Source organism: Lactuca serriola, chromosome 2, assembly GCF_051521515.1.
Source record: "Lactuca serriola cultivar US96UC23 chromosome 2, Lser_US96UC23_V15, whole genome shotgun sequence".
Classification (NCBI taxonomy): domain Eukaryota; kingdom Viridiplantae; phylum Streptophyta; class Magnoliopsida; order Asterales; family Asteraceae; genus Lactuca; species Lactuca serriola.
Window position 1 is genome coordinate 222410946 of NC_136409.1, and position 72089 is coordinate 222483034.

At 35.6% G+C, this 72089-nt stretch overlaps 3 protein-coding genes and 2 non-coding genes across 5 annotated transcripts; 1 reads left to right on the forward strand and 4 right to left on the reverse strand.

Moving 5' to 3' along the window:
* Window positions 1-20056: 20056 nt before the first annotated feature.
* Window positions 20057-20141, reverse strand: LOC145090993 (small nucleolar RNA snoR114). Its single transcript, XR_013701910.1, has one exon. It is a non-coding gene; the product is annotated as a small nucleolar RNA snoR114 (small nucleolar RNA).
* A 5-nt stretch (window positions 20142-20146) lies between these two features.
* On the reverse strand, window positions 20147-20217 carry TRNAG-GCC (transfer RNA glycine (anticodon GCC)). Its single transcript has one exon. It is a non-coding gene; the product is annotated as a tRNA-Gly (tRNA).
* Window positions 20218-26352: 6135 nt separating this feature from the next.
* LOC145088659 (uncharacterized) lies at window positions 26353-29033 on the reverse strand. Its single transcript, XM_079027038.1, has 2 exons — window positions 28772-29033; window positions 26353-28233 (listed from the first exon to the last, which is right to left on the reverse strand). Exon 2 carries the CDS (start codon window positions 28094-28096, stop codon window positions 26486-26488), a length of 1611 nt encoding a protein of 536 aa, XP_078883164.1. The 5' UTR covers window positions 28097-28233; window positions 28772-29033; the 3' UTR covers window positions 26353-26485.
* Window positions 29034-39060: 10027 nt separating this feature from the next.
* LOC145090108 (uncharacterized) lies at window positions 39061-40867 on the forward strand. The gene is made up of 4 exons (XM_079028452.1): window positions 39061-39678; window positions 39783-39895; window positions 40007-40336; window positions 40789-40867. Exons 1-4 carry the CDS (start codon window positions 39061-39063, stop codon window positions 40865-40867), a joined length of 1140 nt encoding a protein of 379 aa, XP_078884578.1.
* Window positions 40868-44250: 3383 nt separating this feature from the next.
* Window positions 44251-46698, reverse strand: LOC145088660 (Nop53 protein). Its single transcript, XM_079027039.1, has 11 exons — window positions 46460-46698; window positions 46067-46227; window positions 45920-45968; window positions 45727-45836; window positions 45512-45622; window positions 45342-45427; window positions 45126-45245; window positions 44912-45034; window positions 44746-44812; window positions 44554-44633; window positions 44251-44450 (listed from the first exon to the last, which is right to left on the reverse strand). The coding sequence occupies exons 1-11, from the start codon at window positions 46623-46625 to the stop codon at window positions 44444-44446; spliced, it is 1080 nt and encodes a 359-aa protein (XP_078883165.1). The 5' UTR covers window positions 46626-46698; the 3' UTR covers window positions 44251-44443.
* Between the last annotated feature and the right edge of the window lie 25391 nt (window positions 46699-72089).

Below are 72089 nucleotides of genomic sequence, written 5' to 3' on the forward strand. Positions count from 1 at the left end.
GTCCTAACAACCGATCCTCGGGGACTATTTCACCCCCTACTGCTACTATCACATAAATCGTAACATAACACATTATCAGACATATCTGGGGTGTCCGATCTACCCTTCGGTCCTTACGACCGAAACTTGGGGACTATTCCCTCCTACTACCACTATCACATATAACATATCATGCCAGCATATAAACATATTATCACATACTGTCAGACATATCTGGGGTGTCTGACCTACCCTTCGGTCCTGACAACCGAACTCTACTACTATCACATATACATATCATGCCAGCATATAACATATCAGGTAGTAGCAAACCTAGATGTTATCACAAAGACAATCATCTAACATACAACTCCTACTGGTGGGCCGGCATTGTGGCCATAGACCCACCGCTACTGGAAGGTAACTCACCTCAAAGTAGCTGCTGATCGGTGTGGGAACTAACTGTCTTCTGCTGCTGCTGCTCCGGAAATCCTCTAGCTAATAATTCCCACAAAACACTTAGTCAAATAATGCTAACCGACCTCAGGGTAAAATGACCATTTACCCCTAACCAACCAAGAGTCAAAGTCAAAGTCAACTACCAGTTGACCTGACTCGCCGAGTCCATGAACAACCCGCCGAGTCGATGAACAACTCGCCGAGTCCATGCGAGCAGACTCCCCACTCGCTTCCAGATCCTTATCCGAACATCCTTTATGAGGATCTGGGGTTTCTGGGACTAACGGAACACGTTAGATTGCCAATCCTACGTGAAAACACGAAGGGTTGGACTTCTGGCACTTAAACCCTTCATACATAATAACAAGTCATGCAACTCGCCGAGTTCGAAGAACAACTCGTCGAGTACCAGGCAATCTTCATAGGAATCGTCGAGTTGTTCATCCAACTCGTCGACTCTAAGGCCATATTTATAGAACTCGTCGAGTTCCACCTTGGGACTCGCCAAGTCCCTTGACCCATTTCCCATATGAGCCAAATCTGAGACATGCAATTCTTCAAAACCACAGATCTATGATCCTAGGGCATGCTTAACACGTAAAGGTGCAAACTTTACGTGCATGCATGGCCCTATAAGCTCAAAAATGGAATTCTAAGCTCTTTAAGAGGTCATGCACTCCTTGGGGTCCTTAATCACTTCAACCACAACAACTTTATGCTTCTAACACGTCCATAAAGTCTAGATCTGAAGTCCTTTCGGATTATTAAGCACAAATACATGGGGTTTGGTGTTTTAGGGCTTGCAAACCACCAAATTGGGACAAAATGGGATCTAAAGAACTATAGATCAAGGTAGAGACTTTATTACCTGAATGAAAGCTTCTCCCAAAATAGATTTCGGATCTACTCCCTCTCTTGCACACCTCAAACTCTTCTCTTCTTCTTCTAAGCTCCAATTCCCTTCACCAAGAAAGGACTCACTCACAAGCACAAAATGGGGGACTATGGACTCTCACTACAGCTCTCTGGAAGTGTTAAGGATAAGGGGCCGAGTTAATGTGCTTAAATAGGGTGACAATGCTCGAGTTAGGGTTTTTGCCCAAACAGGGCCCACTTGCCGAGTCCACGACTCGGACCCCGTGTCCCATCTCGCTCCTACTCGGCGAGTTGGTCCTTCAACTCGCCGAGTCCAAGGCAAAATGCAAAAATTAAGAATTTAAAATTACAAGAAGTACGTACCGGGAACGAAGTGCTACAAATCTCCCCCACTTATTTTAGACTTCGTCCTCGAAGTCTACTGCTCGATCCTGAAATAGCTCGGGGTAGTGCTCCATCATTTCTTCCACCGGTTCCCAAGTCCACTCTGATCCCTTCCGATGCTGCCATTGCACCTTTACGAGTTCCACCCTCTTGTTCCTAAGATCCTTCGACTTCTGGTCGAGGATTGCGACTGGGTGCTCAATGTAATTCAGGCTGTCATCAACCTGTATATCCTCTAGCGGCACCACCGCTAAATCATCCACTAGGCACTTCCGCAGCTGGAAGACATGGAAGGTGCTGTGGATCTGTCTGAGCTCTGCTGGCAGATCTAGCTTATATGCTACCTTGCCCACTCGGGCTACAACCCTGAACGGACCAATGTATCTCGGGCCCAACTTGCCCCGCTTCCTAAATCGAATGACGCCTTTCCAAGGCGACATTTTCAGGAGAACCATATCCCCGACCTAGAACTCCAGGTCTGATCGACGCTTGTCGGCATAACTTTTCTGCCGACTCTGCGCAGTCTGAAGCCTGCTCCGAACCTGTTGGATTCTATCGGTCGTCTTGAGCACCACCTCGGTGCTCCTCATGACCCTTTAGCCAACTTCACCCTAGCATATCGGGGTCATGCAGCTCCGACCATACAACATCTCGAAGGGAGGACGGTTAATACTCGCGTGGTAGCTTTTGTTGTACGAGAACTCAGCCAAGGGAAGATAGGCATCCCAACTACCACCGAAGTCTAGCACGCATGCCCGCAACATATCCTCCAAGGTCTGGATGGTCCGCTCACTCTGACCATCCATCTGCGGGTGAAAGGCGGAGCTAAAGTGCAGACGAGTGCCCAACTCATCATGAAACTTCTTCCAAAACCTGGAAGTGAACCGTACATCTCGATCTGATATCACTGACACTGGCACCCCGTGCCGCGTTACTATCTCCCTGATGTAGATATCAGCCAACTTTTCAGCCAAGATACTTTCCTGAATCAGAATAAAATGGGTGCTCTTGGTAAATCGATCCACGATGACCCAAATTGAATCTACTCCTTGCGCCGTCCGGGGAAGCTTTGTGACAAAATCCATCGTAATATCCCCCCATTTCCACAACGGGATATCCAACGGCTACATCTTTTCGTGCGGTCTCTGATGCTCGGCCTTGATCTTCCTGCAGGTCAATCACCGCTCGACGTACCATGCCACATCCCGCTTCATGCAGGGCCACCAATAGTCTAGGCGAAGATCCCGATACATCTTTTTCGCCCCTGGATGAATAAAGAATCGGGATTTGTGCGCCTCCTCCATAAAGATCTGGCGCACGCCTCCGTGATACGGCACCCACACCCTACGGTGTAGTGTCAATAACCCTCGGCTATCATAATCGAAGGAGGTGACTTGACCCACTATTCGCTCACTCTTCCGATGTTCCTCCTTCATAGCCTCCTGCTGAGCTTCCCGAATCTGCTCCAACAGGGGACTCACCACAGTCATCCTCATGCAAATATCCCTGATTGGCACCGCCTTGCGGCTAAGCGCATCGGCCACCACATTGGCCTTTCCCGGGTGATAAAGGATCTCGCAATCATAATCCTTCACCACGTCCAACCACCGACGGTGCCTCATGTTCAGATTCGGCTGATCCACGACGTACCTCAAACTCTTGTGGTCCATGTAAATGGTACATCGAACCCCGTAAAGGTAATGCCGCCAAATCTTAAGGGCGAAAACCACCGCCCCAACTCTAAATCATGCGTCGGGTAGTTCGCCTCGTGAGGCTTCAGCTGCCTTGAGGCATAAGCAATGACATGCCCCCTCTGCATCAATACTGCGCCTAAGCCTGAGATCGACGCATCACAGTATACCACAAAATCGTCTACGCCCTCGGGCTGGGCTAAGATCAGCCCTTCGCACAATCTCTGCCTCAGAATCTCGAACGCTGCCTGCTGCTCAGGCCCCCATCGAAAGACCACGGCTTTCCTAGTCAACCGTGTCAGGGGTACGGCTATTTTGGAGAAATCCTAAATGACTACCAATCCTAGGAAACTCCAAATCTTGGATGGAGACTTCGGAACCTCCCGTCTCATCACGGCCTCCACCTTGGCAGGTCTACTGAAATCATGTTCTGGTTGATGAGGTGCCCAAGAAACTGCACCTCGCACAACCAAAACTCACATTTGGAGAACTTGGCGTACAAGCTCTCCCTCCTCAAGGTCTCCAAAACCTCTCTCAGATGCTCCTCGTGCTCCTCCTGCGTCTTGGAATAAACCAAGATGTCATCAATGAAAACTATCACAAACCGATCCAGCATCGGTCTACACACGCGGTTCATGAGGTCCATGAACGCGGCAGGAGCATTGGTGAGTCCAAACGGCATCACCACGAACTCATAATGGCCATAGCGCGTCCGAAACGGGGTCTTCTGTACATCCTCCTCTCTGACCCTCATCTGATGATAACCTGAACGCAAATCGATCTTGGAGAACCAAGATGCTCCCTGCAACTGATCAAATAGGTCATCAATCCTCGGGAGTGAGTAACGGTTCTTCACCGTTACCTTATTCAGCTTCCGGTAATCTATACACATCCGATGTGACCTGTCCTTATTCTTTACAAACAGGATTGGGGCTCCCCAGGGTGAACTGCTCGGTCGAATAAACCCCTTGTCTAGCAGCTCCTGCAGCTGCGTAGACAACTCCTGCATCTCGAGAGGAGCCAACCGATAGGGTGCCTTGGCTATCGGAGCCGCACCAGGAACTAGGTCGATCCTGAACTCCACCTGATGCTCCAGAGGTATTCCAGGAAGCTCCTATGGGAACACATCAGCATAGTCTCGCACCACTGGAACCTCGCTCACCGTCGCCTTACCCGTCTCCCGGGTATCCATAACATACACGACATATCCCGCGCAACCCTGCTGAAGGTAGCGCCTAGCTCTCGCTGCTGAACATACTATAGGTCCACGCTGTGGCCTCTCGCCGTGGATCACCAACTCTCCCGCGCTTGGGGTCCTAACCCGCACTAGCTGCTGTGCGTAATCTATCACCGCCCCATTGGGGCTCAACTAATCCATGCCTATAATCACCTTGTTCCCCCGCAAAGGGATGGGAACCAAATCCACCAAATAGTGCTCCTCAAATATCCTTAGGACACAATCCCTGAATACTGTTGACGCTCGCACTGATCGATCATCGGCAATCTCTACCTCTAAAGGGCAATCCAACATGCCCGAAGACTCAGTAAACCTCTTGTTAAGCGCAAGGGAAACAAACGATCGGGTGGCACCCGAGTCAAACAACACCTGGACAGGAATACCGTTCACATGGAACGATCCTAACGCATATACACAGAGCACATATCAATATCATAACATCATAAAAATAAAGTAGAGGGAAATAATCATCCCCGTCACCACATCGGGTGCGGCGCGTGCCTCCTCTGCCGTCAGCTGAAACACCCGGATCCTCACCACTGGAGCCTCTGCCTTGTCCTGCCGGCCATCTATAATCCGCAGGGTAGCTGGAGTCGGCGCCTTAACCGGCGTTGATGCTGTCAACTGGGGGCAATTGGCCTCCTTGTGGCCCCTCTGGTTGCAGTGAAAACACAGCAACTCCGATGTCTGAATCTCAAGTGTAGGGGCGGTACAATCGCTGCTGAAATTCCCCGTCTTGCCGCACTTATAGTAGCCCAACGATCCCAACCTACACGCCCCCTCATGAGGCCTGCCGCATTTCTTGCAGCGGCTCGGTCCTGACTGGCCTTTCGGCCTACCATCTGATCCCTTGGGCTTCTTCGCCGAAGCCCCTCCTGCCTGTCCCTCCTCTGACTTCCTCTTCCGGATGTGCTCCAGATCTATCTCCCTCTCCCTCGCCCTGGCAATCATAGAGTCCAAGGTGGGGCAAGCTGAAAAACTGACATGCTCCCGAATATCAGCTCGGAGCATATCATGGTAGCGGGTCCTCCTCATGTCCTCATCACCCGCATACTGGGGCACCAACAATGTCCTCTCCCGGAACTTGGCGGTGATCTCCGCCACAGTCTCCGTCGTCTGCCGCATATCCAAGAACTCCCTGGCCAGCTGCTAAAGCTCGACAGCCGGCGTGAACTCTGCCCTGAACCTGGTCGCGAAGTCCGACCAAGTCATAGCCTCGACAGCCAAGGCTCCCAACGAGTCCCCCACGGACTCCCACCAATCCCTAACTCGGTCTTGTAAACACCCTACTGCGAACCTCACCTTCGACCCCTCAGGGCAGAAGCTAATCATCTGTGCAGACTCAATGTCTGCAATCCATCGTCTGGCAGCTATGGGGTCCTTCGCCCCGTGAAAATCCGGCGCACCACTTCCCCGGAAGTCCTTGAAGGACAGTGTGCGAGATCCCGACTGGCCAGATGCCATGTCGCTCCTGAATGCCCGGAGGAGATCCTCCATCAACTCCAATATCCCTTCCTTGATCGACCCGAAGATAATGGGGGTCGACTCAAGGATGCCTCTGGTGATCTCTGACGCGATGAACTCGCGTAGCCCCTCATCTACTGGCTCGGAACCTGATCCCGAACCCGATCCCTCTCCTGTACTGCCAACTATTGGCCTCGAGCGTAGTACCACCATTCTGAAATACATAAATAATAATCATTAGTGATACTGATACCTCTGGAGGAATCACACCTACTACAAGTTTCCTGGTCTTATCTTAGCCTTCCTCGGTTCGGGTACGGATCCTCTGCTTAAGTAGTACGGGCCCATACTACCTTCCACATCTATCCGTACCTTCTCCAAGGACTGCCTTGACTCCACTAGGTCCCGGTCACTATCACTGATCACCACTATACTCATCCTAGGCTTGCCCTAGGAAAATCTCTAACTCCACTCGACCCGGTCCTCAGCTGCTGAAGGCCTCCTTGTGATGCCAGTTAGCCATTACTTGAACACCATCACATGTGATGAGGCTCAGATAATCCTTCGAGTAACAGATTCGTCCCTATAACGGTTAGACTCAAACGAGAGCTGCGCAATAGGGCCAAATCCAGCACTCTAAGATTATTCAACCCTGATCACATGTGACGTGACGTATTCACTTAATGGCTAACTTCCATCACTCAGAATCCTACAAAGCACAAAGCAAGCGACATTCAGACAAAAGGGAACAATCTCAAGCAAATCTGTTCTCATAGAGAGAAACTGAACTAGCATACAGTGCTAAACTCATACTATCAGGCCTAACCTAAGCAGGCTATCCTACTGTTGTCTACTTAATTCTAACATGCAGTTTTTATACACTGAAGCACATAAAGCAGGCACATAAGGCATCACTCCTAGATCCTTAGTCCTATTCTAGCATGCTGTTCTACTGAAACTGATAACATAACATAAGCTTGTATGGGTACTTCGGGGAATACTTACTTGAGCTTGGCCGGTCGCGCACATCACACACTTCATTCCTTCCTAAAACTTTTTTCTTAGCTTTTCCGAAAATATTTTCTTTCTTAAAATCTTTTAATCCCTCGATTTGAGTTCAGACACCCCCAAAGGTGTGTCCGAGTCCCTCAAACCAGGGCTCTGATACCAACTTGTAACATCCCAAAAATACGAGCCAAATATTTCATTTTTAAAACAGGTACTTAGCAAAACATATAGGAATAAATCATTCAATGATCATATCATTTCACAAAAGATGTTGCATGTCTGAAAAACATTGTTATAAACATAAAAGTGTCAGAGTACAATTCCCCAGGAAGATATCATAATGCGGAATACAAAGCATGTGTGTGATGTACCGCTACCGCGCCAGCTCTTTCCCCTTCGAAGAAAAGGTACCTGAAACCAAAACTGAAAACTATAAAAACGAAGCTTAGTGAGTTCCCCCAACATACCGCATACCATACAATCACATATCATGCATACTGTCGGGCAATTCTGGGGTGCCCGACCTACCCGGTACGACCATTCTGGGGTGCCGACCTACCCGTGTCAAGCCGTTTTGGGGTGCTGACTACCCGTGTCAAGCCGTTCTGGGGTGCTGACTACCCATCGGTCCTAACAACCGATCCTCGGGGACTATTTCACCCCCTACTGCTACTATCACATAAATCGTAACATAACACATTATCAGACATATCTGGGGTGTCCGATCTACCCTTCGGTCCTTACGACCGAAACTTGGGGACTATTCCCTCCTACTACCACTATCACATATAACATATCATGCCAGCATATAAACATATTATCACATACTGTCAGACATATCTGGGGTGTCTGACCTACCCTTCGGTCCTGACAACCGAACTCTACTACTATCACATATACATATCATGCCAGCATATAACATATCAGGTAGCAGCAAACCTAGATGTTATCACAAAGACAATCATCTAACATACAACTCCTACTGGTGGGCCGGCATTGTGGCCATAGACCCACCGCTACTGGAAGGTAACTCACCTCAAAGTAGCTGCTGATCGGTGTGGGAACTAACTGTCTTCTGCTGCTGCTGCTCCGGAAATCCTCTGGCTAATAATTCCCACAAAACACTTAATCAAATAATGCTAACCGACCTCAGGGTAAAATGACCATTTACCCCTAACCAACCAAGAGTCAAAGTCAAAGTCAACTACCAGTTGACCTGACTCGCCGAGTCCATGAACAACTCGCTGAGTCCATGCGAGCAGACTCCCCACTCGCTTCCAGGTCCTTATCCGAACATCCTTTATGAGGATCTGGGGTTTCTGGGACTAACGGAACACGTTAGATTGCCAATCCTACGTGAAAACACGAAGGGTTGGACTTCTGGCACTTAAACCCTTCGTACACAATAACAGTTCATGCAACTCGCCGAGTTTGAAGAACAACTCGTCGAGTACCAGGTAATCTTCATACGACTCGCCGAGTTTTTCATCCAACTCGCCGAGTCTAAGGCCGTCTTCATAGAACTCGCCGAGTTCCACCTTGGGACTCGCCGAGTCCCTTGATCCATTTCCCATATGAGCCAAATCTGAGACATGCAACTCTTCAAAACCACATATCTATGATCCTAGGGCATGCTTAACACCTAAAGTTGCAAACTTTACGTGCATGCATGGCCATATAAGCTCAAAAATGGAATTCTAAGCTCTTTAAGAGGTCATGCACTCCTTGGGGTCCTTAATCACTTCAACCACATCAACTTTATGCTTCTAAGACGTCCATAAAGTCTAGACCTGAATTCCTTGCGGATTATTAAGCACAAACACATGGGGTTTGGTGTTTTAGGGATTGCAAACCACCAAATTGGGACAAAATGGGATCTAAAGAACTATAGATCAAGGTAGAGACTTTACTACCTGAATGAAAGCTTCTCCCAAAGTAGATTTCGGATCTACTCCCTCTCTTGCACTCCTCAAACTCTTCTCTTCTTCTTCTAAGCTCCAATTCCCTTCACCAAGCAAGGACTCACTCACAAGCACAAAATGGGAGACTAGGGACTCTCACTACAGCTCTCTCGAAGTGTTAAGGATAAGGGGCCGAGTTAATGTGCTTAAATAGGGTGACAATGCTCGAGTTAGGGTTTTTGCCCAAACAGGGCCTACTCGCCGAGTCCACGACTCGGACCCCGTGTCCCATCTCGCTCCTACTCGGCGAGTTGGTAATTCAACTCGCCGAGTCCAAGGCAAAATGCAAAAATTAAGAATTTAAAATTACAAGAAGTACGTACCGGGAACCAGGTGCTACATATTATGTTAGAAAATCTGGGTCGTTACAAAGTACATGAGGTTTAGGTGAAAGGTGGTCGGAACCGCACGCTAGAACACCGCACTCTAGGTGCGGTTTAGGGTGAAAGTTTAGGGTTGTGGCAGCCCCTCACCAGTCACCGCCCCTTCTTTCCCATCTTGAATAGCTAGAGCCAATTAAATGTAATTTCTATTTTTTTTCTTTTTCAATTTTTATTAAATTATATATAATAAAAAATTATAAAATATATATTAGAATTTATGGTTTTTAATTTCCTAAAAAAAGTATATTATTTGTATAAAATATATTTAAAAAATAAAAGGAAATTAAAGATAAGTATTTCCTAGGTTTTAAAAAAAAATGAAAGATGAAAGACGAAAAACAGTCTTAGAGATGCTTTTTCAAATAAAGCAATAATATACTAAATCATAAAAATTAGACAAAATTTCAAAAATGATCCTTCAAGTTTTAAATTTTTCCCAAAACGGTTTTATTGAAACTTTTTTTTTTTGCATTAATGGTCTTTTTGGACCAAACATTTCACATAAACCGTCCATTTTCACAAAACTCAGCACACCAATGATCTCTATGTTGAATGTCTCTTTGATAATGGTTAAAAAAGAAGGATTGATGCCATGTAAAATTATGAACATATCCTTAATGATTTTTTTTTAAAAAAATGATATATAATAAATAAATAAAAAGATAATTGGGGACAAGGTTTCCCTCACACGCCACCAACACATTCTCTCCATATAGGGGTGAGCATTTGGACTGGACCGGACCGGATCGACTCTTGGACCGAACAGGTTACGGAGAATATTATCGACCGTGGACCGGACCGGATGAGTCGTGTCCAGGTCCTGGTCCATGTCCGTGTCCGGGTCCAAGTCCGAGTTTTCCGGTTCTTAGACCCGTTTGGACCGGTAACAATTTAACACAAACATACATATATTGTCATCTAAATCTAACATGTTTACCAACTAACATATATATCAAGTTTACCAACAAAAGTTAACAGTCATTAGTTCTTAACACAAACATACAAAATTAATTACCGTAACACAAAAAATCATAGTTTAAACTTTAAAATTAATCCAACTAACAAACGTCATAATCTAATCTTCCATCCGCCTCCTAACTTTGATATCCTGATATCCTGAAAAGTTGAAATATTTCAGTTTTGATATTCTAACTTTGGTTGACTGTAACTTATTGAATATAATATCAAAAACAATGAAATTATAGTTTAAAATCATCTACAAACTCTAAATTACACACTGAAAAAAAAGGGTGTCAATCCGACTAAAAACGAATGATATATGCTTGTTTAAATAATTTTACAGAATACAAAATTATAATTTATTGTTGAGAAGCTGGAATATTTCAGCTTTAATATCTCAACTTTGATTGATTGTAACTCATTGAATATAACTCCAAAATAACAAAATTATAGTCTAAAATCATCTACAAACTCTAGGTTACACGTTGGAAAAAATCGCATGTCAATCCGACTTAAAACGAATGAAATATGATTGTTTAAACAATTTTACAGAATAAAAAAATTTAATTGATTGCTGAAAAGCTAAAATATTTCAGCTTTGATATCTCAGCTTTAATTGAATGTAACTCACTGAATATAACACCAAAAACAACAAAATTATAGTTTAAAATCATCTACAAACTTTAAATTACACGTTGAAAAAAAACTACATATCAGTCCGACTTACAATGAATGAGACATGTTTGTTTAAAAATTTAACATTTTTTTATAAATAAGTTGGTCCAACCGGTTTTTACCCGGAACCGGCCGAACCGAACCGATAAAAAAAGCGAACCAAACCGCCCTTAAATTCTAGAACCGAGAACCGACCGGGAAGTCCAAAAAAACGGTCCGGTCCGGTCCACATGTCCAAATGCTCACCCTTATCTCCATATGCCTCTGATCCTCAATTTCTTTGTCAAATAATTTGTAAAGTAGTTGTCTTGCAGACAAAGCTCAAGAAGACGAAGATTACGATCTGCCACTGTGTGCTCGACGCCATTCTCCCACCATGGCCAGACCAATCAATATGGGCACAAGAGATCCAACATTTGTGGTTGTGGATGGTGCCCTAATTAGGTGAAGGTTAGGTGAACAAAAGAAAGTGATGATCCTGTAAATACATCTCTTTCTATCTTCAATCCTTTACTATAAATTGTGACAACCCAAAATTCATTCTGTTACATTACCCCGTTTCTGTTGACGGAATATTCCATTGTATAAAAGTTCCGTTAATTTGAGGCCGTAAAATAAATAAATGTTTTATTTATTTATATGTTATGTCGTTAAAGTCGTAATAAAATAAATAAAACAATTACTTTACATTCCATATTAATTTGGAAAAAGGTTAAGTTTTATTACGACCACTAAATCGGGTGCGACCAAAAGCCTCGTTTAACGGCAGTATTGGGTAGATTTCCACTGAGCTTCAACTCCAACCCCTATATAAGGGAGAGTAAACTCCATTTCAACCTTTTTACTCTCTCTCTACAACTTTTTCCCGAGCCAAAAATCGTCCGTTTCGAGCCCCAAACGAGTAGGTAAACTATCCTAACTTGTTATATAGCTTATCTAGCCTACAAATTTGAGTTAAAAACATAAAATAGGGGCAAAATGATGTGTTTACGGCCCAAGAACACTCTTTGACCGTAAACACCATTTAATGGGGGGGTTTTTAAGCCCCAAAACCCCTCCAAATTGCCCCTAAGGCTTGGATATGACTTTTAGGCTTACATATTCGGACTTAGAACACCTTGAAACGAGTTTTTGAAGAGTAAACATGAGTTTACTGCCCAAGAACATGCTTGGGCCGTAAACTCCTCTTCATGGGGAGTAAACTCATATTTGTGTGTTAAAATGCCCTTAAACACACCAATGGCCTTGGATTAAATTCTAGAATCAACCACCAACAAGCTAGGGACCTTAAACTCAATTAAAACAACTCCATAAGGAGTTCACGGTCGTAAACCCCTCATGAAAGGGTACCTGGGCCGTAAACTCCAATAAAGGGGTTGAATGGTGCCCTAAACTCCCCATTTGACTTGGAAAAATGCTTAGGATTTTATCCTCTACCATTTAAGACTTCAAAACACCAAAAGAATGAGTGTATAGGAGCTTACGGCCGTAAGCTCCCTTGCTTAGGTCCGTAAACTCCTCAAATGTTCCATGTGAAGCCTTAAATCCATTCATACAATTTATTTTTGGACCTAGCATAAATCTACAATTGATATGAGACCTTTAAACATCCTAGAACACCCTCACCATGAGTTTACGGCCGTAAACTAATGGGGAGTTGTTCCAGGGCCGTAAACACCACATATAGAGTTTACTCTTGGAGAGTAAACTCCATTCCTAAGCCATTCACACCCTTAAATGTTACCCGGGACACCCCAAACACTTAACCAAAGTGTTTTCCGCTCTTTAGGGTGCGTACACTTATTTAATTAGTATTAAATGTACTAATTGTATGTGAACATATGTTATCATATGTTAAATAGGTCACTAAGTGTGTCCAAGTCTTTACTTGACACCGAGCACTCAACCAGCACCTCCGTCGGATCCACTTACATCAGGTGAGTTCATACCCCTGAATGAACCTTTTAAATGTTTTTACATGTTTTATAGGGGGGGAATACAAGTTAAACATGCCAGTTATCATATCAATCACATGTGATTGATAACCCGCATGCACAAGGATTCACCACACTGTAAACTGTTTTACCGAGTAGGATACTATAAATGGTTTTCTAAAATGTATCACCTGTTCAAAACTCTTACTTATATTGTTTTATCAAAGTTCATTTTAAACTGGTTTATGAAAGGTTTCCAAAGGATTTCTGAAGGTTTTCAAACTTATTTTACCAAAGAACACCAAGTTGTGATTTTCTCAAGTACAAAGGTTTTCTTCCATGTTTTGATACTCCCTCTTAGTTTAAACTCCTACTTGATAACGCTTTCACTTCGTGATGCGTTTATACTTGTTATTGCCTCTATTTCGCTTATACTTGTAGTCGCTTATGCCTAGTAGACGCTCTTACTTCACTTGTTGTCGCTTCTACTTCATGATACACTTATATTTGGTAACGCTTATACTTCACGATTCGGTTATTCCACATTGTACACTTATACTTCACAATTCGATTATTCCACACTGTACGCTTATACTTCACGACTCGGATATTCCACACTGTACGCTTATACTTCACGATTCGGTTATTCCACACTGTACACTTATACTTCACAATTCGGTTATTGCATACTGTACACTTATACTTCACGATTCGGTTATTCCACACTGTACGCTTATACTTCACGATTCGATTATTCCACACGATTTGGTTATACTTCACGATATGCTTCCACTTGTTACACACTCAAACGTAGTTAGATGTATGCATATGCTTGTATAGATGTATATAAATAATGGTTGAAGGACTTAGGAAGGCTTGTCCGCCCTATTTCCTTTTCTTCGTTGAGATGTGGTATGGTGGGATCGGATGTCCGTCCGAAGGTCGTTTGATTCATTAGTTATATATTATGTATACGAGCATAGTCATATAGGTTTACTCTAGTCAGTTCGGTTATGAGTCTCTACCTCTAGTTCATCACTTATATTAGAAACCCACTACCCACTATTTGGGATGCATCTTCGGGACACGACCTTCTCCATCGTCTAGTTGGTAACCAGAGTCTCCTGTAGGGAGAGCGGACATTGTGTGTATAGATCTATACGGGATTGACACCCCCGCACCCTGACTGCTAGCTACAGTCCACGGCCTACCAAGCCAAGGGGTGACAAACGTCACATTTTATAGACGCTTACAGGGCATCAGGTACTCTAGTGTCGGTTAGTATGGTTACGAGTATCCCATGTTACCTTATAATTCATGGCCTTAAGGTAACGGTATTTCACACTGTACTTTACACTGCATGCTGAAAACCCACTCTCAGAGTCACTCTGTTTTTAGACCTTGCTAGCTGTATCTTTTATTTGATACTGTCTAGGGTCTGTATTCCTTGTTTTAGACCTTGCTAGCTGTATCTTTCATTTGATACTGTCTGGGGTCTGTATTCTTGTTTTAGACCTTGCTAGTTGTATCTTTCATTTGATACTGTCTGGGGTCTGTATTCTTTGTTTTTAGACCTTACTAGCTGTATCTTTCATTTGATACTGTCTGGGATCTGTATCTTATGTTTTTAGACCTTGCTAGCCGTACCTTTCATTTGGTACCGTCTGGGGTCTGAGTCTCTCTTTGTTAGACTGAGCCAGGCGTGTCATTTGTTCGATACTCTCCTGGATTCTATGATTCCTTTGCCTTAGTCAGCAGTCTTCACTGCTGAGGCATATGTTATTTCCCTGATTCCTCTTGCTTTCTTTAATAATCAAATTCTGTATTTTGATAATGATAGCGATTAAGGGAAAACTACTTTTTACCACATAACTCCGTCCAGTCTTGGTAGAAGACTGCTTTTGTTAAAGAAAATATAGGATTTTCTGGAAAAGACACTAATGTAATGGACATTCTAAAACTACCACTTTTGTTAAAGTTATTTGAATGAAATGACACTAAATACTTATGAACTTACCAGCATTTGTAAAAATGCTGATACTCGCTTTTCAAATAACTTGTATTCTCAGGTCAGCATTAGACAGGTACATTTCCGGAGCTGTTGATGAAGATAGCTTAGTACCAAGCTGTACTTATATTATTACTTGTATTACTTTGATGTATTGATATGTAAACCATGTAAAACTATTACTATTAATGCAATGGTTGTTGTACTTTGATTACTATAATGCATGTGTTGTGATATTTGACATGACGTCATCCACCCCAGAACGTTTACGTCGTTCCGGTTTTGGGGTGTGACATAAATCTTGATTAAACTCCTAAATATCGCCTCACCATGAACCGAAAATGAAGACCAGAAGGGAATTTGTGCATAAGAGGATCAGATTAGCCTTCAAGTAAAGGAATGGAACTGGAATCGAATGTGAAAATCGAAGTGTCGATGAAAATATTAATCATGTTTTTTCGGGTTGTTTGAACATCGACTTGATTGGAGAGCAGGGTATGAGTAGTCAATCATATATACTTGATGTTTCTTCCACTAAACGTCGTCAGAGAGTCCATCAATGGTGGCAGCGACCTGTTAGCACTGCCAGAAATGGGGACTTTCTTCCCACCTGAAGTCTTATGAAACATACGACAAATAACCCATTAATTCTGCATTTCTAATTATAAAGAACCAAGATAAAAAAAAACAAAGTAAAAAGTAACGGAGAATTAGGGTGAATCCTCCCCAAATTCGATGCAGGCTTCAAACTTACCGATTAGTGTGTTTATGAGTGTGTTTTAATTTCAGTGTGTATGTATATGTGAAGTGTGTGTTTTAATTTCAAAAACTGCATGTTTGTGTGTTTTTTTTTGGAAGAAGAAGAAGAATAAAAGACGGGGAAGGTGAATCTTGGAGAGAGAGAGAGAGAGAGGTACAGTAAAAGTGGGGGTAAAAAGGTCTTTTCATAGAACTTAATAGAAAAACTAACGTGGCTAACTGTAAGGACCATTTGTGTGTAATGTTTTCTCATAAGGATCACTCGTGCAAAAAAAGGTTTAATAAGGACCATTTTAGGGAAAGCTTTAAAACCTTAAGGATAGTTTGTGATATTCATAGTGTATGGTCATGCATGTTGAATTGGTGTTCTTGTCAAATAATATTTGATTACACAAAGTCATGACACAATAACCTTGTTCTGAAATTAAACCATTTGATTACACAAAGACTATAACATTAAGACAACATTAACCAGAACATAATTTCCTGCGGTCAAACTCAAAAAAGACACAAACACTACATAAGCCATGCTATAATTTCCTGTCTTCAGACTCAAAATAAGACCACCAATACATTAACCCTATGACTACGACACTACTTCTTGCATTCAGACACCACATTCAGAGGCAACTTCAACCATGCTTCAAGTAACGAATTGCAAAAAGACCCCAACTGAAGAGAATGATTAACTTATACATCCTAGCTTGCAGTGTAGCTTGTTCATAGACCTGATTAACCCAGGTGTCACTTCCACTGATCTAGGGCACATGGGCTCATCAAACCACCCAATCCAACCACACCTTCTCTCATTACGAAGACAAGACCAAAATCGCCTTCCAGGGTTGCGATCTGACCAGGAAGTAACGATGGCTAGATCACGATTTCCACAAGCACATATCGGCATTTTCCAAAGCTTTCTTTCTCTAACAGTAGTAGTGATCGATTGAATTAGGAGGAAGAACAAGAAGAAGTAATATAGGCATTAAATTATATGTTCAGAAAACGTCCTTTAGGCTAAAATGACATAAATACCCTCATGTGCAAGTCACATGGGGGCAACTTAACGTGGAATGGACGGAAATCCAACTCGGGGACCAAACGCATGCAACTTATGGTCCGTAGGTACTATTTGAGGGAAAAGAGTACCGTAGGGACTACATTATGGAAAAATCCAAAACCTAAAGGACCATTCGCGTAATTTGTTCTAAAAATAAATACAAGTGATACAATATTTTCAAAAAGGGTGGATGTAAAAAGAAAAACAGCATATATATTTAATCATTATGCAATTTATATTTTAAAATTACATTATCAGATACAAAAAGGGTGGATGTAAAAAGAAAAACAGTATATATATATATATATATATATATATATATATATATATATATATATATATATATATATATATATATATATATATATATATATATATAATATGTTGTGATTTATAAATAAAATATCTATAATATGCTGTGCTATTTGGTATTAAGAACATTTCAAATAATTTTGCGAATGATTTATATAATAGAAGACTTCAAATAGTCACAAGATTAATATACGGAGTTTTCCAATATATGGGAGGGTTTTCTCATATGTATAGATGCTATGAAAGAATTCTAAAGTTAATATAATGATTTTTCGGATATTCCCATAAAAAATTGTATTTTTTTCAGACATTTACCATAGAAATAAGCACATACATATAACAGATTTAGCTTTTTAAATAATGTCATCGGCCACAATCATGTTGTGGAAAGCCAGATTTGATGACTTACTTTTCGCACGATGGAATGGATGAATAGAATATCCAAATTTTATAAAGAAGTCACCAACACGCCACATACCATTTCCACATTAGAAACATACTATTTCTATATTAGAAAGATATAACATTTTTTTTCAATTTGATGATTATCTTATAAGACTTTGAGGCTTCTCTTTCCAATGTGTTTATCTAAATTTGTAACATATGAAACATAAATTTACGCGTTAATTATATAAAACACCTTAAGTAAGATATTTATGGTTTAAATCTAAACTTTTTTTTATTTAAAAAAATCCTTATATTTTCTATATTTTTTAGTTCTTGCCCTTTTAATAGGTTGTCAATTATCTACCGACAATAGATAAAAAAAAATTTCGAACAAAACCTCGTAATTGATATTTTTTTTGTTTATATTGTTTTAGATTATTATTTTTTGTTGTTCTTTAATCTTAATTGCTTTTGGTGTTCTTGGTAGAGGAAGCTAAAAATTAGATTTTATTTGTTTTATTTAACTTGGATGAAATTATATCAGAAGTAGTTACGTGTATGTTAATTGTATGTTAATTTAAGGACCACACAATTTTATGTCTACATCTGCTGACTTGGATGAAATTAGATCATAATTGGTTTCATATTTACTAATTTAGAGACCAAAGGTTTTACATCAGCTAATTTGGATGGCATCGTATAAACATACTATTTCATGTCTACTGATTTGGAGACCAAAGGTTATGCATTTGCAAACTTCCAATTTTTAACTAAAGGTTCCACGTCTGTTATTTTGAAAATGAATAATAATGTATCGTTTGAGGAATGTATTGATTTTGTTATCATTGATATGATTATTGATGAGTTTGCAATTTTTAACTAAATGTTCAACGTCTGTTATTTTGAAAATGAATAATAATGTATCCTTTAAGGAATGTATTGATTTTGTTATCATTGATATGACTATTGATGGAGAAATGAGACTACAAAAAATTAATTAGATTGTAATTAATCAAATCACTTATGAGATTAAAAATGTTTCTAACAAGTAAACATAAAAACTCAAATTATATTTTCAAACATAGTTTGTAGTTTGGTAGTTGTCATTTTTGTTTGATTATAGAAATAATCCAAGATGTCAAATTAATCTAAATTATTGTTTTTTACCAATACTGTTTATGATCATCTTACAAATAGATTTTGATATGTATTTTACAAACAAGACAAAATGTCGACAAGTAACACATGAGCAACCACATTAAGGAGAAGAAATATTTGGTGTTTTAGGTGTTGTTTGATTTTCTGAAGCAAAAATTCATAAAGTCTACGGATCATCTCTGCAACCCTCTGTAGTAGAAGAGATGGATCAAACGGCTGCAGACTGTAATAAGAAGCGTGTTTGCTTTTTTAACATCTGTATACTGCTGCAGATATTAAAAAATTAAAATAAACTAATTTTATAAATCAAAAATAGTTTTTTAATACGGAAAATTTAATAATGTATAACATGTTGGCAAGAATTAATGATACTTCAATAAAAAATAATGATATTTCAACAAAAAAAAATAAAGATATTTAATAAAAAATAATGATATTTCATCAAAAATCTATCGTTATTCAATATATATATATATATATATATATATATATATATATATATATATATATACAAGAATAAACAAAAAAAAACGAAAAAAAATGAAATAAAATGAAATAAAATTTCAACAACATAATAAAAATTTCAGCAAGAAAAAAAAAAGAAGAGGTTAGAAGAGGTTGGAAGAGGCAGTACAAGGCTGCGCCAAACAGAGCACGCGCGGAGGTTTTTGACTCTGAAGACTTCTAAAAAAACAAACAGCTGCGAGATGAAAAGTGTTGCGCGTGTGCTGCGGCGCGCAGTAATAAGAGGTCTGAAGAGTTTTTTTTTCCAAAAAACAAACAACTCCTTAGTGTTTATTCAAGTTGCAACTTCCTATCCCCATTTAATCATTTATAATAATAATAATAATAATAATAATAATAATAATAATAATAATAATAATAATAAGTGCACTGTTTATATGACTTAATTTGTAATAAAAGTAACATAAATACCAAATTATTCTTAGTTACCCAAAAGAAATGTTTCTGAAAAGTGGCCCCATATGATAGGTTTTAAATTACATGTGATAGTGACTTTTTACCTCTAAATCATCTTAGAAAAGAAACATGTGGACAGTTATTTTGTTTGAACCATGATATCAACGATTTTAGTTCTCTTAATACACAATTTCTTTCACATAAATCGAGCAAATACATCAACAAGTGGAGGTGTTTGTATATTTTTAGGCGAGAACATAATCAAGTTTTATCTTGAAATTTATAATAAAGTTAGATTACACTACCCAGTTATTTAACATAGGAATGAGCGTTGGGTTCTTCGTTTAATACTAACAGTTTACATTTAGAAAACATAACGAATATATTGTGGCTAAATTTTCATAAACTTTTAAATGGTGGAAACTAACAAAAACAAAAAATAAATGCTCAGATGCGCTTCTAATTCGAACTATCGAAATGCTGTGATGAACCAACATCACAAGTAGCACAAATAACTCATCATTGCATTGAGTTGCACCAGCCGGGAATCGAACCCGGGTCTGTACCGTGGCAGGGTACTATTCTACCACTAGACCACTGGTGCTTTTGTTTAAACTTTGCCCCAGGTGCTTTATAACGTAGCTAAATTCCATTTTATAATAAAAAACAGGAAATCCTTGGCTAAATAAAATGATTTCAAACAGATAAATTTAAAAGTTTCCTTCTATGTAACTAAAACGATTTAAAAAATTATGTGTACTAGGCATTCGATATTTTATTTTTAAGTTATATTTTTGTGTATTAGTTGTGAGACTCATGTATTATATGAGTTTATTTAAAATAAAATTTAAATATAAAGTTCTAAACATTTAAGAAGTTTGAATCTAAAAGAAAATTTTTTAAAAATATATTAAATTATAAAAATTCAAAGTGTTTTTTTTTTTCTCTTTTAAATTTAAAGAAATAATTTAGATAAATAAATAAAAGAAATTAATAAAACTTTAACTTGGTAATTTTGAAATTAGAATGAAAGCTCATAAATAAAAGTGATATGAATTTATTATTACATTTAATATTATGTAGAATTTAATAAAATGGAAAAACCATAAAATGACATGTGGAATAAAAATTAATTTAAAATTACCACAAAATTACATGTGACAAAATGAATGAAAATGTGACATGTGGCAAAAGATTTTTATTTATTATAATAGATGTTTACAAGAATCATTGTAGTACAATATTGTCTCTTAGTTATTTTTTTTTACTAATTTGATTTGTTGATGATAAAATTAAACTCAAATAGACACATGTATCTACTATAATAAATGAAGGTTTTTTTGTCACATGTCTTCTTCTCATTCATTTGGACACATGACATTTTCTAGAATTTTTAAAATTTCTATTTTCCACTTGTCATTTTATTGTATTTTTATTTTATTAAATTAAAATTCCACATTTAATGTGTAATGTAACATATATGTAAACTATTTATTAGAAAGAGTTTATATATATAATGTATTTAATACATTAAAGTCTCATTAATTTTAATAATTCATTTTTTTTTTTTATAAATTCAAACTTTTCAAATTGTTAAACTTTTATATTTGTTTTTTTATTAAACCCATGTAATACATGGGTCTCACATCTAGTAATTAAATAAGTTGAAGTTGTCACGTCTAATACACAAATGTATTTGTTTGATGACTTGGGGAACTTATGCCTAAGTATTTTATTAAGTGAGTGATATACATTATTACACCTTACAAATTTTCCAATTCCTCCAAAAAGTATCTTATTTAATACACATACCCACCAATAAGTTCCAATTTATTTCTTGTTTAGGATAGATTTTGTATCAATATAATAATTACAAACATGTCGATTCAGATAAAACTTATTAATAAATGATAAAGATTTCCACTACTTTTGAGTCATTAGTAGAAGCACAGGTGATACAAACACCTTGTAAAGAGAGATGTAATGGATACAATTGGTTATTAATCATCATGCTCATCTTATCATTTTTCCCCATTAAGACCGGAGGGAATGGGAGGGAAGCTTCCCTCATATTTTGTGGGTCATACTCATTTTTTCCTTATTTTTCTTTTCCTCACCTAAAACCCAATGAATGGTTGGGAATGGTTTCCCTCACTTTTTTTTTAAAATAATTTTTTTTTTGATTTATAATTTTTAAATTAATAGTAAACATAAAATTTAATTAAAAATAAAAAGCATTTAATTAATTAAAATAAAAATTACATTAAACCTAATATTTAAATTAGTAGAAAATTAAAAGTGTAGGGTCTATTTTGTAATTTTTGAAAATTATTTTTGTGAAGAGATTTTAAAGTTGGGTGTATTCTGTCATAAGACCAAAACATAGGGGCCAAATATGTCATTTTCAGAAGCTTTCATCTTCTTCCTCTCGTTAAAACTTGCAGCTCAAAAAAAAAAATTCAGTCACTCACAAGGAGAGAGAGAGAGTGCGGGACTCCCTTCCCCCACCTTCTTCCCGCCTTTCCTTTCCCGCACCCCTGGTGCGGTGTTTCTTGATCGCGAGAGTAACCCAAATTATATGGTTATCAGCAAGGTTGTCAAGATCGGGATCCTACCTAAGATCGTTTTTGGGTTTGCAAGATCGGGATCGGGATCCTAAGATCCCACTAAATAAAATATAATTTTAATTTATAATTTTTAATCATGAAAAATATTTCAAACATTCAATTTTTCATTCAAAAGTTATAAAATTTACAAAATATTAGTCATAAGATACAATACAAAATGATAAATGGTAAATTGGTAAAGAGTAAAAAACATAAAGTGGTAAAAAAATTTCATTTGAAAAAAAAATCAAAGGAAGGTAAGATCGGATCGGATCGGATCTCGATCCTACGATCTTACGATCTTACCTGCGATCCTACCCCAAATACGATCATTTTACGATCTGGATCGTTTTCATACCTAGGATTATAGGATCGTACGATCCTACGATCAGGATCGCGATTTTGACAACCATGGTTATCAGAATCAATCAATCATTTAACCAATTTTAGAGATGGTTAATTTTATATTATTTTTAAATAAAAAAAATCGTTTTTTCTGCATTTGTAATATCCTAAATTTTTATTTTTTTTTAAATTATTTCCTGAAGTAGTCGGATTTGATTAAGGTTGACCATGTAAAATGCCCGGACCATATTTTGTGACATTTGGTAAGATTTTGTGACAGTAGGTGGGATTTTGTGTGCTTAGGTAGGATTTTTTGTGCATAGGTAGGATTGTATATGTCTAGGTAGGCTTTTGTATGCTTATGTTTCGGGTCGTGTTTTTTACCCCAAATTGGTTTTGTGTCCTGGTTCGTTTATGAATTTTGTTGTATGTTGTCTTTGTATTTATGCTTATAACTTTTTAAAGGGTTGTTCGGTAGAAACTAAATAATTCACTATTGAATGATTAAGAGACATAAATCATTCAATGTTATTTGGTAAAGTTGATCAGATAAAGAAATTACCATTTTAACTTTCTAACAAAAACAATTTTAAAGAACACATAATTGTAATTTAATTCACAAATTCAACTAAAAGGAAACATACTAACCAAAATCATATCAACTATTAACTTAAAAAAATATCTTGAGAGAAAAGTTTTCTCAATTCCATCTCGATATGGTCGATTGCCTAAATAATAGCTCAAAATCCAAGAAAACAAAAGTCAAATGACACCTATATGAAGATATGTTCATGACCCAACCGGAAAGTTTTAAGCCTAAGGGTAAAGAGCATTTGGTATGTAAACTGAAGAAATAAATATATCCGTTACAATAAGCATCCTACAATGGTATTTGAAATTTGATAAAGTCGTGAAAAAGAATGACTTCAATAAGAATCGAGTGGACAGTATACTCCCTTAAAATGAGCGGGAGCAACTTTGTCATACTTTGATGACATTATTTTGCAAGTAACAATTTAAATTTTAGGCACGAGTCAAAGCGATTGCTTTCGTGCCATTTTGACATGAAAGAACTCGGCGAAGCCTCTTATGTGATCAATGTTGAAATACACCGAGATCGGGCCCATGGAACATTATGATTGTCTCAAAAGGCTTATATTGAACATGTTCTTGAATGCTATAAAATGCATTAATGTTCCCCCCCCCCCCCCCCCCAATTCGATCTTGTAGTTATAAGAGACGTTTCCGTTTCTTTTCATGTCCAAAAACAGAGGTAGATAAAGAGCAAATGAGATTGATACCTTATGCTTCTGTAGTTGGAAGCCTCATGTATGCTCAAGTTTGTACTTTGTATTTGTTAGGCTGTCAGAGCCAACAAATAGAGGGATACAAAATGAACTTCAAAAACACTATTACTTTGTACTAAAAAGTAGTACAAGACAATCAGGGTTGATCCAGAAAGACATGAGACAAATGCTTATATCAATTTGCATAAGGTACTTGAGTCACAAAAAAGGGGGATTTGTTTGAATTTGCATAAATGAACATTAAACACATGCAATTAAAGATTTGAAATTTAATAATAAAAAGAGTTTCGATCATGTAGCAAACTCTTGTATCATGCAATTCAATCACAAAATGAAGTAATAATCTATATTTGAAAGCAATAACTAATGGGTTTTATATGTTAATAACACTTATTTTGGCGGAAAAACATAAACCTTAAGTTCACATGCACCCTAAAAGGTTTATGTTTTCACTATGATTTGCAAGCAACTATTGAATATTAAGAACCCTAAAAGTATGTTGCTATTTTTAAAATTTGTAAAGTGTTATTAGAAAATACTTACCTTAGTTTATTATAGCAAATAAACTAGTAATCATTCCTTGTTGGTCTTCAGAAAGCAAGCACCAGAAGTCTCGTGTCTTTAATGACTCACACTCAAACCCTAGCAAGTTGGAGGCTAATGAAAAGAAAGTAGGAGGAAGGGAATTTTCGAAATTCTCTTTGAAATGAGGTAAATTTCAAAAATCATAACCCAAGGGGTTTGTATAGGTGATAGGGAGGCTAAGGATAAGACAAGTTTCCTTTTAGATAACCATTTTCCCATTGCTTCCTCCCTAAGACATTCCAAGCTTCTTTAGTGCTCAAGAATACCTCTAGAAACCCTATAACCATCTAGACTTTCATCCCCTCCTAGGGAGGTTCTGGAATTGGTCGATGTTCAACTTTTGAACATTGTTACCTTTAGTCCTTTCGCTTTTAATTAATCCAATTAATTTCTGATCAATTCTTAATTAAATAATATCATTTCTAATTAATATATTATTCTCATAATATATTAATAAATCATTTATTTTGATTTCTAATTAATTTATTAACTATATAATAAATTAATAAACCAATCTCTCTTTCCAAAAAGCATTCCAGTCAGTTACTAGGTTTGAAGACAACCCAAAAGGACTTTGTTAATAATTCAAGATTATACTAATTTAGTTATTGGTTTAGACACATAATCCAATACTAACAAGCTCTAGCATTTTCTATTCACCAAAGTGTTTAATCAAAATAAGTTCTTTGAACTAACCCTAAATTACTAACCTAATCTAAGCAAGCTCTTAGAATTATATTGAAAAACCACATTAAGATTTGTGTGAATTTTTCCAACAATGGATACAACTAATAAGTTTGGAAGTGTAAAAATATGTAATTTTAGTTTACACCAAAGTTAATCCCATCATAGAACCAATTTGATGCTTGTACTTTAAATTTCAATTCATAAAACAATTACAGATTCCATAAATTGAATAACAAGAATGAACTAACCCTAATTCTAGTGGCTAACATGAACCAAAATTAAATTAAACATGAGATTAAAACGAAATTACAATTGCTAGATAGAATACGAACAAAACATCAAATCATATGATTAAATACATTAACACAATTGTCTAGAAATCATAATAGAAAGTTTTTTAGCCGGAAATGGCTAAAGCATGAAATTCGAAGTCTATAAATGGAAATTACAAGATTAAATCCCGTTATAGTTAAAAGAAAAATGTTTCCAAATGATTCTCAAGTGATTCCCAATAAAAACCTTCAAATAAAAATCGCCTCAAAGTCATATGGGTGAGAGAGAGTCAGAAAATGGCTCCAAAATCTAGAACCTAAAAAGAGTTGACAACTACGAGTATAGGGTAATATGATTTTGTTTTAGACATCCATACATATGCACAAAAATAAATAAGCTTGGGTTTTTCTCTTTCTATCACGTTTTCCAGAAGCAATCCCCCAAGAACAGGAACGAGTTTGTTTGTGCAATCCTACATCGATTTGGATGTGTGATAATGGGAATCAATAACTCATCCTTCAACATCAAACAGCTCTTTGGAGATCGATTATCAATCAAGTATTTCAATCTCTTATGTGGTAGATGAATTTGTGTTTGAATTGATTAGAAAGATTATAGGATATTGATTATTAAGAAACAATCAACATAAACTTCTTACATGTAATTAATCGACGTCACTTTATTTGATATCATTTGACAGACAGTTATTAGGTTAAGATATAACACTAGATTATAATTATATCGGCTTGGGTTGGAGTCTACAATTTTGTTCCTCCCTAAAACCCTTTCACTTCCTTGCTACTAATCAACATCCAAGAACTCTATTATATTAACAAAATTACTAATTATGATAGGAAAATTACAGAAAAACACTTTCTAGTTTTCACCATTTTATCGATTAGACAGAACTTTCGGAAATTAAACATCCTTCAAAACTTAAGATACAACAAACAAAAGGAAATGCTAGAAAAAAGATGAAATTTACACAGCAGAAAATATTTAAAAAAAAAAAAAAAAAAAAAAGATCTCATATACATACACCTCGAATGATATTAAAATTTTAATATTCTCAATTGTCTTCTCTATGTATTAAAGATGGAATCGGTGGTTCCAGAGTTACATCTTTACCTCTCGCATGCGAATCCTCCACATCTGATGGCTGCCTGGCAGAGCTATTCTGAGGTGGAGAACTGGGACCGGAATGGAATCCAGATTCCTGTTCCCGTGGCAGAGTTGATAACGGAATCGGAACGGCTACCTCCTCCCCGGGTTTCTTATAAAACTTATCCTCTTTAATGTCATACATGTTTCCAGTCCGGACTTCCTGAGCAAGCGTACACCAGCAACAGAAAAGCCACAATGCACAATCAGTAACAGCAGGTTTCCCACAACAGGAATCAGAAGGCGGCAGATTGAATCTTTTTCTCATTTGAATCCTCCAAAACCCACCATAAAGCAACCCAAACACACACAGAAATATCCCCGTAATCCCCAATGCCTCTCTAGCTGTCTCATTATCGATATTTATCGCAGCCAAATTAAAAATCCAAAAAGGCGCCAAACAAAACAAAAGAAATGTCGCGATATGAACATACATGTTTCCAAATCCAAGTCGCTCCATATTCCATCCGAAAACACAAAAACTACAAAACAACGAGAGGTATGCTAATGAGATATCTTGCCAAAAGTCGAAAATACCCCCGCTCCATTTCGGACTAGTTTCGATTGTGCTCTCGTCTTTTGGGGTGAATGAGAATCTTCTTTCGAAAGACTTCCCTCGGTTGCTTTCCGGTTTAAGTTGTGATTCTTCATCGGAAGGAGCGGAATCGTATTCCTTTCCGAGGGGGCTCACGACGGAATACACACCAGCGATTGCGGGAGCGCCGATTGCTACGGAAATGGTGATTCCGACTCCGATTGCTGGTCTTTCTGATCTCCTGTACCCGACATTGAGACCACATAACGCGTACTGTGCGAAACAGTTTAGGTTAAGTAACAAGACAACAACCAACATGTGGGCCCATTCATGAGGTTTATACGTTCCATCTTTGCAGTATAATTTTCTTAATTTTGAAATGTCTTCTGGTTTCCATCTTATGAGGAGTACAAGGTGGTAAAGCCTTTGGGGATGTTGGTAAAGACACATGAGGGTAAAAAGGGCATTTAAGATTTGGTTGTTGACTTCAAACCAAGCGTCTCTTTGAGTCTTTCTTGGAAGGACGTGGTTTAACATACCTGTCATGACAAGAAACAGGATTGCACCTGAGACAGCAACAACTATGATCCAGATTAAGAGAACCATGTTCATGGGGTTTCTTATCCATTCTTTTGCTAATTTTTGGAGGGAAATCCAGTCAATTTTTTTGGAGAAGACTCGAGTGAAGCGATCACGAATTGCTTGACTTGCACTGGAGGGAACTGTGCGTGAGAAATCGTCTCTTTCTTGGGCAATTCTTTGGAATTTTGCAGTTGGAGTACCTAAATTGCCAAATACAAGGAAACTTGGGGTTCTATTGGTTAGAGGAGTAGGAGTTGTAGCAGTACTATCCCCCCGAGTTTGAGAACCTTCATCCCTTAGAAGTCCCCTGCGAGAGGTTTCAATGTGAAGATTGACTATAGGTTTGACTCTACATCCGTTTGATTTCTCTTCTTCAACTCCATCATTATCATTTGAAGTCATTGTAGTGTAGTAGTTCTAATATCTTTTCAGCTGTTAATTGCTCTTGGAATTGGATTATCTTCCTTTAATAACAAGAGCAATGGTGGCAGCGATGAATAGGCATGGAGAACTAGCTTCGAACTTCAAATCCAAGAGAACTAAGCAAGTTTATGAGAAAAAATTGATCAAAAGTTAACCTAAATAACCAACGCCTTCAATTAAAAGAATATAGATATCTATTTCACATGACTAATTGACTATCGACATTGAGCAGTGTTACTTTTGACTAAGTGCATCCCTTTTGGTAAAGCAAAATGTAATTGCATCAGCTATGCACGAGATAAGCAAACGAACACAAATCTAACTGTAATTAATAATAGAGCTAACTTCAAACGAAAGGCAAAAAGATCAATATCGTAAGAACATTGTACAGCTGTAATGTTCGTCTGTTCTCTCAAAACCTAAACTCAAGCTAAGTTGTCAAATTAAGCCAAATTTGAGTTGTTAAAGGACTTAAACTTGCAAAATAAGAACTGATCAACAACATCTACCTAAAACCTCAAGAGTTCAAAAAAGTGAAATCGAGAAACTTAAAGCAGTCAACGCGTATATCATCAAAAAGCGTGAAAACTGAAGAATCTTAAAACCGTACGAACAAAGCTAAGATCTGAAAATGCTTTTGAGAAAAATATGTACCTGTAGCTGAAAACCTAGTTCGAATTCATCTTACCCTCCCGTGGTAACAACTTTAGAGTTATTGAGAATCCTTAAACGGAGGAAAAGAGGCTCAAAAGCAGATGAAATGAAGGGAAGAAGGTTCTTTTGTGTTCCACTAGAAAAAAAAATCTGCGAATAGCAGGCAGCTCAGCTGGTGGATTGAATTATTCGGTTCGGTCAATGCGAAGCCGCTTAGCTTGACCGATTAACGACCGCAAACCAAAAACCGGCACAAACAATAAACCTATTCTCCGCTGTCCAGCGGCGTTGCTTTATAAAACGGCAATTCTTTTCCTTCCTTTACTAAAAATGTACAGAAGCAGTCCTCTGACTTTTCGTATATACATACTACTCCCTCTTATCGTTATAAATGATCCCGAGACCCTTTTTAAATAGAATTAAGTTTGTTCATTGTTTTATTTTGCCTACAAAATATTTTAGAAGCAACCGATAAGATATTTTCGATATTCATAAATTGCTCTCTCTTTTGGAAAGTAAAGAGATTATTCTATTAATATCATATATAATAATATAAAATCTTTAATTTTGTCATAAATGTATAACTTTAATTTTTTTATGGATTTTAGGCTCATTAAAATCGGACAGTTGCCATTTTTTTTTTTTACCTTTTTTGTGTATTTCTACTTCATTAGAGCACTTACATTTGGAAGAAATATTCGATTTTACTTTTTTCTGGTTCATAAAATCTCTTAAGTTTGATTTTATGGTTTATTAAAGTCCTTAAGTTTTATAAAAATATTTGGTTTTACCACACAAAAAGATAAAAAAAAATTAAAATCACACATTCAATTTTTGTGAACCTAAATTTCATAAAAGGATAAATCCATATGTATTTGTCAAACTTAATGGCCTTTATGTCATTATCTCTTAATGTTATTCATAAATTTTATGGATAATTACTTTAAAACATATATATATATATATATATATATATATATATATATATATATATATATATATATATATATATATATATATCGATTTGTATACATTTTGGTTACTGAATTTTTTTTGTCCACATGTGCATCTCCAACGTGTTTAACTGTACACATTCAGTCCTTATGGTCGGCTACTTCAGGTAAGCCAGAAAAATGATTTAATAAGATAATATATTTCTCATTTTGTACACATTTAGTACTTAATTTTTTTTGTACGTTTAATCCTTGATATTTTTTGCAAATAAGTCCTTGTTATTTTTGTATGTATTCAGTACCTATGACCGGTTTCTTTAAGTTTTTCTCACGGTATCCTACGTGGGACAATCATTAATGATGTGTTTGGGACTGTTGATGCTTATACTCACCGCGTCATCGGCTACTTGGTTGCTTGGGTCTTGTGTTTTGAACGCTGTAACTTTTTCATATGATCTCTGATTTTAAAAATCTTTATATATGCGCGTTCTTATTTGAGTCTACTATAATTTTTATTTAGATTACTCTCATTAAAAAGTAATATATTTTTACTTATGTTATTTATATACATGCGTTCTTTATAAATGTATGTATCAACGTTTTTTTATAAAATCATAAGTAAAAATATGTTATTTTTAATAGAAGTAATCTAAACGAAATAGTATACTCAAATATAAACATGTGGATATAAATATCGTTAAAATTTGAGATCGGATGAAAAAGTTACGATGTTTAGAACACAAGACCTAAGAAATCAAATAGCCAATGTCACGGTGGCCATAATCATCAACAACCCTACACACCTCATTAATGATCGTCTCATATAGGACATCGTGAAAAAAACTTAAATAAATCGTTCATAAGTATTGAATGTGTACAAAAATGACTTATTTTGTAACAAAAAAAAATAAGGACTAAAAGTGCAAAAAAATATATATTAAAGACTAAATATGTACAAAATAAGAATTATATCATATTAAATCATTTTTTGCTTAACTAGAGTAGTTGGTCATAAAGACTAAATATATACCGTTAAACAAATTAAATGGAAAAATATAGACAAAAAATACTTAGTTAATAAATATGTACAAATCAAATAATATATTATCTTTTTAAGAATTAAATTTTATCGTGAAAAAGTTTGTAATATTAAAACAAGTAATTGTTTTAAATAGGAAGGTGTAATGTTTCCAAGTAACAAGTCAAAATTAGTTGATATTTTTATTAAATCTATTTTTAATAAAATAATCAATATGCCAAACATAATGACAAAGGATACATAATTAACTAGTTACAAATCATAATCTTGTTTTTAAATAATATTATATCGGACGATTTTCGACTCGTTCGACATATTTTACTCGTATATATAGTGAAGTCATTTAACTTAGTCAAGGTGATATAATTTAAAAAATAAATAAATAAGTAAATAAAAGGGGTCAAATCTACCCATGTATGTAATTATATATAGTTGTTATGCTCAACAATATTGAAAGTTAAATGAAATCCACGCCAACTAAATTGCAAATAGAAACGGTTGTTTGCCCTTTCTCCTCTCGACGAGAGTGTTGGCTCCTTTAAAGTACGATCTACATTCACCTACGCATGACACATTAATTTTGGGGGCCACTCTTATGTAGAGGCTTTTTAAGCTAGGGCTTAGAGCCCCTAATTCTAAGGGCGCCATATTTTTTAAAATCCAAAAGTTTAGTCCATTAAAAAATCCAATCCGGTAACCACAAAATAAATGAAATTGAAGAATAAATCAACTATCGTTGCATTCATGAAACTGAAACGACATTGCCTTCTTCAACCGATTCTATTTTCTGCGACATATTCATCTCATTTGTTTTTGATATCCGAGTATAGTAAAAGCTAAAGAGCCTCAAATTTTTGCCTTGCTTAGAGTCCCTAAAATGGTTGAGCCGCCCATGATAAGTTTATTTATATCTGAAACAATATTTTAATAGAAACACTCTTAAGAAAATAATATAATTGAAAAGTTAATAAGTATTGGTCCTAGAACAATGAAACTTGCAAATTTCTTTAACTGCTTCTTATGGAAAAGTGCCTTTCATTTAAACCTTTCATTTAAACAGTAGTAATTCTTCTCCGGAACTATTTCCCATTTGCTTTAGAAAATACATTGTTCGATTCATAAACAAAATTTAACTTTATATAAATAGGAATATAAAAATAGACTTTTGGTCTAACCTAAATAATAGGTATTAGCCTAGCCCAGATCACTAACATCGGACGATTAAACTAGAAAAATAAACAAAAGAACAAAACATGAAAGCATAGATGAAGGCATCGGCAACGAGAATGGCAGGAGCCTTGACGATGGTGTCTAAAATGATTACTCGTTGGAGAAGAAGAGAAAAGAAGTGGGGCCAGAAGCGGTTTCGTTGTAATAGAAAAGAGGAGTGAGGACAACGATCATGGAACCGCCAACAGAGGAGGCCAAAGAAAGACAGCGAGAAAGAAAGAGGGCTTTAGTTCCAGAGAGAGAGAGAGAGAGAGAGAGAGAAAGAAAGAGAAAGAGGCTGCCTGGTGGAGAAGGTGTCATTGGAAGGAGACGGCAACAACATCGGAAGAGGCTGACTCTAAAAAGAGATTTCAGAGAAGAATAGGTCAACCAAAGAGGAGACAAAAGACTCGAAGGGAGGGGCCATCCGAGGAGGAGACAGAGCAGCCGAGGCAGTAAAAGAAGTCAATGAAAGAGCTCTAGTTTGGTGTTGGTGGTTGCTTTATTATTTAGGAGGAATATATATATATATATATATATATATATATATATATATATATATATATATATATATATATATAGGTTCAAATGTTTTTAATAAATATTGTGTGTCTAAATGCACCAATCACAAATTAGCAATTAATTTATTAATTTATTAAATAAGTGAGGGTATGATAGTAATCTTGACTAGAATTAATTATGGTAAAGATTTAAAACATTTAATATCCCTTAAAAATTAGAGAAATCAGTTTAAAAACCCTATTAGCCGTCGACCTCCCTCATCACGTTCTTCATCATCACCTACGTCATATCACCATTGCCGCCTCTTCCTCCCCCTTCTCCACCGTCGGACACTATTATTCATTGTCGGAATAGGTCCGCCATTGTCGTATTAGTTGGGATTGGACATTGGCGCACAAAAAATGTTTGTGAGAGGTGATAAAGGCGGCAAAATCAAATCTCAGTGCCCAAGAGCAGAAGACGAGGAGACGATAGTGATCAGATTTCGCACAGTTTGATTTCTTGGATATCTCAATTTCATTGGAACGATTATTAAAAGCCATTTATTCTTCATTGATTTCAATAGTAAATCAAAATCCTTAAAAAGTTCAAGATAATATCAATATACGAAGAGCAGAGGTAATCTATTTGTATCGTTGAATTTTGCCCTAATTTTTATATTTAGGATTGATTAATTTATTAATAATTATGGTTTCTAGGAGTAAACGTTTGATATGACTCCGTTGTTGCAGAAAATACTAACGGGGGTGTTATATGGGATCTACAAGAAAGATGGATGCTCCTTTATGAGACATGGTTCGTGTTTCTATTATGTTCTTTTCCCTTTACTTCTTCTATTTCTATATTGATCTAAGTTTTGTTTTCCTTTTACATATCTTGTTCTATAGAGGCGCAAACATTTTTGGGCTGAAATTGATATTAAATTTAGGTGTTTATCTTTGTATCATCTTACTTTTTAGTAAAAACGGCTAGACCTGTGTGGTTTTTATTGTATGATTTAAGCACCAAATGATGCATTCCAAGTGTTTGATATAATTACTAAGAAGGATCGTGTGGTGAGAGTTGATGATTCTTATATGATTTCTAATTGATGATTTTGTGGTGACATTAGGATAATCTTTATTTGCTCTAAGGGTCTGCTAAATCTTAGAACTTTTATTTGCTCTAAATCACGTTGCTGGAAATTATGTTTATAGGTAAACTATTGCAAGTAAATCAAATATGGTTTTTGGCTTGTTTGATGATAATGTCTAACAAGTGTTTGTTGAAATGTCTGAAAGAGAATTTTAAAAATTTAACCTTGTGGTATGCATTCTGCCAGAATTACTAGCAGTAAATACAATACTTTTGAATGTATTCTATATATTCTATCAGAATGTATTCTACTGGAATAAAATCGATGTATTCTGCCAGAATGTATTATATGTATTCTGTCATATTCTATGTATTCTACCAGAATATACTAAGTGATAGTTAATTGCAAGTAACATGTTTTTAACAATTATTAGTTTTTGTTGTATTTGTGATAGGAATGGCTGGAAGAAGGCGTTGAAGACCTTGATATTCTTTTAGAATATGTATAATTATATTAAAATGTATAAATATTTTAGTCTATAAGAATATGTATGAATTTGTATTTAAGTTCGGATGTATAAGAATATATTAGAATGTTTGTTATTTTTCAACATCTTATTCAAAAATTATGTTATTCTTCAATAATATTCTATTAGAATAAAATTCTAAAAGAGCATCATTCTAACAAAAAATATTCTGACAGAATAAAATCGGTAAAAATTTGAAATTGAATTAATTAAAAAATTTAGATTTTTTTAAGTTAGGATAATTAATCATCCCTAAAAATCCGAAAATCTCCTTTTATAAATGTAGTTAATTGTCCAAAATACCCTTTTGCTTAAAATTGTGTGATTATACGCTACATGTTACCCCATTGTAATATCATACACTCTCAAATCATGTTCATTGATTAATTTCATCCATTGGTCCAGATCTGTGCATTCTGGCACACAATACTTAGTAAAAACAAAATAACCTAAGCCTATACATATATATATAGAGAGAGAGAGAGACAGACAGAGAGAGGGAGAGACAGAGAGAAATATTGAGCATAATGAAGACACCTCTGACGACTATTAGAGAATGTCGTCGAAGGTTGAGGGAGGCGATTGTGGGTTATGGTCAACAGTAAGGTTTTAACCTAGAGCTGTGATATCTTGTTAGAACCGCCTACATGCTTTTCAAGTTGATCGTCACCAATCCAAGTGCATCAAATTCATAACCCTAACCTTGCAACTAAAAGGATTATAAAACCCAGTCATTCCCTAAATTCTACCCAATATTAGAGAACTAGGAGAATCTCCAATCAAATTCTATTTTTACATTATTTTTATAGTGTAAAATATAATTTACTATTTATGTCCGGACCCATTTTATTTCTAATATACTTTCCTTTAGGTAACTTCGGGCTTTTGAAACAAAAACCATACAAAGTTGATATTTTACATGTGAATTTTGATCAAGTCACATAAAAATCATTATCATTATCATTATATACTTATAAAGGAAGCATTTTTCCTTTCACCACATTCATTTAAAACTCTCATTCTTTTTTTCTTTCACCACATTCATTTGAAACTCTCATTACTTTTCAATTTCTTTCTAATAATGATTATAAACTAAATTTCAATATTAAAAATATATATTTTCTTATACTTATAAAGTTGTGTTTTTAACTTTTAACATATTATACTTAATTTATTAGGTCTAACATGTTGTTGTATGTAAACCATTATCATTTTAAAGCTACAGATTTTGAAAATTTTGTATAAAATACTTTAACTGTTAATTAAAATATAACCTTACAAGATCAACTTAAATATAAATTTTAGTTCAACTTAAACAACCCGGAGAATATTATATAAATTGTTAAAAGTGATAAACTGTAGTGTCTTTTTAATAATGATCATAATTTGGTTAATAATGTTAAATAAATATCAAACCTAAAGTGTAATCATAAATAAACTAAATTTCAATATTAAAATAATAGTTTCACTTCTACTTATAAAGCTATGTCTTTAACTTTTAACATATTCTACTTAATTTATTAAATTTAATATGTTGTTGTATGCAAATCATTATCAGTTTAAAGCTATAACTTTTGAACAGTTTGAACAAAATATTTAAATTGTTAATTTAAATATAACATTATAGGGTCAACTTCAATATAAATTTCAGTTCAACTTAAAAACCCAAAGAATATTTTGTGAATAATTAAAAGTGATAAATTGTAGTGCTAAATACAAAAACTAAATTTTAATATTAATTTAACTAAAATATTTCCTAAATGTATTTTTGTAATCGTTAAAAGTTTTAAAATAAGTAGCTTAAAATAATTTACAATAACAATATATAAAAATAACTCTATATAAATGATTACATTGTTACCTTTAAAATAAAAAAAAATTATTAGATGTTTTAAATAATTACAATGATAGAAATTAAAACGTTAAGCAAATAAATTTTAAAAAATTAATTAAAAATAACAATAACTATAAATAACATTAAACCATATATTATATTTAATTTTATTCATGAGTAACCCGTGGGTAGAGGTCATTCAAAAAATTGAGATTATGCAGTTTTAATATATTTATATATTATTATATAATTCAAAATAATCAATATATTATATCAACTTAGTATACGAATTATTATATTAAATTTAACAACATAATTGTCATATTTAAAAATAACATATATTTGTAAAGATTTCACCTATACAGATGTTTCTGCGCAACACGCGGACATTCGCTTACTATAAAACATAGATTGTGTTGAGTTCGGACGGATGTAGCTATTGGGCACTTTCCCTTTTTAATAATCTAACTGAAAGTGTAGAGCGTTTTATATCTCATTATTAAATAATAATGTTATCCATATTTATATCTCATTAATAATAACATTATTGCTTTATAAAGTCCACAAGGTTCTATATCTCATTAACAACAACATTATTGACATTTATTTACAAATCAATATATATTATAGGGTGGGGTTTACCTTTAATATATGAAGAAAACCTACAAGATTTGCCAAGTTTGTAAAGATTGCCGGCTTTTTCCTACAATTTGGCAACATGTGGACTGGAGTAGTACAAACGTAAAGATGGAGTTTTGCAAAGAGAAAGTTCATGAAATAACAAAATTATAGGGTGTTTATAAATAGTGGCGATTCTAAAACGTAAAACCACATGGTTCACTATTTTAATAAAACTAATAAAAAAAATTTTAAAAATCAAAAATACTAGTTACGTGTTCGGATCGGATCGAAATGTTGCAAAAAAAAATTCGTATAATTGTACCCGACGATGTCTTATATCATATATTGTCACACTTATGTCATTACTAATCCTTTATAATATTGAAAGTTTGAAACAATAAAAAAAACCTATCATGGAATCATGGAACAATAAAAAAAATGAAGAAAAAAATCACTATTAAGTATTAACAAACATTCAATAGCTTTAAGTATTAACAAGCAATAATTAAAAAAATAAAATAAATAAATAAATAAATAAAAACCAATAGTGATCAAATAGCATGGCCAGTTTAGAGTAGGTGCCATATGGGCAATGGAACAGGGCCCAAAATTTTAAGGGGCCCAAAAAAAAATTATAGTATATCAGTGAATTCGTCAGGCCCAAGCAATCCAACACCATCGGAATTTCAGAATCGGAAATCAGGCGTGAAACTTAAAGCGAATTAGCGCAGCAGCAAGCGATCAATCATTGTTCAATTCATCATCGATTCATCTTGCTCGTTAAGTCGTTCTCCTTAAAAAAAAAAGTCATTGCAGCAATTGTGGAATCACCGAATCAGGGCAGGGAAAGTGGGAAACGAAAGGGGCAGTGCATCACAGCATCAACAATCGCCCATCAGGTTAGCGTCATAGCGACATCGACATAGGCACACAACGTGCAATAAGCCAATAATCAACAATCATCCTCCATTGAATATCAATACATCAGTTTCTAATTCTAGGTTAGGGTCAATCACGATTAGAGACTTAGAGTGTTAGACAATCAGTTGAAAACTTGAATGTATTATCAGTTTTTCAAATTCTTGTGTAATTGTTTATTTGTTTAGATAAACTATTTAATTTTCAGATTCTTGAATGTGATTAATGAATTTTTAATTGTTTATTTGTTTATCACTATGACATATTGTCATTATGTCATATTATCATATTGAAATTGATTGAATGATTCACAATGTTAAATGAAATCAATGAATGATTTTGAAATATATTATTAGAATCAGAAATTAAATTATGAGATTATGTTTATTGTATAAATGAAATCAATGAATTGTTTATTGTATAATTGTTTATCAAATTATGTTTATTGTTGTAAAATTGTAGATATGAAGTATAAACAACCATCTGGTAGTCAAAAACGTAAAAAAGGAAAACTAGATGAAGAAAAGAGAAAGGCTGACACCGGTGCTCTAGATAAGTTTATCCATAGACAACCTATTAAAGAACATGTTGAAGAACATATTGAAGAGCACATTGAAGAGCATGTTGAAGAGCACATTGAAGAGCATGTTGAAGAGCAAGAGCATATAGAAGTAGAAGAGGCAGAAGAGCGAGAGCCCGTTAAAGAGCTTGTTGATATATATGATCCAAGAAGGTCAGAAAAACTTAATTCTGAGGAGATTAAATTTTTGGTCCAGAAATGCCCTAAAAGAGATAGTAATATTATGTATGGTCCCTACGATAAATTTGGTAGACGGTTTTCTGCAGTTTTATATACAAGAACTTTACCAAATTTAGAGAAGTGTGATAGAGAATGGCTAGTATATTCAAAAGAGCTAGACAAAGTATTTTGTTTCTGTTGTAAAGTGTTTAGAAAAGGGATTTCAAAAGGTAAATTGGATGGTGATGGTTATGCATATTGGCACCATGTCACCACTAGGGTTAAAGAACACGAAATTTCATTGGATCATCTTACAAATAGGAATAAGTGGTTTGATATGCGTAAAAGACTGAACTTAAATGAAACAATTGATAAAGTTCAATACGAGCAATTCAAGAAAGAAAGAGATTAGTGGAAACAAGTCCTTTTGAGAATCATTGCAGTAGTGAAATTTCTTGCTAAACATAATTTAGCATTTCGTGGATCCAATGAAAAGTTGTATCAAAAAGGTAACTATAAATTGTAATTTTTTTGTTCTGATTCCAACAAATACCTTTTTGTTAATTATTATGATTGATTTCACTTCTTATTTGTTAATTTTATTTAATAGGTAACGGAAATTTTTTGGGTGTCATTGAAATGTTGGAAGAGTTTGACCCGGTTATCAAAGAGCATGTGCGGCGGATCACAAGTGATGGGCTTCATGTGAATTATCTTGGCCACTTAATCCAAAACGAACACAATATCTTTGCTAGCTTAAGAAATTAAAAAAGAACTTATCAAGAAGATAAAGGAAGCAAAGTACTACTCAATCATACTTGATTGTACTCCCGATTCAAGTCACCAGGAACAGATGACTATAATAGTGAGGTATTTGACGTTATCATATAATTTTGTTACTGTTGAGGAGTCCTTTTTAGGTTTTTTGAATGTTGATGATACCTCTGGAAAAGGACTATTTGATATTACACTTGAGGAGTTAAAGTCTCTTGGTCTTGAAATTGATGATATGCGTGGTCAAGGCTATAATAATGGAGCAAACATGAAAGGAAAACACCAAGGGGTGCAAAAGAGATTTTTAGATATAAATCCTAGAGCATTTTACACTCCTTGTGGTTGCCATTCTCTTAATCTAACATTATGTGATATGGCTAACAAGTGTGTTAAAGGAAAGAACTTTTTTGGATTCATCAAACGCATTTATACTATCTTTGCAAATTCTACTAAGAGGTGGGAAATTTTGAAAGATAATGTTAAAGCTTGGAGTCTTAAATCATTGTGTCAAACTCGTTGGGAAAGTCGGGTTGAGAGTGTAAAGGCTATTAAACTTCAACTTGTGGATGTACGGGAAGCTTTACTTCAAGTTGGAGAAAAAGATAATGATGTTGCGATTGCAAGTGAAGCAACTTCACTAGCAGAAAAAGAACTTGGTGACTTTGAATTTTTCGTATCAACTGTTATTTGGTATGAAGTACTAAACCATGTGAATATTTTGAGTAAGAAGTTACAATCAAAGGATATGCATCTTGATAAAGCTATTACAGAAATTAAAAAAAATTGATTGGGTACTTCAAGAATTATAGAGAAACTGGTTTTTCAAAAGCGATTGTTGAAGCTAAGGAGATTGCTATTGAAATGGGTATTGATCCAATATTTCCACAAAAGCGTTTGATTGAAAGGAAAAGAAGGTTTGATGAGAGTTCAACTAGCGAAGAAGTTTCATTTACACCTGAAGAGAACTTTAGAGTCAATTATTTCTAATTCATTGTTGATCAAGCTATTTCTTCTCTTGAGACAAGATTTGAACAATTCAAAGAGTATGACAGAGTATTTGGTTTTTTATTTCCACATAATTTGAGGGGAATTGAAGATAAAGATCTTAAGTCGTATTGTCATCGTCTTGAAAAAGCACTCAAGTTTGAAGAAAGATCGGATATTGATGCCGATGAACTTTATACGGAGTTGAAATTATTTGAGACATTGGAAACCAATGAGTTTAGCAACCCTATAGATGTTTTGAAGTTTTTGAAAGAACTTGATTATTTCCCAAATGCAAGCATTGCATATAGAATATTGTTAACTATTCCAGTAACAGTTGCATCTGCAGAAAGGAGTTTTTCAAAATTGAAGTTTGTGAAATCTTACTTACTGTTAGGTGCATTTCATGTACCCATTTTGTAGCTTTATTTTATAAAAGTACATTGCATATAGGCTTAAACTCATGCATTTTGCACGTTTTCGGGATTTTTCATGAGGCAATTTCATTCAAATACTTTTGTGATATTTCAGGGACTTTTGGAGGAAGGATATTGTTGGAGGAGGTAAATAAAAGTTGCGGACAAAATTTCAGGACTTGCGGAGCACCGAGGAGCAATATATCAAAGAAACGAAGATTTTGGCTTTACAGACGTTTACACGGCCGTGTAAATGGAAGCCTTGCGTTTACACGGGCCGTGTAAACGTAGATTTATGCGCAGTATATTTTTGCGTTTACGCGGGCCGTGTAAATGACAATGTTAATTTACACGGGCCGTGTAAACGTAAACGTGGGTTTTAAAGCAGTTTTTCACCATTCTTAAAGGGGGGAACCAACTTTTTACCAAGGTGTTGATTTTGGGAGCAAAGAAGGCGATTTTCTAGAGGATTTTGGAGTTGATTAACACTTGGGAACATTTGATTTCATTTTGTAAGAACTTTAATTTCATTTTCTAGATTTGTGATCTTGTTCTAGTCATGAGTGGCTAGAACCCTAGTTTCTCCAACTTCATATCTTGACTTTTTAGTTGTGATTTCAATCATGTGATTTGATGTTTGCTTCTAATTCCTACCTAGTGAATTTGATTTTGTTTCAATTGAATGTTTGATTCTAATTGTGATTCTTATTGGCCATTTGAATTAGGGTTAGGTCATTCAAGTTATCAAATTGCAAAATCCGTAATTGTTTTGTGAATTGAACTAAGTAACAAACACTAAATTGATTTCCATTGAATGGATTTAGTGTAAATCTTATTCACATACACTTTTACACTCCCGAGCTTATGAGGAGTATTGGGTGTTGTTGGGAACATTCACATAAAGCTTCATGCAATCTTCCAATCTAATTCTAAGAGCTTGTTTAGATTAGGTAGTAAGGTTAGGATTAATCAAAGAGCTTGTTTTGGTTAATTATTGTGGTGAATGGAAAGTGTTAGAGCTTGTTAACACTTTCAAGTACCAACTTAGGTGGAATTGAGTAGATATCATTTCATCCATGGAATCACATTGTTAAATTGTCTTGCATAGAGTTGGAGTTCTCACAAATCCTGAATTTGTTTCATTTAATTCATCATTTAGTTATTGTTTTATCCTCTTGTTTAAATCCTTGCATACCAACCCCCCATTTATGTGACCTTTATTGTACCTTTCGCAAAAAGGTATAAACACTTGTCCCGTGTCTCTGTGGATCGACCATGCTTACTTTGTACTACATTATTAGTTCATAGTAGTAGTGTTTAAGGAGTCATTTGTACCCTTTATTTGTTGGGTTTGACACGCCTAATACTTACGCTCCACAATGACACAAGAAAGACTTAGCGGTTTGGCAATGATATCTATCGAGAACGAAATCTTAGAGAGTATAGACTATGAAGAGTTGATCAACCAATTTGCAATCAAGAATGCTCTGAGAGCTTCAAGAATCGTCGGTTAGCTGTTAGGATATGTAATTACTCATCAAAATACTATGATTTTGCTTTGTTTATTGCTATAAAGTTTATCATCATTTTAATAAAAATATTAGTTTATGTAAGTTAATTTGTTACACGTTAAGGCCTAAGGGCCTTTTTTATCCATCTCGTCCTGGGCATTTGAATCCTCAGAACCGGCCATGTTAAATAGAATTAAACCTACTGCCTACATTGAACTAAATTGTTATTATTAATTCACGATTGTGGTCCACGATGAATTTAATGTTCATGGAATTGAAAATAGAACTTCCACACAAAATTAACAAAGTAGAATAACTTATCGGCAGTTGCAACAACCCATAGGCAATATTAAATCGACGATTGTGAAGGGTTGAAGTGTCATTTGTTGTGAAACGACATTGCTCATTCATGGTTCATATTTATTATTATTATTATTTAGTTTAACTTATATTGGGCTATGAACATTGAATTATATCTTAAAAAATATTGGCTATTAAAGTATAGAATGTGGGTTTTAAAAATATGATTTATATAAATTTTTTTGTCAAAAGTATTAAGATGGTTCATTTAAAATTTTTTAGGTAGGTCACAAATTTTAAGATTAAGTTATATAACTTACTATTAAAAAAAAAAATAAATAAATAAATAAAAAAAAAGAAAGAAAGATTATGAGATAGCCTCACCAGTCACCACTATGTATGAATAATTTAACCATGATTTTTTTTTCATGGTTAAAATCTCCAAATCCTATGGTCATTTCATCAATTTTCTCTTTTGCAAAATTCCTCCAAAACAGACCAGATTTTTTCTGTGTGAGTATATTTATATGTACGCCCCTTCAAATATTGACATATGATGAGAAGAAACTCTATGGATTTCCCTGACCTTTTCTTTTATGTTTCGTGGAAACAACAGATCAAAACTTTTGGCTTTTGAAACAAAAACCATACAAAGCTGATATTTTACATGTGAATTTTGATCAAGTCACATAAATATCTAAATTGACATCTCCTTTATTTCTTAACTAAACTTACGATGGAAGCTTTCTTAACTGAACTTACGATGGAAGCTTAATATAGACTTGGCAAACGTGTCGTGTCAAGACATTTAACCAGTTGAAAGGATTTGACCATAACCCGACCCGTTTAATTATCGTGTCGTGTCGTGTCAACCCGTTTATTTTCGTGTCGGGTTTCGGGTTAAGCTTTAGACCTTGTAAATATGTTGTGTCATGTCGGGTTGAAATATTTTAAAGGTTGGAAAATAGGAGTTGTAGAGGCAAGAAGGAAAAGTGAAACACTGAAGTTATGAGATGGAATGACAAAATTTATAGTTAGTTTAGAAGAAAAAAATGAAAAAAGTTAAAATTGGGGAGCAAAAGAGATAGTTGATGAGGATGACTAAAATTAAGTAACTTTGAAAATTTGAATATTACTTCTAATTATCGAGTTTGACTCACTACAAGTCTATAACATATAATATATTTATAAAAATATGAAATTATTAATAAATAATATATAATTAAACAGGTCATATTCGAGTTGAAAGTGTTGACCTTAACCCTACCCTTTTAATTTACATAAACATGTCGAAATCTCTGACCCTGACCCGCTAATTTCGTGTCGGACTCATGTCGTGTCATGTTTTGCCAGGTCTAGGTGTAGCTAATGGGCACCTTCCCCCTTTTTTTAGTCTTAACTGAAAGTGTGCAGAGTTCTATATCTCATTATTTAATAATAACACTTTTTTTTTTTTTTTTTGAACGGCACAAATAAAATTCATTAAGCAAAGCCAGCAGGGAGCTGGCAAAACACAGTACATACAAAGAGAATTAGTGATAGAAATGCAAATAGGATATCCTAGATAAAGCTAATGTTGGCCTAGTCATTTTAATTGAAACCCAAAGCATTGTTTAAACAAGAGTTTTCCAGGCTTGAGCAATTATGTTTGAGACAGCATCGACCTTTGAAGTCCACAAGGTTCTATATCTCATTAATAGGGTGGGGTTTACGTATACCCATTAGTTTGCTTACGCAATCGAAAATTGAAACTGTAGATGTGCACAAAAGGCCCAGTTTCGTAATTGGTGAAGAAAGCCCGATTGTACCAAAAAAAAAAACATTTTTAACCAGTTAATTGGTTGGAGTAATATGTAAGTGATTTTTTCAATTAACAAGGTTAATCGAATGTATAAAAAAAACATTTTTAACTCAGGACCTATGTTATACTTTAACTAGACACTTGATTCATACTGAAGTTTTATTTGCTAAGAAATTCAAATTTTGTGATTTTATAAAATGACTACTCCAAAAAAAACAAAAAAGGATCAAGATTTCTGTTGAAAAAATATATGCATGTTTCAAAATTAAATGTCGTATATTTAGGAGGAATAAAGTATAGCAAAAAATCCATCCTATAGTTTTGAAGAAAACCAAAAACTAAAAACAAAAAAACACAACTCCATATTTGTTATAAAGAGCTAGAATCAATAATATGGCTTTAGAGGATTCCGAAGGAGAAACAAATTAAAATACAAACCAAGACTTCCTTTCATTTCCTGCACAACAGATAAATTCGACACGTGTCAGCAAATCCCAGCATCTAAAAACATTAACTAAAGTCTCATCACTTAAAAAAAAAATTGATTTAAGTAACAATACCTGCCACTCTTAGCAGTAGGCACAATTATTCCTCTTTTCTCAAGGCTCTTGTATCTGTCTCTCGCAAGGGTGCAACATGCCTACAAAATAATATAATATTTATAACATTCAAAAATATATATTTATTATCATTAAAATAAAAATAAAAATAAAAATAAAAATAAAAAAACTCTAATTGTAAAAAATGCAAACCTTGAGTTTCCTTAAAGAACCAGTGATTTCTTCAGATAACAGCACTTGAACAGGTGCAGGTTCAAATCTGAAAAACATTCAACCCCAATTTTACACATTCAACCCTAAACTTAAATTGCTATACACAAGAAAATTTGGTATTTTACAAATTCAACCCTAAACTTACTTGTGTCTCCCTAGACGTGGTGGACAAGATTTTAGTCTTTCTTTTTTGGCAATAGCACGCCTTTCATGTCTCTTGCTTTTTTCTTCATCCTCTTTGGCAATTTCATCAATTATATCTGGTAAGCTGCAGTATATATTTAAAACCAAAACAAGTAAATATAATGAAAATTAAAAATTTTAAAAAAAAAAAAAATTCCAGCTTAAGAAAAAATCACCTGTCAAGCTCTTTAGTGAACTCCTTTGTCTTTTTAGCTTCTGCTTGCTTCTTCAATTTTTCTTTATTTCTAATCCTCTTATTCAAAACTACTCGTGTTACCCTTTTAGTTTTAAATGGCCTGCATTTTTCATAATTTTCAAAGTACAAGTTTAATATAAATCGTACATAAACTTTATAGATGGATAACAAGGAGATGTACATAATAACTACATACCTTTTTTCAAGATCTTCATCAACATTTTGCTCATCATCATCATCATCATCACCATCACTCTCTTTGTCCGCATCAAGAAAATACATCTGTTAAAATTGCTAAATCATTAGGTACACCATTTAACATAAGTATTTAAAGGGACAAAATTGCAAAAGAATAAAGCTACACACGTCTTCCTCATCAATGGCTTCTCCAGGAACAGTTAAAGGAACAGGTGTAGGGCGTAGTTCTTTAGTGTAAATCTTCTGCATTTCATCTGCAACTGCATGAGCTAATGAATCCTGCAAAAAGTTTAAAACAGGAAGAAGTAGTAAATAAATGGAAGTCATTATTCATTAATAGTTTCAACAGACTATTCGGTAAAAATCATGCATAAGAAAAGGACCTGATGACTTTCAGATGATGGATTGTATGAGCATCCAGGTGGTTCTACTTCTACAGCAGGAATCACAATAATCTTATTAGAGACCTTTCTTGCCTTAAAAGTTCGCTCACCTGAAAAATCACACATCCATTAAGAAATCTCATTTAACCCCAAAAAGAAGAGGCATCTGCGAAGAAATAATTAAGAGATAAACCTTTATCATCCCAGATATCAACTATGCCGGTATCTGTGGTGCCATCTTTCTGTTCAACAACAATTTAGATCATATCAATCACACAAAATATTCCAGTACAATCATTAAGAAGAACCCAAACCCCAAACTTTTTCCACTTGGACAGACCTGAGAAGAATCGTCTGACCTCTGAATCATTTTCCGTTTTTTAAAGGAGTTTTTCTGATTTGAAGAGGGTACAGGCTGTACAAACGAGTTTTTCTGTAGTATGCTATCAACACGAAGGATCTTCTCTCTGTGTTTATCGATTTTACGCTTGACGGAAAGATCTGAATAGGCAAAACCACAAACATGTTCACCAGTTATTTTTACAATTGAAATTGTCATTAATGTTTATTCTTACTTTTTCACATTTTACATGAACAGAGTTGCTAGGTTGCAACGAAGAATCTAATGCGGTGAACAGAAAGTGAATACAAATTACTAACAAATACATATGAATTCAGGAAGGAAGAGTAAGGGCACGTCAGTAACATATTATAGGAGCATGAAGATGTTAACCTCTGGACTTATCGACGAAGAACAGAGAATCGCTAGGGACTTCGGTTAGAGAACCACCGGAAAGAGCGTCTTTGCTAGATTTCTCATAGAAATCCTCAATATCTTCTGTGCTTATATTGGCTCTCCATGCTTTCTTCCCTTTCCTTGATCCCTTCGATTTCGCCATCGCAAAGGATGTGTTGCCGCCAAGAAGAACCTGTAAAACCCTAATTTAACCGAACTGGTGAAGTTTTCTGATTGGAGGCGGGTCTTAAGGTTTTATGTCTCGGACAAGTTCGGATCCCTATTAACCCGGTTTGTGACGCACATGTTTAAGGCCCAATAACAATATGTGTCCCTTAAATATATGACATGGTCAAGTTTAGTCTATGAACCATCAAATTCTCACAATTCTTCCAAAAGTCCTAAAACATTTTTCGTTAGGCATGTAAAACAAATGTTTTGCTTCGACCTAAACCTTACACCCGTTCCCGAGTTCAACTTAACGAAAGAAAGAAAAAGAAATGAATGGAAATGAGAAGAAAATAAAAAAACATTTGTTTCCGAATTTCATTAAATAAGGGAAGTGGAAAAGTAGAGAGAAATGGGTGGATCACTTTCCCTCCTAACTTTCCTTCCGATTTGGGAGGATTTGGAAGGAAATAACAAAATGATTCATTTTTCTTCCACTTCTCTCCAACCCAGGAACACGAAAGAAAATTTTTGTTTTCCTTCCTTTCTCTTCTTTTCTCTCGTGACTTTCTTTTCTTTTCTTTTGTTAAACTCGGGAACAAGGCGTTTAAGTGGATGTGAACACGATGGGAAAACCAGTCGAGTCTTCCAGCAGGAGCGAGCACTCTCTTTTATTTGTTAAATTTTGTCGGTTTGTCTTGATTTCCGATTGATGAACTCATGAACAAGAAGGGCAACTCCTGCTTAGCTTGTTCTCTTACCCGGGAATAGTGACCTCGAGATAAGCTTACCAATAGCCCCCTCCCTGAATACATATGGTAGGTAGGAATTGATAAGAAAGGGTTCCATGTTGAGTTCTGAATCAAAAAAGTCAACAAAATTTTACTTTAGACGAAGGAACCGAGTGCCAAAAAAATCGATTGGAGATCCATGGATCACAGATGGTATCTCCCCATGGTCAAAAGTCCTTTTAAGTTCCTCCCACATAATTATCGAGTAATTGGTTGTCTTATGTCCGATCATATAACAAATAGTTAATCACATATATGGGTAAACAACTAAGTATTTTATATATCATTGGTTACTAAGGTTTGTTCGAACATCAAATCTTTTTAAATAGTTAAAATTAGAACTAATGGTTAAAATATATATAATTTATACCGAATATTGTTTGCTTTTACTCTCTAAGTATCCATGGCCCGCTTGGTGACTCGTGTTATCTCGACAACGTTTTTTATGAGACTTTGTATTTCAATTTTTTATTCTACATTTCTTTGTCAATATGGTTACCAATTTCGTAACGTCCACTATAAAACACACTATTTGATGGTAAGCTGGTATCGGTATTTAATACATTTTTAGATTGTTCATCATTTTCGTAATATGAAGCTTGATTTTACCGGGAAAAAATGGTTTAAAGATCCGTACAAGGAAAATCCTTCAAAAAATATTTTTTTGTTAAAAAATTAAGATTTTTGCAAAAAAATATGAACAATTTCTTATGAAGCTTAATTTTGTAGTGGTGAGTGGGACCATAAAACTAATTGAGGTCACCTAAAAAGACATATATTTTTACCGACATCTGCTCATTTATTCAATTATTTGTATCGGTTGAAATTATATTGTTTATCAAAAAAATAATTATCAATAATTAATCTAGGTTGACTTTTGATAAAGGGTGTCCATATGGTTAGTATCATTGTTGTTCAACCAACTTTAGTTTTTGATCCAATTTAATCATCAGTAATTTTCTTGTGCATTATAACTCCCTAAACTTGTAAAATTGGTGACATAAAAGTCATTTTGGTATATGTGACGTGTCAGTCGGTTACCGAATATACATGGCGTGTCATGTGTCATTTTGTCACCAGAATATACTTACATGGAACTGACATGGCATCCATGTGGTTTTTCTTTTTAATATTTATATTTTTAATTAATATTAAAACTATTATTATTATTATTATTATTATTATTATGAAATCATTTTTCACTTAAATGCGAGAACATATTTACCTCTAACCATCGTTCCCCGCCCACCATCATCATCTAGATCCTACCATCACCGTCAAACAACATTCATCAATTTTATGCTGATAATTACCTCTAACCATCATTTGACTGGTATATAATAAGAAACTTACAAGTTAAGATTATGATGCAGAAAAAACAGTAAACTTTCCTTACAAATCTCATCATAAAAACCGACATTTTATTGTCCATAAAGTCAATATCCATGGATGAAGAAGTTCAAATTTCAAGTAAAAAATACAAAAAATAATTTTAAAGAAAATCCATAAAAATGATCCCAAAAGTATAACAAAACATGCATGTCTAAAATCAAACTCTGGTTAATCATAGTCAACAACACCCAAACCATTGATACCCGAGTTGGGGGGGGGGGGGGGGAGGGGTTACTAAAGATTCATAATGGTTGACTTTGGTTTAAATCGAATGTGTGTTGGGGTCAAAATACATTTGATTAAAGCATGCCATAACTGTCTATAGATAATAAAGCCAATCACTGTAAAAATCACAAATGTCAGCGCTAAGACCACCGGTCGAAGTTTGTGATGATGCAATACCCCTATATTCCACCACCATTAGTCATGAATACCACCACCGATATATTTAGTAACACAATCAAAATATATCTCCATTTAATCAAAACACTTCATTATTACACAAAGTCGATGTTTGTGACGATTGTCGGTTTAAAAAAATATTGAATCGAGTTTTCTAGAAAAGATTGTAATGTCTTTAAAATTACGAAGAGATTTTTCATTTAAAATCGATTAATTAGTTAAAAAAACCTGATACTTAAAATCATTAAGCGACATTCATTTGTTTGAAAATCATAATGTAAACAAAGTTGAGTTACAAAAACAACGGAAACCAATATCTTCGCTGCGTGTGTACAGTTTCGACGAGCTATTCTCACGAATAACTTACAAAATATTGAATCCACAACTATAAGCATAAAACTTAGTAAGTTTCCCAGTATACCACATATCCCACCATACATGCATTGCATACAAGCAACGTTTTGAGCTTTATCGTCGATCTGCCAACTCTCTTATCCATATGCATACAACATACATAACAAACATGCATGTCAGTCACTGGCACTCTGCCACTACCGTTACCAGCTCTCAGCAACCCATTACTACCGGCTCTCAACCGTCATGCAATCATCGACCTCTCACCGAAATCACATCTACACCGAGCCAATGTGAATATTGACAATCGCCTCATGAACAAGAAACCATATGTAGTCAGGAGTCAGATAGACAGTCAAATATATGATCATACTCTAAAACCACAACCAAACAAGGAATAGGAAGGAAAACCTATACCAAGAGTTCTCAGGCTATCCAACTTAAACTAGATACAATCGATAGGGTATCCATTCAATGATCAGTCAATACTATCATTACCATAGTCCAACATGACACCTTATAATATCATACAATCAACAAACAAGACCCTTCTAGTCAGGAAAAAATAGTCTAGATGTCAAACACCACAACGCCGTGGGGCCTGGGCCTTCCTTGTTCACATTGTGGTCTTTGGCAAAATGCCTTTATCTTAATTCAAAGTTTAATCCTTACATATTAAATCCCATTACTTCATATTTGGTTATTTTCAATAGATTAGTGGATAAAGTTTCTGACAAGGTCTTATTTAACTATGTATTTTAGGTCATTATCCTAATATAGTAATATATTTGATTAAAAATGTTATATTTTAAGATCTATGATACTTAATATGCTTTCAAATGTTGAATTACAATTAGAATCAAAGTTGTGATGCAAAAGGAGAAGAAATGAGCTGAAAAAGACGCGAAAATAATGTTGTTAGCAGCTAGACCTCTCTTCAGTGTTTTGGCCATATCTCATGACTCGTAACTCCGAATGACGAGAATCGAGATGTTTTGAAAACTAGACAAAATTTTGGACGACTGTTGTGTTTGTGCAAAATTTTGATTCCTAGTTCCCATACCGTGGCAAATCCATTTCCACATAGTGGAAAAATCAGAAAATTTTATGGACATGAAGATTCCATCTTCCACGACGTGACAAGTATTTTTACATGACATGGCATCGCTATAAGCTATAAATAGAGCCGAAAATTAGCCATAATGATATATCTTCAAACTTAATTTGTTCCCTATGAAAATAAACCCCAGGAGTTTCGTTTTGAGGGTCTGGAAGGTGGTCGGATGGTCGTTAAGCTGATTTGGAGCAAAGATATGAAGGATTCAAGAGGTTATTCATGACATGAATCATTGGTTTTGATGTTCTGACCATAATTAGCATTCCAATTGTTTTTATTTTGTTTTACTTTCTTATTTATGGCTTCAAAACCCTATTACTTTGTGTTAGATTATATGAATCTTGAGATTTTTTATTGAATTGTTATTTGGATTGTTTGTTCTTGTTTAATTTATTTTGTTAAGTTTGATTGAAAGTTCCATATGTATTAAGTATCCCTACTTTATTGCTTATTGTTGAATCAATAAAGTTTAGATGACCATTACTATCGTGTTAATTTGAATCGTAGTTGTCCATGATCATTGGTAATTATGACTAGAGTTTGATCATAACCTAGGGTTTGCTTAATAAAGTTTTGATCTTTGATGTGTGTGCATAAGTAGATGGTCATTATATGCATTATTTAATTCTTATGATCGTTAGGATTAATAAAGATCAAATCTTGTTTAATACAAACTCGACAATAAATTTATGGATAATTAATGGCATGAAGATGAAATTAAGAGTCTTTAAATTCATTTGAATTAGTTGTCTATGCTAAGTCATATTATGAATAGATGAATAATTAATAAATATCCATTGCACTTAGTAGTTAACCATTATTTGGATATGAAATTCAGTTTGAACCAAAGTACCCGAAGTGATTTGTTTCCAATTAGTTTATCAGTTTATCTAGTTAGTTTAGTTGTTGATTTAATTGAGTTTTAATAATCAAAACGCCTCTTTTTTATTGCTTTACTTTATTTCGTATAATCTAAAATAAAAAATTATAATGTTAATTTACTATCGATCCCCTTGAGTTCAACGCATTTGCTTATCAAAGTTATATTGTACTCGATCAGGTTTACTGTCTGTAAGGTGTGATTTAGATATCATAGACTAGGAATTATAAATAAAAAACTAGTGCATTAAAAATACACATCAATTTCCAACTTTACCCATTAAGACATCGCCACAAACCAAGATCTACAACCCTAAGCCTGTTGGGTCCTTCAAAGTCTAAGTCCTTATGGATGGACTTAAGATAAACTTTGGACCTTTTTCTTACTCCACAAAAGTCTAATAGCCTTAAAAGCTCCACAATAAGATATGGAGTTCCCCAAACTCCAATAGCATTCATGAAAGGGACCAAAACCATCCATAAAGAGCATAATATTGAATCAAAGAGAACAAATGTTAAGATACAAGCTTTATACCTCCGATAACATAGGAATATGTAAAAGATGATGTATCTAAGTTGGCTCTTTGCTTCCTTAGACAAAGATGGAGTTCCTTCACCCCTTAAGTTTCACAAAACTTCAAAAGAAAGCTCAAAACCAAGCCACCAAGCTCATAACCATATAAGGGAGGCCATAGTTTCGAAAAGGGGGAATGGAGGCTGCAGAGAATGCCCTAATCCAAGAGTTAAGGTCTTTAATTGTAACACCCGGATTCCCAGGTATGATATTTTGTTCTTTTATTTTTGGGTTTTGTGGGGGTACTCGGCGAGTATGGTCGCGGATTTGTACGCGAGTTCACAGCTGGACTCGGCGAGTTCATGAGTGGACTCGACGAGTCCATGCTGTTTAATGAAACCCTAATTTACATGGTTTGAGACCTATTTAAAGGGCCTTATGGCCGTCATTTGTGGCCACCAACCCCCAGAGAGAAACCCTAAAGAGATCTAGAGCGTTTGTGAGGAAAGGATAGGCAATCTTGAGTTTTTGTTGGTGAAATTTGAAGGTGAAGGTGTCCAAGGCAAAAGAAGGCTGAAGGAAGTGCAAATCTAGTGTCTTAAGGGATCAAAGGCTTCATATTAAGGTATTCCTTCAGACCTTCTCCAGTTTTGAGCTTTGATTCATAGAGTTAGGGTTTTTAAACCCTTTAGAAGAATAGTATGTAGAGTATTTAGTCCCGTTTTCGAGTTTTTGCTTTGGATCTGGACCCAAAGAGGTCCAGAGACCTAAACCCTTGGAGCTTTATGAGCCATTTTGGAAGTCATGAGCTTAGAATGACATTTTTGGGGCTAAATCACCATTTTGGACCATTTCTATATTATATGTGTGTCAAGGTCCGAACTTTATGTGATTATCATGCTTGGGGAGGCCAGATCTATGATTGTATGGAACAGATCTGACCTCATAAGTCGTTTTGAGATTGTGCATGGCATGAACTCGCCGAGTCCCAAGAACAGACTCGGCGAGTAGTATAAAGGTTGCCTGTTAATCACTCAGTGAGTGGACTTGCCGAGTTGAGGGAATGACTCGGTGAGTCAGGGAGAGTCAGGGGTCTGAGTTCAAGTTGGAACTCGCCGAGTTGTTCTTGAGACTCGGCGAGTTGAGTCGGGGTGGCCCCTCGATTCATGCCAGGTGGAACTCGTCGAGTCAGGGGAAGAACTCGACGTGTCAAGAGAGGGATTAAGAGAGTCAGTGGACACGTGTGGACTCGCCGAGTTGCCATTGTGCACTCGCCGAGTCGGGTCAAGTTCGACCGTTGACCTTGTTGACTTTAGGGTTGAGTATAGTTGTATTTATGGGAGTATTACTTTATGTGATTAGGCGGAGGCTAGATCATACTTCTTCCGAGTCATATATTTTCCGAGACATTGAGGTGAGTCTTCTCACTATACGTTACCTAGAGTGGTACTATGCGATGACCAGAGGGTCTTAATTGTTATGTATGAGATTAGGTTCTATGTGGTATTTGTATGTTGTATGATGATATAGACCGGACCGGAGGGTCCAACGAGCTATGACCGAACCTAAGGGTCCAACGAGCTACGGGACTGGAGGGTCCCGCTGAGACATAGCGACTGGAGGGTCGTATTATAGCCTCGAGTGGGGTATGTGTTGTATGTGGTATTTTGGGGAACTCGCTAAGCATTTATGCTTACAGTTGTTGTGTTATGTGTTTCAGGTACTAGTGATGAGCGCGAGAAGACGCCGGCATGATTCGTACGCACACGCATTGGAGTTTTTGTGGAGATTCTGGGGAAATGTTTTGTGATAATAACATTGATACAATGTGTTTGACAATATTTATGAATGAATGAATGTTTTAAAAATCAAAAATTTATTTCGAAAATTCACGTTGTTACATTAATTATGGGAGAAACCCTAAAATCTTGATCTTGGGCTGCAAAAGGTACCACGTTGTGGCCAGCATCTCACTATGTCGTGGCAGCCAACCAAATATGCTTCTTCATTATGTGTCATGGCCACGTCGTGTTCATCATCCTACCACATCGTGACTTAAGGTTTTTCCCAAAACCCTTGTCTTTGAAATCTTTAAGTCTTTAAATGGTCAAATAAGGAAAACAGACATTATAAACGTAGAGAGATATGACAAAGTAACTTGAAATCAATATTCATTAGGTTTCAAAATTGCATAAACAAAAAAATATTAAATATTATATAAGAATTTTTTTATGTTTTAAAAATTATAAAACCATGTGGAAGATGTGAGGTGTAATTTTACTTGGCTCTATCATTTCCTTCTGGTCGATGAAATTGGTTACTATTTAAAAGGTTCTCTTATTTAGTTGGTAAATTTATTGTGTGGGGGTCACGATACGAGAAAATAACTTCATAGACTAAATAAGGCTAAAACTCATTGTTTAGTAGGCAACAATGATAATAACCTTAAATTCATTTTATAATATATTAATTATAATAATAAGCATTCAATTCGATACATATTTCAAGTTTAAATCCCATTTGTCAATCGCCCTATCCCATTTCATTAGATTGGATATCAAACACAACTTCTAACATGTTTAAACCATGTATAACATGTTTTTTCCTAATGCATCACTATGTATATCAAATTCCAACATTCCAAACAATTTTCCAAATTTGAGTTTATATCATAATTACCCTTTTATCAAATTTCATAATTCAATTTTCATTCATGACGATTTAATTATAATAGAGTTTAGTTTATCATTATCAAACATCAACTTTAACATACAAGCAAAATTCTCAAATCATGGTTATTAACCCAAATCCATAAATCATTAATGCAAGCTTGAATAATGTTATTGTTATAATCAATCATGTTAATGAAACTTATTTCATCATAATACAAGCTTAAAAATAACAAGCAAGTCCAAATAAAAATTTATAATTCATGGAGGTATTATACTTTCATTATCTTCATCATAATCCACAATTTAAGATTAGTTACCTTTGATCTGTGTAAAGTCCCATTTTCGAAAACAAAATTTTCATTTTTAATTAATATAAAACATCATTTTCATAGTCCCAAGTTAAGAAAACTCACTTGTACCAAAATACAATTGTTTGAAAATCAGAGTAATATAATAAATGCAGAATCTCTAATGTTGTTGATAAGTGTGTACGGTCGCGCCTTTGCCTTCTCACGATCACCATTGGTACCTAAAAACATTTAATCCATATGTAACACCCTATTTCATACATTCCCTAACTCAAGGATCATGGGTCATAATTTGATCATGTAAAGGCGTTGGAATTTGAGAAGGTAAAGTTGGACCTTATTAAAGGTTAATAATATTGGTTGTGAGGTCTAAGCTCTTGATTATTATGCTACAACCAAAGGGAAGAAAGTGGAAAAGTTATAGATCGGGCTTATTGCATTGGTTATGATTTTAGTTCAATATGTGATAAGAACAAAGTAACTAGATAGGATTGTGGGGCTCTTCAATACCTTTATGTGCATATAAAGAATGCCGAAAACGGAGGTTAAACGAAGAAGTTATGGTTGTTTGAAGTTGAGATGGAAAATGAGAGTTTTGCACTATGCAGGGCGTACTCTAAGTACGCAGGGTGTAGTGGCTGCTGAGGGATGTGTTTTTATTGAGCTACATAGGGCGTGCCTTATGTTACGTAGGGGGCAACTACACAAAGTAAAAACCTTAATTTCGGGGTTTTGAGCCCTATTTAAGGACTCTAACCCCTTGAGGCCCTTTTTATCATCAACCTCCACCCTCTTGAGCATATAACTTGAAACCCTATCCATAGTGGGAGTATTTAGAAGCATTTTAGTGCCCCGTTGTATGTTTCACTGTTTTATGAAGAAGGATATCATTGAAAGTGTGCTTAGGGAGTCCAAGTCTTGTAGATCCAGACTCTACTCTTCTTCAACATCCTCCGAGAGGTATAAAGCTTGAATCTTGTTGGTCTATATGTCAGAACTCTTTAGATTCTTGATTTTCATGTCCTTTAGTCCCATAATCTTGAGTCTGATGAGTATAAGCTACTCCAGACCTTGTGGTTGTCATCCCTTGTGATTTTTGAGATCGAGGAGTCATAAAAATGGGATCTTGGTTGTATTTGTTCATTCATGAAAGAAATTTACCACTCTATACATTTATTAGGACCATATATGAGCAACAGATGGTTGGTATTTATGGATTAAGAGTTGAAAATGGAAATGGCTTAACAACATGGTACGTAGGACGTACTCTAAGTACACATGGTGTACTACTACATAGGGCGTAGATTGATTATGCATGGCGTAAGACAAATGGGCGTTGAACGTTGACTTTTTGACCAGTTTGACCATTGGTCAGGTGTGAGGGGTTAAGGACTTAAAAGGGCAAAATGGTCTTTTACCCAATTGGGGATTATTCTTAATATTTGGACCTATTAAGTAGGGCATTACCTTAATTGCTAATTAGGGTTTGGTTTTGGATATGCTTAGTGGGAGAGACTTCAGCACCAGTGGATCGTATGTGAGCTCTATCCGTTTACCGATCGAGGTGAGTCTCCTCACTGTACTTGTGAGTCAAAGGCACAAATGTCAGCTCACTGGATTATGTTATGTAGGAAGACTGGGCGGTAGCCCCTGCCAATTGTATGAAAGACCTGGATATGGCTCCCGAAAAATTATATGCAAGACTAGGATCTCGGCCCTGTCAATTATATGTAGGGTGCTAGTTGTCTTTGTGATGATTGCATGGAAGACCAAGGGGTAACTCTTGGCACTTGTTTGTAAGACATAGGTATTGTTCCCCGACATGGAAAGGAAATACCATGATACGGCTCACAAAATCATAGTAATTGTAAGACTATGGTTGGCACATAACATTTGATTTTCTATGTCGGGCATCACTGCAAAGCATCCCCCAGAGTTTTACGCATTGGCTATTTGTGATTTTTACTCTGATATTTAAATGATATATCCACTTTGATTGGTTTTTGGAACAACTCGTTTGTATGGTTTACTGTTTTAAAAGGAAAATTTTACTATGAATTTTGGGACGTTACACCACAACTGTAAGCCAATGCTTATTGAGTCCCCCTAAAATACCACACACAACAATACACATACAACGGATGTACACATACAAGCCTTCGGTCCGAATGGACCACTTTGTGAGTCCTACATTACACCTGGGCCTCCAGTCCACGAATGGTACTCCTCTCGTTCCTACAATATACAACTGGTATGCACCTGGCCTACAACACACCGTTGGCCTGCCCGGGTATCTTGTCCTTCAGCACAAATGTAACGTCTCAAAAATCACAACAAATTTAAACTTTTCAAAACAACCCATTTACTAAAAAGAAGTGTTTACATAACCATTGTTTTCAAAACATTATTCAAAAATAGAGTCTCCCAAGATCAACAACATAATGCTCAGGATGTGTGTATGGTAATGCCTTCGTCTTCCCATAAACCTCTGAAGTACCCGAAACAAAACTAAAATTGTAAGCCAACGATTAGTGAGTTCCCCCAAAGTACCACCACATAAATATAATAAACAATAGCATGCCTACAGAGCCCTCAATATGACTGGACCGCCTCACTAGGCCTTCTGCCTATTTGGACCGCTCTCCGGGCCATCGGCCTAACTGGTCCACCTTGCAGGCCTTCAGTCTATCTGGACCTAGCACAAAGCAGGACCGCTTTAACCCGGTACACCATCACATATCAACATATACCATAGCAATTAATAGCTATCATATACAGGTGGTCATTTAAATCTAACATATCAGTATAACACAACAACATTGTATCTACTAGGATACAAATCTAACATATCACTACAACATAGACACATCCTATATATCAAGATACAAATCTAACATATCACTACAACATAGCAACATCCTATATACCAGGATACAGATCTAACATATCACTACAACATAACCAGGATATCAGTCCAATGGGCCGGCCTTGGTGCCTTCGATCCGTAAGTATAATGAGGAAAACTCACCTCACAGTCTAACAAATAGTTGATCAATACTCTGCTCCCAAATACCGACTCAAACCAAATCTTAAATGTCAAAACATTTCAATTCTAAATTAATAACATTTCCCCAAAAATACTCTTGTTTAAAACTTGTCAAAATCAACAAGTCAACAGAGTTAACACAGTCGAGCCAACTCAGTCGGGTCGACTCACACTTCATACGCGGGGCGTACTCGTGGGTTGTACTAGCTGTCCGAGACGTTGGGGCCAGATTTGTGTACGTGTAGTGTACCCTTCGGTACGCCCAACATAAGCAACTGTCCCCCCACTTAACCCATTAAGTGCTTATTTCTCCGACTTAACACGTCCAATTGCATATCCAAGGCTAATATACTATCAAGAGTCATAAAGTTTCCAACTTTATGACTTTGCATGTCCATTAAGTGCTTAATACACAAAATCTCAACATCTTAATGCCTTAAGATCTTCTATAGCATGCATGGAGTAAAATTAACCATCAAGACCACATTTTTATGACTTAAGAACCCCCCCCCCCCCATAAGATTTGAAAGGACGACTTATTTAGTTAAGAACATGATATGTTTAAGAATCACCATATTTGGGACCAAAATTGCCCTAAAGGAAGAAACGGCTAGATCTACAATATAGAGTTATCAATTTATGAACTTTTTGATGGGTTTTGAGCACTATAACATCCCTATGGTGCACATACAACCCTAATGCTTTGGATCTAATTTTTCTCTAGTTATACATGTAATTTTCATTTTCCAAAGCACGAAGCCTAACTAGCATACAACATTGATATTTGAAACATAAAAACGAGTTAGATGATTACCTTTTGGTTGTAGCTTGTAGAACTTGGCTTTACAAGAGCTTAGCACCTCAAATGTGATGCCTCAAATAAGTCACAAAACACCAAGAACAAATGGAGGATTATGAGAGAGGTTTAGGAAGCACCAAAATCATCTATACTCTTCTTAGAATACTTGTGTGTCGCTTTTAGGGGCTTACACTACTAGAAAATAGCCCTTTAATGACGCGCAAACAATGACACGCAGAGATTTACGATGCGCAAAAGCATGTGCCTTAAAAATAATGTCATCTCTTCTAAAATTTGAAGGATAGTGGACACGCTTTTGTGCGTGCCCTGAAATTAACGTCCAACAAAAAAATTAAAAACACGGAGGTCACTTATTTAAAAATGGGCGTCTTCTAGAAATGTCGCTTTATATTTTTTTTTTATTGAAAGGCGCGTTCTCATCTTTTGCAGCTGGGGGGAAACGAAAATCCCAAAAGTTTGAAAGGCCGCCATCGTTATCCTCTGCCTTATTTCCATCGTTCTTTTCACTCTCTCTCTCTCTCTGTATATCTCTCTCACTCTAATACCTAAAGAAACCCTAATATCATCACCAATCGTCTTTTCTCCCACAACAAAATCGCAATATCACCAAATATTTGATCCCGTCTTTTGAACAGATCAAACCCGCAAGGGTTCTCGATTTCTCTATGTTGATGTGTAGTGACATGAACAAAAAAAGGAGTGTAGCACCTCTACCTTTTAGTTTCATTTGTCGGTTGCTTCAAATTGAATCTTTCTTTCTCTCTCACAGGGGTTTCTTTTTGCGTTCCTTTCACCTCCGTTGATTTCGTTTTCCAAGACCAACAACACAAATAACTATGAAAAACCATAGTCCAAGTCGAATTCTCTTAGGCAAAAGCGGGTAGAGATGACAAAGAAATATACTAACCAAGTTTGATGGAATGAAAGAACGAAAATGAAATATGTTTCCAGTTGGATTGAAAAACTGTATTTTATATCATTTAGAACTTTGGATCCTTGCTGTGTTTTTTTTTTCAGGTAGCTGTTATTCCTCAAATCTCTTTTTCCACTCTGTTTTAACATTGATTTTAGGGCTTCTTCCTATACGTAAGTTTTTTTTTCATATTTTTGTTGTCGATGGTGACACCTAATCAAGAAGCAATCGATAATTTCATGAGCATCACCGGTTCATCTGAATCGGTTGCTATATAGAAACTCACGGTAATTACGCTAAATCTTCATCTAAATCGCATCACTGCTCATATAGCTTTTGTTTTCCTCTTCCTTCTTGATTAATTGTTATTGTTTATTTGATTTATTCTGGTACATATTAATAGTGTTAATTCATGCTTATATGTTATCTTGAGCTTGATTTTGATATTATAATAGAATATAGGGGTTAGTTTTTAACTATTCCATAATTTTTTGTTTGATTCGAATAAACTAATTGCATACAAATGTAATTTTGATTTACTATGTTATCGTAGAAAGGGCTAGGGCTTGATTTCAAAATTAGTACTTATATACACAAAAGTGGTAGGGTTTTCTGTCATATCAAATCTCATAACATTACTTGTTATGAAGTTCAATCAAGGTAGCGATTTTTTGTTGGTACGTGTTTGTAAGTAACTTGTTTGGCATCAAAAAGGTCAACAAGTGAGATTATTTCAAAATGGTCTAATTTTGAATTTGCTTTCGTGATGATTTGTTGCTTTGAGTATTTTTGCTTCATGTTTTCTTGGATTTAATTTTGTAAATTTCAAAGTTTACTAAGATATTTTCTATCTATATTTCTATCAGGAGCATGGTGGAGATCTTAATGTAGTTGTTAATGCACATTTCACAGAAGGAGATAGAAACATCTTACTTTCTTACATATATTTCACTTATGTTGTTATAGAAGACAGACAACCTCCATTGCTGCTCCACCTGAGGATTTCATGGACATAGATGATCCAACTATTCCACCTCTGAGACCTCCTCTCAGCCTCTTTCCTTCTGCTAGAGATATCAACATGAACCTATTCTCTCTTCTTGATCCAAACTTCACAAGAAGTATGTTTGATAGTGGGCCAAGGTTCAGGGGTAGTGAACCATTTTTGTCTCATCCAAGAGAACTAAGGCATATTCCAGTTGAGGTCGTGGATGGGCCAAGTACAGAATCAAATCATTCCGGACATGATCCATGAATTGAAGATGTCACAGAAACAACAACAGAAAATGTCCCAGAAACCCGTGCACATGAGATAGCTGGTAGGTATCATGTTACAGAGTATCTTATTGTCTTATTAATCTTTATTGTCTTCTCTTGCATCTAAAATTACCATTTTACCCTTGATTTTTGTTTTTTCTCAGAACTGGATTTGAGGAGGACAAGAATTTCCATGTAGTTTTAAATTATGTGATAGTTGGTAAGTATCATGTTACAAAGTATCTTGGTTCTGCTGTATTCAACAAAGCTATTCAAGCACATGATCTTCACACTGGAATGGATGTGTGTGTGAAAATAATAAAAAAACAACAAACTCTTTTAACTTTAGTCTTAATGAGATAAAGCTTCGAAAATATATCAACAAAAATGATCCCAGTGACAAATATCACCTTCTCATACTTTATGATTACTTTTACTACCGAGTAAGTCAAATTCATAACTTCTTTTTATTAATTTGATTTTCCCTTTTTGTATTATTAACTTGTTTATAATAAATACTTTCAGGAGCATTTATTAATCGTTTATGAACTTCTCAAGGCAAACTTATATGAATTCCATAAATTCAATAGAGAATCCATAGGAGCGCATTAAATTCCTACAACTCCAATAGTGTTATTGTGTCGGGGATCAACTTCTAATAATGTATACTTGATGGTTTTTGAGAGATGGCCTTTAGCATTTCTTGATGGTTCAGCCCAGTTGTTACATGGCTATGTTTTCCATGGTACCGACATGAAGCAAGTTTCATCCTCAACATCTGTATATATCTCTGAGAGGATAAGTGTCTTAAGTAGCTTAAGATACTCACTGGCTACATTTTTAGCACAGGTCCTGTGAGCTGAAACCTTCCTTTTGATATTTCAATGTTGAATCATATTTTTATCTTTTATTACACATCAGGTCTATGTGGAGGTTGAGAAATCAAGGGAGCGGATACTTAAGGAGCCTGGGAAGTCATTGGCTGCATTACTAGGCACTGTAAATGGCTTATTTTTAATTTTAGATGCAACAATTGGCCATTTCAGTGCAACACATCAGGCAAGTACCCTCCATTTCATATGCTACTTAAAAAGGCAGACAATTGATAACTTAGGTTGTGTTTGGCGCGTTTAAGCTAACTTATTTTTTGAGGTAATTGTAATGTAGTGTTTGTTGAGACAACTAAAGTAGCTTCTAAGCTAGCTGAGATAGTTTCTTGATAAGCTCATGGGCCTTTTTCCAAATCTACCCTTATATATTCAACTAGGCTGGCTACCAAACACAACCTTAGTTCAAGTTGATTGGATGTTAAGGCTATGTTTTCTCTACTTTTTTGGATGGGACAAAAAATTTCTAACTTTCAATTAAATTTTCATTTTGCAGATTGGATTTTTTGTTGATGGGGGTTACTCGTTTCCTTTGATGTTTGAGACACTGCCAGATGTAAATCAAGAAAGTTCTCAGTGGACTGATTGTGAGATTAGAGATGCCATCAACTTGATTTATTTGAATCTAAACAAGCTGGATGTCTACTTATCACTCTTGATAAGATCTTCCCCTTTCCGCACTTATAAGTACTATCATTTTTAATTTAAAAACCCTTGTTATGATAATTTAAACTCGATTGTATGGCTGTGGACATAGTTTATTCTTTAGAATAAACCAAGCATGCACTATTTTTTGTGTGCTTTGTTTTATGTATGTGATGCCATATTCCTATGGGTTTCACGAATTCCTAAAAGGTTTCTACCTTTTGGCCATGTTCTTCAACAGGAAATTATTAGGAGAAAAGATTGAAACCCATGACATTTTCCATTTATAGCTTTGCTTTAGAAAACATTCTGCTTATTTGGAGGTTGAATAATTGACATTTACCAACACTTTAGCGTATACAATTTTTAGTACAACCTTTAAAACATTTTTAGTACAACATGTAGAAATGCTATAAATTGCAAAAAGACAATCTGAGCATTTTGTTCATGAGGATTAGAAAAAAAACAATCAATGATAATCATCACTCATTTAAGCATTTGAAAATGCTATCTTTTGGTGTCACGGCCAATGGCTCCAGGTTTTAATAAACCGATACTGATACTAATACATTAAAAAGAGTTTTACACTTTATGTTGTATCTAATGATTAGGCTTGTAAGGTACCTACCTTTATTATATATATATATATATATATATATATATATATATATATATATATATATATATATATATATTGAAAACTAAGATACGGTAAATGATATTGGTTTGTCCTAGTTTGCCAAACATCAAAAGCCAAGGACAATGACACGTCATTATTGGATGTGCTACATTATTGAAAACAAGTGAATTTTTTTTAACAAGTGAATTTTTTTTGTTTTTTGAAATGAAAACAAAATTTGAATGTTTTCTCTTAAAAACAGGACAAGTCTTTGCGTGTTCGTTATATAGTTGCTAATCAATTGTATGAACTATGTGAAGGTGTGGGCCCTGAACCCACCAAGTATGTTTAATTTTCAAATCCAAAACAGATTCTTTTCTTTTTTATTTTTCTATTTTCTTTTTATATTTTCATTTTTTTAACATTTTCCATCTAAATTATAACAGGGGTGAGTTAGTTCCAACATACGTTGAGGCTGCTTTGTGATAATGAAGTTGAAGTACGTATTGCAACTGCTGAAAAAGTCACCCAATTTTGTCGTATTCTTTCCCCACAACTTGCAATTCAACATATTCTTTCATTTGTAAAGGTACAATCTTTAATAAAAAAACATGGTATCTTACATTTATATTTCTTGTTTTTTTTTCATTTTTTTATTTTAATAAATATACAAAAACCAAGATAGGCCACTATTACGAATGATCTGACTTGAGCTTATGATGGACACTACTTGTATAGTTGTAGCCAGGTAGGTACTTTATTGGATTATGAATACGTTTGAATGTTGTTTAATTTGTCAACTTACTACTTAATTTGTGTTTTATCTGACCAGTGGATGGTTATTGAGGAAGACTACATTGGACTCTTTGCAATAAGAGATATTAAGAAGGTATGCACAAATTTTGCTGCATATTATTTGTTGTAATACACATATAAATGTAACTACAGTGCTATATCTTGCATGTAATGTCTACTGTATTCACATGTCATGGTGTATTATATTCTTAAATTAAATTGTGATGATAACACAGTTCCTATTGGGTCAACAGAAAGACAAGTTTCCTTTGAAAGATGTTCATCAGAAAGTAAAATAGAGTAGCATATGGATGTTTCCTTTAATAAAGTAAATGATGTAATTTTAAAGCCATAATCGCGACCAGGCTCGAGTTGTGGTTGTCGATCGATTTCAGGTGATGTACTTCAGATACTTTTCCTACATATGGACCCAATATTATCCCTACCCAGACTTAAAATGCTTTCAGTTAAGTTTCTAATTATCTACACATATAATCAGCATAAAGAATCTCTTATATTTTATGTAAGTTTAATTAAAATAAATAGTCCCTTGTTTTTTTTCAGGATACCAGGAGAGATTCTACTTCAATCCAGGTGACACTGGCTTCAAGGTCCGTTTTTTATACAATCATATCCATGTTTCATATTAAATCGGCACTTTGACTTTTCAATGTAAGGGTAAGATAGTCATTTAGTCTTTTGATAATTTATATTTTATTGTGCATGTGTTCCAAACCAAGTTTGCTAAGATAAGCATGGGTATGAATTTCTTAATCCTTTTACCTAATTGCTCTCCTCCTAACACGTTAAAATTAATGAATGTTTTGATTTTTTTTTTGGCACTAACACTTGGATGATGCTTACTTTGACTTGCTGTTGGAGAGGGTAGTGGAGTGGGCTTGCTGAGTGCTGATTGTGTGTTTGATGGATGAATTGCTCCTGATTAGTGGCTGGATACTAACGGTGATGAATGCCATAAATTATTCTCATTATTGTTTGTTTTTTTATGTTACTGTTGCGAGAACATATGTATTTAGCTTTCAAGGAGATGACTGCCTCATCTGTTGTGGGTCACGCTCCATATTACTGCTTGCAGCAGAATCATAAAACGGTGCTGATTTGTTTCTTTCTACTTAGTATTTCTTACTGGTTGTGAACAAGCCTCTCATCTCACATTTGAGTTTATAGGAATCAACAATCACTATGAAACTTCTAGTGTTTAGATTTCTTACTGGTTGTGAACATTTGTTTCTTCCCTTTCTACCCTTCACTTGCAGGTTGATGATTTGTCAAGAATGTTCAGACTATTTTCCAAAAATACCCCATGGATTGGATCCTGTCTCTAGTATGTTTAAAAAGGTTTGTGATTTAGAAGCTTTGGAGGAAACGAGACTCAAGCAAAAGTAAACACACAGAGAGTTGTTGGCACATAGTAAGCTAGATAATGCAATTGTATATAATTTTTTTTTGAAACGGCAAACTAACTAATCTACTGCTAAATAACCACATATGTCTCCACCGAGACTTGAACCCCTGACCTCTCATATGAGATGGTCACTCCATACCGCTAGGCCATTGACCCTTTGGTAATTGTATATAAATGAGTTCATTTTTTTTATAACATTTACTCACTATTGGAATAATTATTTGTATTTGACATATTAGTGAAATGAATTATTTTTGTTATTTATGGTATTTTATTTTGTATTATGAGATTTTTGATGTATTATTTAATTTGAAAATTAGTAAATCTATAAATAATATTTTTTTAAACATTTAAGATTATGATACGCAAAAATGTGTGTCATCTTCATTTATGACATGGCCTTTCTTGACAGGGGATTTCTTGATACACATTGCGTGTCATTAACACGCGCGTCGTAAGGTTATGACACGCGAATGCGTGTCGTCTTCCTTTATGACAGGGCCTTCCTTGATACGCATTGTGCGTCGTAAACGCTCGTCGTAAATGCGCGTCGTCTATAGACGATGCGCAAAAGCGCGTCATCTCTCTTTATGACAGGGCCTTCCTTGACGCGCATTTGCGCGTCGTCTGAGCCTTTTACGACGCACAATGAGCGTCGTAAAAGGCTGTTTTTCTAGTAGTGTTAGGGGTTACATATATAGTGTAGAATTCCAAGGTTCACTTGTAAACCCTAATCTATTCACTTAGACTTTTGATCCAGTAATTCATTTGGACTAACACTTCATGGATTCTCACATAAGCTTATTTGATCACTAATGAATCATGGATCATTAGCCCAAACTAAATTTATCATTGATTTACATAATCAACCCCGGTTAATTTAATCAGTCTCTTTTGATCACTAAATTAATTATTGATCAATACCAATTAAATAATATGATTTCTCAATTAATATATCATTTTTATAATATATTAATAAATCAAAAATAACCTCTTTCTCAAATATACTTCCTATCAAATTGCTCCGGTGAATGCAACCTAAATGGACTATGCTACTATCGGGTCAAGTACATACCAATTATAGTTATGGTCTTAGACACCTAATCAAACAGTCTCCCACTTGGATAAGTCTAGTAACTATAATTGCAAGTACGAATTCAAAAACCGACTAGCAATCGTAGGTCTCGAAAGCCGCTGTCAACTCTGATCAATAACGTGTCCTTTAGATAAAGGATCATATAATCCTATGTTCTTCAAGATATCGTGTGGAAAAAGACATGGAATAAAGTAAGGGTGGAATTGGTACGGTACCAATTCATTTTTCTCTAAACCGTGTACCGTACCAACTCTAATTGGTATAAAAAAATTTCTACCGATACCGTACCAAGTATACTTGGTACCAATTTATTTGGCTACCAACATGTTTGGTTGGTACAAATTAGTAATGATATATACCAACTTCTTTTAATTTTCTTTTGTAAGATTTAAAAATAAGCAAATACATCGATATTTTGATGTTTGGTATAGAAATTAGTTACGTAGTTCTTTTTGTTTACAAAAGAATTATACTAAAGTAATGCTAAAGTAACGTTTTAATTTTGTGTTTTAACGTGGTAATAACTATTGACTAATATAATCAAATGACTAATACAATGTTATTAAAACTGTTAACACTAAACACATATATATATAATAAATTAATTGGTTGGTACGGTATTACCATGGTATTCAAATTTTTGTACCATTACCGTACCAACATTGATCAATTGATACGGTACTACCAACCAAACATGTTGGCTACCAAGTTTCTTGGTTTGGTTGGTAACATGTTGGTTGGTTTTTCGTGGTATAATTTCGCCAGCCCTAGAATAAAGTCATACTTATTGTCCAACAATTTGTTTCCCGATTTCTGATTTGTTTGACATAGAACTTAATTGAACATATCAATTGAGTCCTGACCGGGCCCGACACATAAGTCAAAACAAAATCATCGAGGGGCATAAGATATCGCTTTTATTCCTCTTAGGATAAAAGGAACAAATAATCTTCGACTTATATGCTTGTACTAATTACTTGTTAAATTATACACAACAGTACGTTTTATAACATCAAGTTACTGATGCGTTTACGCACTATCAATATACAACCAACTCGTTATCAAAAACTCATATATCTTGGTTTGAAGATTATACGATATTATCGTCTCACAATCACTCATGATAAAATTCCATGAAGCGATTCATGTGAGTGTGGGTTTAATCCAGCACTCAAATCTTATTTCAAGAGCACTCATGAATGTTGTAGCAAACCTTTGCTATGTCTAAACACCTTAGACAATCTACAAGCCAATTCATGACAGTCTAACCTTATAGCCTACTTCCAAAGTATGACCGACTGTGGATGGTTTGAATAATCTTATTATTCTAGAAGTCAAAACATGCAAATTGAAACAATAGTAAACAATTGACACAAGATAGTAACTTGATTCATAAACAAAACTCCTTTTATTCGATCATCAAATGTCAATTACTTTTTATCTATTACAAGTTTCTAAACAACTATCTAATCACTAAAACTAATATCGTCCTTCAGCCAAAAACTCCTAGCATGCTGCAAGTGCTTAACCCTACTTAGTCCCTTCGTAAGGGGATCTGTTGGGTTCTCCTCTGACGATACCCTCTTTACTACGAGGAGTCCTTCTATCCGATGTCTTATGAAGTGATATTTTTTGTCGATGTGTCTGGATCTGCCATGGTCCCTTGGTTTCGTGGTTAAGGCGACCGCACTCTCGCTATCACAAAAAATCTCCATAGGCTCCTTTACAGCTTGTACAACTCCAAGGTCTCCGCTGAAGTTCTTTAGCCATATCGCCACCTTCGACGCTTCACTTGCTGCTATGTACTCTGATTTGTACGTTGAATCAACTACAGTATCCTGTTTGGAACTTTTCCAAGTTGTCGTTCCTCCATTTAGGGTAAATACCCAACCCAACTGAGAGCGGAAATTATCTCTGTCGGTCTGAAAGCTGGTGTCACTATACCCTGTCACTCTCAAGTCATTACTCCCACCGAGGGTAAGGACCAAGTCCTTTGTCCTTCGGAGGTACTTAAGAATATTCTTTACCACAGTCTCGTGAGCTCTACCAGGATTCCCTTGATCTCTGCTGACCATGCTCAAAGCAAAGGCCACATCAGGGCGAGTACATATCATAGCATACATGATCGAGCCAACTGCAGAAGCATATGGTACTCAGCTCATCTCTACTATCTCGACATCGGTACTCGGGCTTTGGGTCTTACTCGGTTCAGTATTGCTCTAGATAGATAATTCTCCTTTCTTGGAGTTCTCCATGTTGAAATGTTTCAACTCCTTGTCCAAGTAGGTACTTTGACTAAGTCATATTAATCTTTTACTCCTATCTCTCAATATCCTTATCCCTAGAATGTAAGAAACTTCTCCAAGATCCTTCATAGCAAAACACTTTCCAAGCCAGGACTTAACCTCCTACAAGGTTGGAATTTCGTTTTCTATGAGAAGTATGTCGTCTAGATACAATACCAGAAAGCTAACTATACTCCCATTAGCTTTGACATATATGCAAGACTCATCCTTGCTTCTCGAAAAGCCAAAATCTTTTACTTTCTCATCCAAACAAATATTCCATATGTGAGATGCTTGTTTCAATCCATAAATGGAGTTCTCAAGCTTACACACTCTATTAGGGTAAACATCTTTAACCAACTTCCCATTTAGGAAATTGGTTTTGACATCCATTTGCCATATTTCATAATCATGAAATGCATCTAATGCTATCATAACACTTATAGACTTGATTTTGGCTAGGGATGTCAAAAAGTCCCGTGGGGGCCCTGTCCCTTTTGGGGGAAATTTTTTAAAAAAATTGGGGGCGGGGACGGGGGCGGGGGCAAGGTTAACCCCCGTTTTAATTTCGGGGGTGGGGGCGGGGGCGGGGATAGGCAATCCCGTCCCGAAACCCCCATGGGGACCCCGTTAATAAATTATACATATATTAATTATAAAAATATAATAAACTATAACATGATTTTGAGCTTCCAAAATTTATCAAAAAAACATGTTTTTAATTTGTTAGTATAATGTTTTTTAAGATGTCATAACTTTTTTATTTTTAACATGTAAAATTCTACTATAAATAATTATTTGTTACCTAAAAATAGTTTCTTTTAGCGTAAATAACAACTTCTTTTAGCCAAAAAAAGGCAGCCCAAAATGAATCGGGGGCGGGGAACGGGGGCGGGGGCGGGGGAATATGGAAATTTCGAGGGCGGAGGCGGGGGATGCACTCCCCGTCTTGTTTTCCTCCGTTGACATCCCTAATTTTGGCCACTGGTGAGAAAGTCTTGTCATAGTCAACTCCAGGAGTTTGAGTAAAGCCCTTCGCAACCAATCATGCCTTATATGTGTCTAATTTCCCATCCATGTCGGTCTTCTTCTTGAAGATCCATTTGCACCCGACCATCTTACGACCGGGTACACTGTCAACCAAGTTCCAAAATTGATTGTCATACATGGATTGAATCTCGTTGTCCATAGCCTATTTCCATTTTGTAGACTCTGTGTAACGACCATAAAATTCCAACCAATTTAATTTTTTTTCAAAAACAACCCAATTTCATAAAGTTATTACAAAAAGGTTTTCAATACAATTATTATCAGAGTCTTCCCAGAACCATATCATAAAACATAAACATGAGGGGCGGTACGTTCACGCCTTTGCCTTGCCACGGTATCCTGAAGTACCTGAAACATTTTAAACCACAACTGTAAGCCCGAAAGCTTAGTGAGATACCCCCGAAATACCAACCAAATATACCATACACATAACATGCCATATCATAACAGAACATAGAACAACCATGCACTTCGGGTCTACTGTGTGACTGGTCCACTGCACCGGGCCTTCAGTCCACCGTCCGAGTCTAGCCATATACATCGAGTCTGTAGTGTGGTTGGTCCGCCCGCACCGGGCCTTCAACCCACCTGGTCTACTCTCTGAGTCTACAAGATGATTGGTCCGCCCGCACCGGGCCTTCAGTCGGCCTGGTCCACTCTCCGAGCCTCGGCACGTCTGGTCCGCCCTCGTGGGGCCTACAGCCTATCCGGACCGCTCAGTGGGCCTTCAGAATATCCGGTCCGCCCTGGGTATGTTGGCCTACAGCACAAAGCAGGACCCGCCTTAACCCAACCCCAGTCAACCAACCATGTGCACATAAACATATAATCATATAACAATTTATCACCAATCAACCGATCTAACAGATCACATAACATAACATCATCCTAACCAGGATACTGACCCAACCGGTCACTAGCGTATACCATCCTAACTACCAGGATGCAATCATAGCAAAGCAATAACATAACAACGATACCCGGATTACAATCCGATAAAGGGCCGACCTTGGTGCCTTAGACCCTGTCAATATAGTAAGGATAACTCACCTCGCAACTGCCGAAACTCTGAATTGAAAAGCAGACTCCTGAATCACCGCCTCACCGAAAATCCCGAACTAGCCAACATAGCAGAAATAACCATTAGATAAATCACAATATCCTTCCAAGGGTAAATTGACCAATTTACCCTTAACTCAATCTGATCCATGACTAAGGCCCATAACACTTCATCAAGTCCATTATCCTCTTATTTGGCCAAGGCCCAAAGTCAAATTCTCATACAAAGCCCAATATTGACCCAGTTTACTAAATTGGGCCCACCTATACAAACGGGCCTAGATCCAAGGTCCATAATAATTATTGGGCCCAAAATACTCCATCCATACTATTCAGTCAAGGCCCAAGCTTATTAGTCCATAGATAGCCCAATCAAATAAGGCCCAAAAATCATGATCCATATAGACGGATTACGCAGGGCGTACTTCAACGTACGCTAAGCGTACAGGCAGAATGGTGAGTACGTGGGGCGTACATCAGTTTACGCGGGGCGTAAACTCGCTGAACTCAAAGTCCCCCATAAGTCCATAATGGCTTAAGCTCTTAAGCCCAAACTTCAAATCCATCGACCAAACATGCCTAAGATCCATAAAAGTCTCAAACTTTATCACTTGGGACGTCCAAAAAGCTCTTAATCCAAGGTCTTAATCCATTAAGACCTATCTATATCACATACGAGACAACCAAAGCCCTTGGGACCTCATTTTTCTTACTCAAGACCTCTCCTAAGGTCTAAAAGGACAGCTAATCTCAACCAACTCGAATCATGCATCAAGATGAGGTTTTTAGGACAAGAATGGTGTCAAAAATTCATAACACATAGATCTACACAATATGATTGTCAAACTAGAGACTTTTTACCTCAAAAGGACTCTAGAGGATGATCCCTTTCCAGATCTACAAGCTTCAGCCACCCCACTTCTTCTTTGACAACTTCCTCTTTCTTCTTCTTGGCTCTCCTTTGCCAAAACAAGCTTTCCAAGGTCAAACACACCCAACAAAGGAGGTGGAACGACTATCTAGGGCTTCTAAGGAGGAGAAAGTGTTTATGGAGGCTAGGGTGAGAACCAATGTGTTCCTTATATAGTGGCTGGCCCTAAATTTAGGGTTTTGAGACTCTGAGCATACGCTG

What these genes read in the sequence shown, in the direction of transcription:
- LOC145088659 (XM_079027038.1), bottom strand. Translation starts at nt 28,096, where the DNA reads ATGACTTCAAATGATAATGATGGAGTTGAAGAAGAGAAATCAAACGGA.
- LOC145090108 (XM_079028452.1), top strand. Translation starts at nt 39,061, where the DNA reads ATGACTATAATAGTGAGGTATTTGACGTTATCATATAATTTTGTTACT. An exon ending in TTGATTGAAAGGAAAAGAAG is followed by an intron (nt 39,896 to 40,006) that starts GTTTGATGAGAG and finishes TCTTGAGACAAG; the next exon opens with ATTTGAACAATTCAAAGAGT. An exon ending in AGGAGTTTTTCAAAATTGAA is followed by an intron (nt 40,337 to 40,788) that starts GTTTGTGAAATC and finishes CCATTCTTAAAG; the next exon opens with GGGGGAACCAACTTTTTACC.
- LOC145088660 (XM_079027039.1), bottom strand. Translation starts at nt 46,625, where the DNA reads ATGGCGAAATCGAAGGGATCAAGGAAAGGGAAGAAAGCATGGAGAGCC. An exon ending in TTCACTAAAGAGCTTGACAG is followed by an intron (nt 45,035 to 45,125) that starts GTGATTTTTTCT and finishes TATATACTGCAG; the next exon opens with CTTACCAGATATAATTGATG. An exon ending in GTTCTTTAAGGAAACTCAAG is followed by an intron (nt 44,634 to 44,745) that starts GTTTGCATTTTT and finishes ATTATTTTGTAG; the next exon opens with GCATGTTGCACCCTTGCGAG.